Source organism: Sarcophilus harrisii, chromosome 2, assembly GCF_902635505.1.
Source record: "Sarcophilus harrisii chromosome 2, mSarHar1.11, whole genome shotgun sequence".
In the NCBI taxonomy this organism is placed as follows: Eukaryota; Metazoa; Chordata; class Mammalia; order Dasyuromorphia; family Dasyuridae; genus Sarcophilus; species Sarcophilus harrisii.
Genome location: NC_045427.1, coordinates 547,679,466 through 547,750,642, shown reverse-complemented (window position 1 = coordinate 547,750,642; position 71,177 = coordinate 547,679,466). Strand labels below are relative to the sequence as shown.

The window sequence follows — 71,177 nt, the reverse complement described above, 5'->3', positions numbered from 1 at the left end:
TCATACAGCTAGTAAGTGTCTGAGGTCATATTTGAACTCAGGTCCTCTTCTGGGGGCCAGTACTCTATCCATGGTTTTTTTTTGTATGTGCTTTTTAAATGTCTCCAATTCAGACTTAAAATAGCACTGGAACTTGGAATCAAGAAACCTAGATTTGTGATGAGTACATATAAATTCTTTATAACATTTGTCACATAAGTGAGTTTTATACTATAGATAAAAAAAAAAAAAATCATTGGAGTATGAGGCTCCATCTGTTCCTTTCTAGGAGCAGATTAATATACTAGTACCTAGAAAGGAACATGGGTGTAAGTTTATGATCCTGTTGACTTTAGATCCCAAGAAATTAGGTCCATAGACAATGGGAGTTATGGACCATGCCTTAGAGGAAGAACTGGGAAGAGTTCTTAGCTTTGATGAGCATCCTCAAAGCAACAGAAATGTCTGATTACTACTTGTGTCATAAATTGCTATTTCACAGGAGTAATAGGTACGCAGGTTTGGGAGTAGGGAGATGTGATTAATTCTCTTCTTCAAGCAAGGGGAATAAGGGCCATAGTGTTTGGCACTAGGACAAACTGAGGTGTTACAGAGTTGATAGAAGTGTTAGTTATGAAATAGTTAGCTGGAAGAAAAGACCTGATTGTGGTTAACTACATTTCAGGCTAACAGGGTCATAAGAGAAGAATGTCAAGAGTGGGAGGGAGATATCACTGCCAGGACCTGTGCAAGATGACATAGAGATATGAGTCACTGACTATAAAATTACCTAAATTTAGAGATAAACACAGCTGGCAACTTGGCGAGTCTGAAGCCACTAGGCTATTGAAGACACGGAGCTCGAACAGACCAAAGGGATAGCCTCTCCCAAGATGAGATTCCACATTGGATGAAATTGAGGAAGATTGGGCCCTAGGGCACTGGCACTCAGATTCCCTGTTGGGACATAAATAGGCACTTGAAAGTCACCAAAAGATTAACAAAAGGAGGTTTATTTAGCCCTAACATAGCAAGAATATACATCAACAGGTGAAATCTAAAATAATGAAGGAAACAAGTTCCAGCTTTTGAACATATTTATTTATTAACCAACGCCTGCCAATTACATAAGAAATTGGAATGAGGCATTCTCAGTTTGGCACTGGACCTCAAATACAGGGTGAGAAAGATTTTTATGCATTATGCATTAACGAAAAACAGTTTACAAGATATTTAGTAGTTTCTTTTTAGTTTTGATTTAATCCAATAAAGGTCTTACAAATAAATGATCATTAAGTACCCATCAAAAATGATGGGATGGAGTAGGAAAAAATATTGCTATGATACCAATAATGAAAATTTTAAAAATTAAATAAGAAATGAATTATTTACTTGAATGTTGATAGTTGAAGGAAAGCAGTATTAATTAGAGAAGGATGGGGCACAAGAAGACTTTTTTTAAAATAGCATTTTGTTTTTTCCATTCACATTTACTTTTCAATTACAAATACTTCTTTTTACATAAACTTTTTTTAGAAAATGGAGAGTTCCAAATTTTCTCCCTCCTTTGCCACTCCCTTTTCTAAGATGATAATTTGATAAAGGTTATGTATTTTGAGCAATCATGTAAAAACATATTTCTATATTAGTCATACTTTGAAAGAAGAACCATGCCAAAAGAAAAGTACCGCCAAAAAAGGAAAGTGAAAATAGTATGCTTTCAATTTACATTCAGATTTTATCAGTTCTTTCTAGGGATGTGGACAGCATCTTGCCTCCATTCTTATCTAGCCTTTAATTACTTTTGTTTTTTAATTTTAATTTTTATTTAATAGCCTTTTATTTACAGGATATATGCATGGGTAACTTTACAGCATTAACAATTGCCAAACCTCTTGCTCCAATTTTTCACCTCTTAACCACCCCCACCCCCTCCCCTAGATTAGCCTTTAATTACTAAAGGGGTGTTGTGTCAGACAAACTGAGACCTGGGCAAAATTTTACTAAAAAAGACCCTGATCCCCCAAAGCATACAGGGCCATTGTCAGTCAATCTGACTCATGTCTTGTCATTGGAGTCCAATGACTCTTGGAGGAAAGAATGGGGCTAACAACTTTGCACAGTTCTGCATCACTTAAATGCAGTTTACTTGTAAGTCAAGATATCACCCTCCTGACATCATCGGTCCTCTTTAAAAATAAGCTGAACAACAAAACAACAACAAATAAATAAACTTTTAGAGTTGTACAAGAAGACATCTGTGGAGAATGTGTCAAAGGGACTTGTAGTCCCTTTTAAGGTTGAGGGTATTAGTATTTTATTATATATAATTATACATCAGAACATAAAGTTTTCCTTTTTCCTTGGTTTAGGTAGATTATTAGTATTGTTCATATCCTGACTAGCATTGTTTTTGGATTAGCATTGTTTTCGATTACATAAAGAAGGGGGAAATATTTTCTTGAGTAAACTCCTAGGACAAGAGTCTGTACAGCAAAAGGAGAAAGATTTAGGAGGCTATGTTTATGTGTGAAAAAGTAATTGCCCAAAGTGAAGTTGACTGAGTTGTAAGTAGTTAAAAAGGGAGGACGGGGGAAATCCCACATATGAAATGAGAGGAATACCTCTAAACAATATGCTGGAAAAAGGAACGTTAAAGAGACAAAGAATAGAGAAACCTTAGGTATCAGGAAATCTTTTTGGAGGCAGTAGGTTTGAATCCAAATTTATAAAAAGTTAAAAAAGATTGAATGGTGGAGAGGAAATGGAATGAGCATCCTCAGGAGCAAAGGGTAAAAATTATCCAAAGATAATATGTATAAATAAATTTCCATAATAACTACAGTAAGGTAAAGGAAAACAACATTGAAAGATATCAGATACCTTATCAATGCAGTGCATTAGTAGTTCAGAGAATTGTTGATGAGACATACATCCTTTCTCTTGGCAGAGAAAAAATGACTTCAAGGTGTGGGTCATCAGACATGACTGGGTTATTGGTTTGTATTGTTTAACTATATTTTGTTATTATAGATGTTTCTAAAAGGTGAGAAGGGGAGGCAAAATGGAAAATGATTGGTGGTGTTTAAAAAACACACAAAAAATACATTAAAAATAATTTTATCCCTAGATTTAACCCAAGAAAACAGGAAGTATTGCTGAGACTTGGAGTAAAAGAGTAAGAACTTGTATATAGTAATCTCATGGTGTGCTGGTCACCTCCTCCCAAAGCCACTGTTCTCCTTTCAAAGCTCTGGATGACCTTGCAAGCACCTGACAGGGTTTAGTCTATAAACAGCTAACCACAATGTACTCTATGTACATTCCAGAGATATTCCAACCTAAAATTGGTAGAGACAGGAATGTTAAATAGCCAAGAGTTAAGGCATAGAGATCACCAGACCTGGCTCTAGATTCTGGACCCTCGCTAAAATTTGTCCTGGGGTGGACAACGAGTACGAGGGAAGGGGGAGGAGTAAGGAAGGGCACCAAGAAAGTAATCAAGGAGAAAGCTTTTCTTGCCCTTAGTAACAACAGGTGCTGGCAGCAGAATATGAAGTGGATGTTCATTTTAATTCCCATTAAATGCTAGAATGTTTTCTAGAGGGATCTTTAGAGATCTTCTGAACCAATTCTCCCCAGCCTCCCATCCCCAATCCCAGATGAGACAACTGAGACCCTGACAGGCAGATCTGCTTAAGGTCATTCACAGAAAAGACTTAATGGAAAGATTCAGTCTCTCCATTCTAAGACTCACCTCTCTCCTCCTCCCCCCTCCCTCCGGGGCAAAATTGTGAGTTTATTTTCCCTCTTTTTTACACTGAGTTTTCTTCCCTTTTAGTGTCCTTCAACCTCCCTATGGCCCCAGGCCCTTGAAATGTACCCAAGTTCTTCACGTTACCTTCCGTCACACCTGGGCAGCCAAAACATGTTCATAAGCTTCTCTTTTGTGTTCTTCCCTGTCAAAAGTTACTACTCCCAAGATACTCCATTTAGGTGATAAACCAATATGAACTAAGGTGTTTACCTATGATAGTTCATCTGTATTAACATGTTACCCCTCAGAGATAACATTTGCATTTTAACAGATGCCAGCAACGCTAAGTGACTAATGTTGGAAATTTCAAGCACTGAGGCAATCCTGAAGGGGAAATGTGTTTAATCCAAAGGACCTTTTATCACTTCTCAAATCACACAATCTGTATGCCAAAACATTCTGTCTGTATGTGGAACTCACAGAGCTTTCAGACAGTAGTTAAGAAGCTTAATAAATATTTATTATTGTCGTTATTAGTGTGAGTTTGTCAGATTCCTTCTTGAAAACGGCTCTTGAAGAGGAGGAAAAGCCTAAGAAAGCAAAAATGGAAGGAGGACCACAGAAGGTAAAATGTTTGTTGATCTGTCTCATGGTAGATGTATAATTAATCCTTTGCTTTTTACTACCACCCCTACTTGCCTTTTAGTCTCCTGATGTGGCAACAGATTTGCGAAAGTTAAACTTCTGCATGAAATTTTTGTAATATGTGTCAATATAATTTCTGTTGTTTGTCAAGATTGTTTCAATTGTGTGCCAAATCTTTTTTTGCCATTATATATTTGTAACATGTGGAGTGGTTTGATTAGCAGTGCTATTCAGTCACTCGTATTTGTCTCTTTTATCCTGCTATTAATGGATTTTTTCATTGCTATGGAAAGTTGTAACAAAAGGATCTATAATTCTTTTTATTTTTTTGTTCTCAGTCCCTGGTCAGAGAAAACCCTTTGGCAAAACCCAACGTAAATTTTATTGTCTAGAAATACCATCTTTTACAACCACATTCCCAGTAATTATACCCAGTCCAGCAAATGCCTGTAGTTAACACTATTTATAAAGGAAAAAAAATTAAAATTAAAAAGGTAAACAGTTTTTCCTCAGGCTCAGGGGAAAATGTTCCAGGCTTTGATGAGGAAAATCAAAAGAGATATAGAAGAATTACCAGAGAGAGGGATGTTCCTGCATCTGTCCCAACTCAACCTCAAATCCAATTGGCCCATATAGTCTCAGGGCTAAAGTCTAAATAAATCCTGCTCCCCTTAGCAGCTACCTCAGACTGTATTGTGCTCATTTAACCTTTCAACCTCAGTTTCTCAACTGGAACATAGATGTACCAATGATACGGCCTTTGTAGAGTTGTTGTGAAGGTCAAAAGAGATAAAGCATGTAAAAAGTGATTTGCAAACCTTAAGCACTATATAAATTCTAGTTATTATTAGTCACTGATCTTTGATCTATCTGCAAAATTGCCATATAAATTGGGATACTTTAGAGCTCTATAATACTAACCTGTAAAATAAAGGAAGGGTTGAACTGGATGATCTCTAAAGTATTTCCCAGTTCTAAATCTATGATTATAAGACCTCCAAGAGGAAAAAAGAAGATATTCAGAATTATTGCAGTTTGTGGGTGAGAGATTGAGGAGTTTGGTGGGAATAGGAGGTTCAGCAGCACTACCTTTGTTCTCAGTCCAAACTGATGCACACAGCAACACTTCTTATGGTGCTGACTCTGCTTGGGCTTTTGTGATTGTAGGATCATGCTTTTAGAGATGGAATGGACCACTGAGATCATCTAATCCAACCCTTTCAGCTTAAACTTTCAGAAAATTAAAGCCCAGAGAACTTTTTTCAAATCCTGTGCAAAGTCGCACAATTAGTAAAATTTCATCTTAGGTCTCTGACTTTCAAATCCAGTACTCTCTCCACTGTATGACACCCAATGATCTTATCTTTTTCTTCTCTTCCTGTTTTCCACTCATGTATTATTACCTTTTTACTCAAGGAATGTCCTGAAAAACAGCATGAAAGTCAGAAAAAAAAAATACTGGATTTGAATTTGGAGTTGGAGTTGATTTATATACCAAAACCATCACTTAATATGTGTATGACTGAGCAAATCATTTCCTCTTTGTCTGGACATCAATTTTGTCCTCTGTAAAATGGACTTGGTAGACTGGATGATCTCAGCTTCCTTCTAGCTCTCAATGTATGGTCCTTTGACTGAACCTTTTGTTCTTTCCAACTTTCTAAATTTACCAGGTTTGCTTTAAATTCTATTACAGACTCCTATATTCATGATCAATAAAGCTATTCCAATAGATAAGAGAGTCTCAGTAAAGTTTGTCTTGCTAAAAACCATTACATTGAATTCCCAATCCCTATATTTATGCCCACCTGCATTTTTGATTTCCTTCACAAGCTAATTGTACAATATTTCAGAGTCTGATTCTTTTTGTACAGCAAAATAACGTTTTGATCATGTATACTTATTGTGTATCTAATTTATATTTTAATGTATTTAACATCTACTGGTCATCCTGCCATCTGGGGGAGGGGGTGGGGGGGTAAGAGGTGAAAAATTGGAACAAGAGGTTTGGCAATTGTTAATGCTGTAAAGTTACCCATGCATATAACCTGTAAATAAAAGGCTATTAAATTTAAAAAAAAAAAAAAAAGTTTGTCTTGAAGAGAAACAACAACTCTATTCCTCTGGCAGTACACAGGAGCCTCTTGATCTCTTGGAGGCAAAGGTTAAGAATATTTAAAGATGGTGGTGAGGGAGGAGGGGTTCTGACAGCCTGGGGGTCTTTCATGGTACTGGATATATAGGTTTAAGAATAGGAAGCTAAAGTGTAATCCTGCAGGGCAAGGACTAGCCAGAGCAGAAATGTCCCATGTGACCATTGGCAGCTCTGTGAATCAGCCACTGATCACAGACTCCCATCCTCCTTTTCTATCTCAGTTCCTTTTTCTCATATATCTCGGATTCCTTAATCTTTTTCCTTCTTCCTTTTTCTCCTTCTTGTGTGTCTTTTAAGAAAAATGAAAAGTGGGGTAAGGGGAGGTGAAGATGAGGACTAGGGAGGGTGAAGAAGAGAGATCTCTAGCGGTACCTAAATGATCAATATAAAATATAGTAATAATAATAAAGTTTGTTATGAATAAAATAACATCCTTAGACTCTTGGGAATATGATGACTAGATTTATTACTGGTCTATCTCTGTTCTTTGCAGGCTGCAGTTTTAGGTAATAGGTATGTCTACTTTATAATATAGGAAAGAGACCATCAGCTTGAAAATACTTCATGTTCCTTCACAGGATCTAGAATAGTGAATATTCATAGGAAAGCCCATTAAATATCTGGTGAATAATTGAAAATATAAACTCCTAAGATTAACTTCCAGTTTCACGGTCCCAAAATTGGGTGATATAAAACAAAACATTCTCTCTTGTAACTTAATATCTGTCATTATTTAGAAGACATAATGAACATGTACACCATACACTAAAGGCAAAGAAGGACATTGCTTTCTCCTTTTTTTCCTTCCTGCCTGGGGAGAGTTTGTGTGGCAGCCAAAAAAACATGCTGCACTGGAGGGGTTGAGCTGTCAATATTCCATAGTCTGCAGGCATTTTGGAGGTGGAGCTCTGAGAACTGGCCAGCTGCAATCTTGCACCAGCTCTGCCTCTGGGAAAGGAAAAAAAAAAAAAAAAAAACCCAAACAAACAAGAAAACCAGGTCTAAAATATCCCATTTTGCTTGAAAATTATGTCCTTAGTGGCATATGACAGAGATGGTTATCCCACTTCCCTCCAGAAACAATCTTGAGGTGCACCAGATGGCAATTTCTTTGTTCCTGCTTCAATAGTGGAAACTTTCAAATAACTCCTTAATTATAGAATCTTAGCTCTGGAAGCGAGCTTTCAACTCAATAAGCATTTTTTGAGGATCTACCATATGCATGGCTCTACCATAAGCATTGAAAAGAATTACAAAGATAAGTAAGATTGTCTATACTTTCATGAAAGTACACTCACAAATAGCAAAGGTAAGACATAGATATAAATCGTTATCAACTAAGGCAGAAATAAGGATTTTAAAAGTGGTAGAAACAATACACCAGAGATGCTCAAGGGAGGAAGAGATCACAGACAGCCAGGGACAGTGGGGAGAGACTTCATGAAGTGGCTGACTTGTAAGATAGTCTTCGGAGGATTCATTCATTCAGTAAGCACTTAAATGAGGAGGAGGAGGAGGATACTGCGCCAAGTCCTGAGATTATGAAAACTTGAAATAAGACGAGGTCCCTCATGAAGCTTTCAGTCCAGGTGGAAACAACCTGGTAGAGTGAAAAGTTTATAAAATTTGGAACCAAGAGTTCAAATTCTACTTCCTAGTTTACTAGCTATGTGGTCCTACTGGAGTCATTCAGCCTGTCTGAGGTCAGTTTCCCTTTTTTTTTTTTTTTTTTTAATTTTTATTTTTATTTAATAGCCTTTTATTTACAGGATATATACATGGGTAACTTTACAGCATTAACAATTGCCAAACCTCTTGTTCCAATTTTTCACCTCTTACCCCCCCCTACCCCCTCCCCTAGATGGCAGGATGACCAGTAGATGTTAAATATATTAAAATATAACTTAGATACACAATAAGTATACATGACCAAAACATTATTTTGCTGTACAAAAAGAATCAGACTCTGAATTATTGTACAATTAGCTTGTGAAGGAAATCAAAAATGCATGTGTGCATAAATATAGGGATTGGGAATTTAATGTAATGGTTTTCAGTCATCTCCCAGAGTTATTTTTCTGGGCATAGCTAGTTCAGTTCATTACTGCTCCATTAGAAATGATTTGGTTGATCTCGTTGCTGAAGATGGCCAGGTCCATCAGAACTGGTCATCATATAGTATTGTTGTTGAAGTATATAATGATCTCCTGGTCCTGCTCATTTCACTCAGCATCAGTTCGTGTAAGTCTCTCCAGGCCTTTCTGAAATCATCCTGTTGGTCATTTCTTACAGCAGTTTCCCTTTCTGTGTTATTGCTGTTATTGTTCATCCTTCATTCTCAAAGAGGACCAGTCACATCAAGAGCCTGATGTCTTGCAAGTGAATTGGATTTGAATGAGGTAGGGTTATGCAAAAGTCTCCTCCAGCCTCACTGTCTCCTTGATTCACTGGAATCCAATGGCAAGACATTGTTCAAGACAACTGGCAATGGCTCCAGAGAGATCTTGGCTTGTCTAAGCGAAATTCTTTCCCAAGTTTTAGTTTGTCTGAGCCAACACTCATTCAATAATTAAACACTAGGTAAAAATGGAAGCAAAAGATAGCCTAGTTTTGCCTTCACCAAAGAATCAACCTGGAAGGGGAGGACCCTCAAAATTATCTGTACAATAGTAGTAATACCTAATTCACAAGGTTATTGTGAGGATCAAAATATATGTAAAGCATTTCATAAGATGTAAAATTCTATATTTATGTTGGCAATTGATAGGGAGCTAAGACACAAAAGTCTTACTCCTCCAACAAAGGGCATCCTTCTATATACTCTGTGAAGTTAGCAGGGATCAGTAGAACCTGATTGTTCTACTGGTTGTTGCTTTGTTATTGTGGTTCAATCATATCTCTTTGTAACCCCATTTGAGGTTATCAAATTGGAAAGGCTTTGAGTATGGCCTAGAACAAAATGTATATACATGTATGTAACATATATATATATTTCCATATGTGTGTATGTATGTATGTATATACTGTGAAAGCATATATTACCTTTATAGCCTCTGGAAAGAGTATTCAATGGAAGGGAATGGTTAGTTGCCAAATCTTATGGAGAGATAAAGGAAGATGGAAACTGGGGAAAAAAAAAACAAAAAAAACCAAACTAAAACAGAACGTTGCCCTTGGTCATTAGGAAGCTATTGGTGATTTTAGAGAGTGACTTCAATAGAATTGCGGGCTAGAAACCAAATTGCAAAGAATTAAAGAGAGACTAGTACTAATGAAATGAAGCCATTGAGGAGTTAATGTTTTAAAGAAATTTGGCCAAGAAAGGGATTAGATAAAATGATTGGAAGAGATAAGAAAAAACTTTGATTGAAGAGACTTTAGCATGTTTATAGTCAGATAAGAAAAAGACAGTGACTAGGGAAAGATTAAACATGGATAAGCTGTATTATAAAGCTGTTGACATTAAAACTATTTGGTACTGGTTAAAAAATAGAAAAGTTTGATCAGTGAACAATTAAAAACACAAAGCAAAGGAACTTATAGACCCAAGAACACAAGCTACTGGGACGCAGGAATTTTTATTTGACAAGAACTATTGAGAAAACTACAAATAAATTTAGGCCAACATTTTATAACATAAGACAATACATTTCAGATTAAATGATCTAAATATAAAAGGTCACATCATTAAAAAACAGTTATAATATAGAAAGAGGTTACTCTGGCTAGTTTTCATAATGAAACAAGATATAGAAGCAATCATAATGATAGAATATTATTGTGATATAAGAAATGATGAGCATGATGCTTTCAGAGAAACCTGGAAAGACTATGAGCTGACGCAAAGTGAAATACACTGTGTACAAAGTAACAGCAATATTTTAAGATGATCAGCTGTGAATGACTTAGTTATTCTCAATAATACACTGATCGAAAATAATTTTGAAGGACTTATGATGAAAAACACTATTCATCCCTAGAGAAAGAACTAATAGTGTTTGAATATAGATTGAAGCATATTTTTTTACTTCATTTTTTTCTTGGGTTTTTTTTCTATGTTTTCTTTTATAACATTATTATTATAGAACTATTTTACATGACTACACATGTATGAACTATATTGAATTATTTGCCTTTTCAATGGAGAGGAAGAGAGAGAATTTAGAATTCAAAGTTTAAAAAACAAATGTTAAAAATTATTTTTACATGTACTGGGGAAAAATAAAATACTAAACAAATATTTTTTAAAAGTTATCACAAAAGGTGAAATAGAGAATTGGGCTGACATATTAGCATAAGACTCCAAAAGAAAAAAAGTAGAAAATTTGAATGATACACATTATCCAGCAGATATGATGGTAAAAGATATAAACAAATGGTTTCCAAAAAAAAGTACAAAACATTAACGATCACACCAAAAAAAAAAAAAAACAACTCTAAATCATTAATAAGAGAAATGTAATTTAAAATAACATCTGAGTTTCCACTTCACACCTACCAAAGTTGCAAAGTTTTTTGTTTTTTTTTAATAGTAGCTGTGATTTCATTTGATATTTGGAAGTAAGGAATGTTTTCTATTAATATAGTTTAGAATTTCTTCTATTACTGTAATGCCGAAGAAACTGAGCAAGACAGAGATTAGAGACCAATTCAATAATTTATTAAATGGAGAGAAATACTGGGACCAATGCATCCATGTTGATCCCAGGGATAGATGAAAGCAGAATTACGAAATAGGACAATTGAAGGAACTGGTCACCCCATTAAAAGGGAACTTTGGCATAACATTACTTACAGCCTGAATGTATTTTCTGGGGCAATGAAATTTTAAGTGATTTGCCCAGAATTTTAGAAGTAGGATTTGAATTCAGGTCAACTCTGAAAATGATTTTTCATCCATTTCATCATACTTCCTTTTTCCAGATGACAAAAGATGAAAATAATCATTGTTGGAAAGGCTGTAGCAAAACACTGATAGGAGCTGGGAATTGGTTCAACCATTCTGGACAATAACTGGGGATTATTTTAGAATCCTTTGACCCTACAACTCCACTACTGAGCATATACCCCAAGAAGGTCAAAGATAAAAATAAAGGCTCCCATATGCCAAAATATTCACAAAAACACTTTTTGTGTTTTCAAAGCACAATCTTTTCTCTCAACCCCCCCCCCCCAAAAAAAAAAAATGGGAACCCCCCCAAAAAAAAAAAAAAAAAAAAAAAGAGAAACAATGAGGATGTCCATTGATTGGAGAACAGATTGTGGTGTATGAATATAATGGAATACTATTTACAACTAAAAAAATAATGAGTATAATGAATTTAGAAAAAAATGGGAATTGTTTTAAATCATATTAATTGATTCAAAGTGAACTAAATAAAGGCAGCTGGATGGTACTGAACGAGATGAGGTGAGATCTTTCAAGACAGTTGTGAAAATCGAGTAAGGCTTCATCTATTTCAAAGTTTGAGTAGGTCTGAAGGACTTTAAGCATTAAGTTAAGGGCATACTTAAGCCCCCTCCCTGCTATCCTCCTGAGGACATACTTAAGCCCCCTCCCTGCTATCCTCCCAAGGGCATACTTAAGTCCCCTTGTTATCCTCCCTATTTCAGTCAAATATGGGCAACTATGTACTTATTGGTCAAATTCAATTTCTTGGGTAGTTCCTGAGTTTAGAATGTAAGAGGCTCAGCCAATAAGGATGAAGGTCAGTGGTGGGTATTTGCGTTAGGGATAAAAAGTGTTGACCCTGCCCCTGATTTCGATTGTCTGCTCGATGGGTGGGACGCCTGAGAACTTTTCTTTGCTTCTAGATATCTCTCCAGCTTTTTTTTATTAAATGCTGTCTGAACCACACAGTACTGGGGATAGAGTACTAGCTCTGGAGTCGAGAGGATCAGAGTTCAAATTCGACCTCAGATACTTAACCACTTGCTAACTGTATAACCCTGGGAGAATCACTTAATCCCAAATGACTAGTCCAAAAAAAAAAAAAAAGAATTAATCCAAACCAAGAAGGAAAATGTAATACATCTCCTTCCTTATGGGTATAGATTGTTATAAATACCATCAGATACTTCCCAAAAACCTCAGTGGTTTTACTTAAATGATTTTAATGGAAATGTTCTATGGGTTAGCAGGTATATTATAAATGACTAAAGTATAAAGAATGAAATGCATCAATAAAATCCTTTTTATTTTTAGGCTGGATTGGTATAGGAAAGTATTTCCAGCAAGGTAGATAAGCACCTGCTCTGAAATTTATGGGCTTAAAGAGTTGCCTAGATATTCATTTCACAGATCAAGAAACTAAGGATCATGGGAATTAAAGTGACTTTATCTAGTACCTACCACGGGTATTAAGTCACAGGCAGGATTTGAACTCAGGTCTTTTTGACTGCCATTAATTTGACTATTAATAGAACTTAAAGAAAAGAAAATGTATAACTAAGTAGGGAAGACAGCTGAAGCAAGGTACTGGGGGAGGTAAGAGGGAAAGGAGACTTTGATTCCTTTTCTGTAACCAAAAGAACTATGATGAAAGAGGTAGGGAGAAGAGGGAGAAAAAGTAATACAAAAACTGAGCGGACTCACCTTAGAGTGAGTCCTACTAAAGTTAAAAAACTAAGTCAGATGTTGTAGGATAAGTAGAATTTTAATGAGCAGAGATGGGAAAGTACAGGTGGGGAGTATAGACATTCCAGGCAGAAGGAACAGCACGATCAAAGGTAGGGACATAGGAAAGTACAGATTGTACCCTAGGGATATCAAGTGAAGTCCAGTTTAGCTGCACAAAGAGTACATGTAAGGGACTATTGGGGAATCCAGCAACTCAATTTGACAAACACTTATTAAGATTTATAAATATTACAGGTTTAATCTATATTAAGACTGCTTGCTGTCTCGGGGAGGAAGGAGATAAGAGAGAGGCAAAAAAAAAAAAATTGAAAAATTTTGCATGTATTTGGGGAAATGAAATATAATTGAGAAAAAAGAGATTTATTAACATTTCTGAAGATAGAGTTGAAAAGGTAAGTCGGATCTATATTATGGAGGGCTATGAATACCACACTTCCTTTGAAATTATTCAACGGGCACAGGGAGTCCGTAATAGTAGGGATTAGTAAGCCATGGGCTATAATCAGAAATCAGAGATCATCCAGGCCGAGCACCTCCTTACAAAGATGAGAAAACTCAAGATCAGAGAAGCTAAACGCCTCCTCAAAGCAGCCAAGTCCACCGCTACAGCTGTCCCCCGTGGCCTTGGGCAGTTCCAATCGCCTTTGGCCCGTGGCACCAAGAATGCTGGAATATGAACCCTCGGTCTCAAGAAGCAGGACCCAGGAACCCCCCCCAAAAGATCAGAAAGTGTTTCTGGTGTTTCTCCTTCAGCTCAGGGTCTCGTGGTCCTTGACCCTCCTCTAGCGGATGGCGCCCGGGGCAGACGGCTCCGTAGTGGCCGGAGACCTGGCTGTTCCCTTTGGACCCCGCCAGAGCCAGCCCAGTAGCTCAGCTTGGGAGCTGTTCAGTTTGTTCCGCTCTGATGTTGCTTATCCAAGGTCAAACAGAGCAGCTCTATTTGGCAACGTCCATACATGGAGGGAGCAGTAAGGAAGGGGATAACGGCCAGAATCTGGGGGAGCGCGGCAAGGGCGCCCCTCCTCAGAGGCGAAGGCCGGTCGCTACATGCAACCCCACTCCCCCCCCCCTATTTCCAGAAACGACTGGAAGGGTCTGAGGTCTCCTCCGGACACGGATCCCGGGAGCCAGAGCCGTCTGGCGCACAAAGGGCCTCGGGACCGTGACTTCCGAGCCGCCCCCCCCCGCCTCCCGGCCCTTATAGGGGAGCCGCGCCTCGCGCCCCCGCAGCGCCCCCGCTCTGGCAGTGCCCGCGCCCCCGCAGCGCCCCCGCTCTGGCAGTGCCAGCGCCCCCGCTCTGGCAGTGCCCACGTCGCTTGCCGCGGTCGCGGAAGCGCGGGCTCCCGCGCGCCCCAGCCAGGCCCCGCCCCCGGCCCCGAGCCCGCTGCCCAATAGGTAGCGGCGGCCGCGTGCGTCCCTCCCCCCTCCCGCCCCTGCTCCCCGCCGGGGCGCCCCCAGCCCCGCCGCAGCCTGCGCCAGGCCCCCCAGCGCGGTGCTCGGCTCCTTGGGCGCGCGGCGGGATGGCGGGCTACCTGCGCGTCGCGCACCCCCCCAGCGCGGTGTTGGGCTCCTTGGGCGCGCGGCGGGATGGCGGGCTACCTGCGCGTCGCGCGCTCCCTCGGCAAGACCCGCGCCTCGGCGCCGGGCAGAAGCCCGGGGGCCCTGACCCCGGCGGCGCTGAGCCTGCAAGGAGGGCAGCCGCGCCGCGACTGTGAGTGGCGGGGCCGCCGCCGGGCTAGCCCAGCTCGGAGCGCGGCGGGTTCCGGGGGGAGGGCGGCCCGAGAACCCGCGGGCAGGGCGCTTGGCGTGCGGGCGGGCCGGGAGACCAGCCGGGGCGGGGGGGGGGCCCGGGCACAAAGGGATCACCGCGTCCTCGCCGCTCTTGTGCCTCCATTTCTCCTCTCTCTCTCCATAACCTTGCTTTAAAATGCAGGGGGCGGGAACTTGAAGGGCAGCAGCAACTGGTGGCCCCCGGTCTGGGCTCTTCGTGCCAGGGCCCCTCCGGCTTTCTCCTCCCCTCCCCCGCCCCCCCAAGTCTGCGTTTCAGGGCTTCCTGTAGCGAGGCCGTGGTCCCAAGGGTGAGAGACGCGGAGGCGGGGCGGTGCGGTGCGCTGCGCGGGCTCTGCAGCCCAGCTCCCACCTTTGTGGCCAGTTCCTTACCTGAGGCCGCAGACCTTTCTGGGGCGCTGGGCTCCACGGCCCCTAAGGCTAAAATTACGGTCCGGCGGCCTCCCGCCCGGGCACAGGGTCATGCTGACTGCGCTTCCCGGTGTAGACCGGGGGTCTGAGCTGCGCGAGGAGCGAGGCCCCTCGCCTACCCGGGCAGAGGGGAGCGGCTGCCGCCCGCTCTGAGACAGCCGTCGGCGGCGGGGGAGCGCGAAGCGGAGCGGCCCGCGGCGGTCTCCTCTGCCGCTCCCCCATCCGTTTTGCAGACTCCCCTCGGGGAGCGGATTTTAGGCCCACGTCAGCAGTTTCTGGCCCTTTTAGTAGTGGCGACAGGAAAGTGGGACTTTTTTCTTTTATTTTGTTTAAAACCGGTGTTTATTTAAGACTGACATAACCTTTCTGGCCTCAGCTCTCGTTTTCCCTTCTCCTGGCAGCTTACTTTGCCCTTTTCTTTCACTGACATTTTACTTTCGCTGCCTTGCCCGATCCTTTGCGCCTTCCCTCTGCTATTCCCCCTTCCCCCCCTTAGTACAAACACAGATCCCTCAAAGAATGTCAGCCTGCTATTAGAAATGTATTTGAATGTGTCATTGGAGACTGGCAGCCTGTCCCAAAGGCCGCTTTCTTGGAGGTCACCCCCAGAGTTCCAAGAGAATTTTTATCTAAGTAGCAAGGACAGGGAAGAGGGAAAGCAGACCCTTATTTTTTTAAACTAACCCCAGTCTCACTCTCTCCATCACCAGAAAAGGAAACTGGGAAAGTCATTGGAACCAAATCTAAATTTCTCTAGCATTTTTCTGGGTCCCAGTAGTGGAAATGGGAAAAGAAGCAGGTGGGGGTCCCTGTAACCTCCATGTTAAGGAAATTCACAAACCTGACCTTGCCATTGACCACTGGACTGTGAGCCAGAAGGGGTAAAGGAAATGAGTTGAGCTTCACTTGGAGAAAAGAGGTAATGTTTAACTGAGTAGCCCAGCAGCTGACCAGAACCCCTGGTGATAAGGGTGGGGTTCCACTCCCTAGAAAATAGAGGAGAAAAGGACATTCACACTTCAGGATTTTCTAATACAGTTTGCAAGTTCTAAGTGACCACTTCGCATGTCCTAAATTTTCCTCCTTTCTCAAAAAGTGTCCTATGGCACCATCCTGGATAAAGTTCAGTGAAAGTATTCCAATATTATGTTTTCTTAAAGTATGAAGAAAAAATTATGCCCCAAAGCTTCATGTTTTAAATCCCAACTATAAGCTGCCAAAGTATTAGCCAACTGAAGCACTCTTAATACTCATTAAACCCTAATACCTTTTTATTGGTTCTAGGGAAAAGGAGATAATTCTCTGGATTTTTAAGGACCTTCACAACCTGGCCTTTCACACCTTTCCATTCTTATACTTTTCTGCCTTCTCTCTTACTCTGTGATCTAGTGACACACAAGACACATCTCCCATGTTACTCAACTCTGCCTTCTGACTCTTAATTTTTCGTATATTATCATCCCTGTTAGAAAGTGCACTTCTTGAGAGAAGAAACTATTTTTGCCTCTTTTGTTTTTTTAAATAATCTTGAGTTTTTAGCACAGTGCTTAGCACATAGTAACCAATTAATAAATGCTTGTTCATGGATTGAAAGACTGAACAATTGAATAACCATCATCCGGATGGCCTCAGTCATTAAGATAAAATTAGGAACGTCCATTCAATTCATTAAGTATTTATTAAGTGCCTACTATGTATTAGGAACTGGGATTCCAAAGATGCAAATGACCGATCCCTGACCCCAAGTAGCTTATTGTGCTAGGGTATCTTGGAGGTTTGAGTTAGATGAAAAGATAACTGTGATCTATAAATATCTTTCTTATGTCATTATCAAGAGACACACAGGTGTTTACAAAAGAAGTTACATCAGATTTGGGATAAAGGTTGCCTGATAGCAGAATATCCTTTTCTGCAGGCATCTGTTTCATTTTGGTTAAAGGAGTTCTACATAATATCCAAGCATTCATCTTTCTTCTTGGGTTGATTATTATTTATTTGGTTTAAAACAGCCCCATCTCTTTGCTACTTTTCTTATAGTGTTCTTTCTAGTACAATAAAATAGATCTTGGGGGGTGTGTGTGTGTATCTCCCAGGATTGCTGCTTGAGGCTTTACTGCTAAATTCAGAAAATTCCCTCTGGAAGGGAGGGGAATAGTTCAGTTTAAACTTAGACACAGAATTGTTTCCAGCAGTTTTCTCTGAAACTCCTTATTTTCTCTTCCTCCCCTCATTCTTCCAAGTTTCTCTGGCTGCAATGGTATATGTGGCATAGAGAGTGGATCTGCTCTCTCTCATTTATGGCCCCCTCACCCCAGTTCTGAGCTGATTTCTCTTTTGGATTCTATCCAACAGATAAGGACAACAGTTGTTTCACCCATGTTGCTTAGCATGATCTCTCTGTGAACAGGAAATTTCAGGGAGACAAATGATCTCAGAGCAGGGATAGTTCATTTCTTCATCCAACATGTATTTTTCAAAGATACATTTTTATTCATATATTTTTGGTTTTTTTATAGCATCCAGATTTCCTTGTATCCCTGTTTCCTCCCAGAAAGCCACTCTGTTTAACAATTTTTTAAAGAAAAAAAAAAATGAGCAAAATCAATTAATACATTGAAATAAAATCTGAAAATATATACAGTGTTCCATACTTGTGGCTCTCCTGCCTTTGAAAAGGTCTGGGAAGAATATGTCTTCTTCTGTTTTTTCTTGGGACCATGCCACAAATCTGTACCAGGGCTATCGTACTAGGTTTTGGAGGTACAAAGACCACAAGCAAAATTGTCCCTGCTTTTGAGCCACTGACTACATTCTGTTGGGGGATAAAGCAGGGATATACATAGATATAGTTATAGCTATATAATGTATTTAATATATCTATATGTAACATAGCTGGTTTATTTTGTATCTGTTTTGTAGTATACCTATCAGGAGAATTTTTAAAAACCTCTTGTAGGAGGTGGTACTTGCTCTGAGGCTTGAAGGGAGCTAAAGATATTACATGTGTGAATGTAAGGAGGGAGCAAATTGCAAATACTGGGCACAACAGAGATGGGAGATGAAATTCCATATATAGAGAACAGCTGGGAGAACAATTTGGCTGAAGCCTAATAGGCTTGAGGGAAAATAATGTACAAAATTAAACTAAGCCAAAATTAGATTGGGGAGAGGTTAAGTGCCCCCAACAAGTTGCTAAGTGGCACAGTGGATAGAGTGCTAGACTCAAAGATAGGAAGTCCTCAGTTCCCATCTGGCTTCTGATCCTTCTAGTTGTGTGAGCTTGAGCAAATCTGTCTCCCTTAGTTTCCTTACCTCTTCTGATTTTATAATATCTATGTTTTTAAATATTTTCTTTCTTTTCCCCTGTGACACATATTCTACACATCAGAAAAAGCCTCAAATTATATACAGTGTGCCACATCCATGGTCCTCTACCTCTGTGAAGGAGAGGGGCAAAATGCCTTTTCGTGTAGCTTTTTTGGGGTCAACTTGGTCTTTATAATTTCGCTAAATTTAGTTTTTATTGTTTTGCTGTAGTTTACATTGTTATCGTAGCCTATGTAGTGCCTTTGGTTTTGCTTTTTTCATTTTGCATCAATTCAAGTATTTTTTTTTTTATTTACACAATATTTCATTACAGTGATTTGCACTTTGACTTTTAAAAGTAATTTATGAAGCACTTACTTACCTGAAAGTGTGTTCTTTCAGAAACTGATTACTCTCAGATTCCGTTTTTTCCTTCCTCAATGTTCCTAGACCCCAAAGTTCCTATGACTTTATCTCAATTCCTGACCCTTTATTTTAAATATGTGCATGTTGGAATGTTCATTCAGCACTAGTGTAGAGGCAGATGATTGCATTAATTCCTCCCTGTCTCCCAGTTTGACTGTCTTTTTCTCATGGTCCAGCTCTAGGGACTCTGTTCTTAACACCATCCCCCATTCATTTATAAATGATATGGTAGCGTCTTTTTGCCCAGATGAACAGAGGGAGTACCTACCTCCAATTCAACTTGCTTTTGACTCTAAATCTTTGGCTTAGGAATAAGAATGGATTTTGGAAACCTTAGGTTTCATTGAGTGATTAAAGCCATGGGCAGTAATTTTTTTTTTAAAGTCTTAGCTGGCTGGTTCCTGCGTTGGCTTTCTTCTTCCAAGTTCTTTCTCAATTATGTAATTTTATCCTAGACACTTTCCAAGAAGATGACAGGACTTATGCAATACTATGTCTAGAGATCATTATGCTTCAATCACCTTGTGTTTAGAATCTCCTAGGGAGCTTAAACTTCCTTTTTCATATCTTTAATTTCCTCTCATTTGTTTCTTTTTCTTTTCCTTCCCCCCCCCCCCCATTTTAAAATATTTTTATTTACAGTTTTGAGTTCAGATTCTATCCCTCTCTCCCTGTCTCCCTTCCTTCTCCCCTTCCCCCTCATCTTTGAGACAGTAATTAATTAGATATAGGTTGCATATGTGCTATTATGTAAAACATTTCCATTTTAGTCATTTTGTATAATAAGACTCAAAAGGAAAAAATGGAAGAAAGAAAGTGAACAATAGCCTGCTTTAGTCTGTATTCAATCAATATCAGTTTTCTTCTCTGGAGGCACATAGTATGCTTCCTCACTTGGGATTTTTTCTTAGGAGGGCAAATAGTTTTCTCATTTCACAAATTGGGTAACTAAAGCACAAAGATAAACTTTTTTGAGTCATCTGGATAACTTTTTTTGCTTTAGATCAGAACGGATGTCAAATTAAACTTGGGCTTAGTTGTGTGGGCTCTTATGGTCATGTGAACTCTGGCATACTAGGAAGGAAAGGTCATTATTCCATTATTGTGGGTGCCAATCCTGTGCATCCATCCCCTTCTTGTCTCACAAGACAAAGAACTCTGCAGGGCATTTAGCCATAACAATTATTATGACTAGCACCCACATTTGATGAATGACTGGAGAGTAGCCAGAATCTTAAAACCTCTATGTCGTGTCCTAGAGTGACCCTCAATACTAAGGAGTTTTTAAAATTGTAGATGATTCTGGTGTCAGAGGATTGTTTTTAATTGGCTGCTGTCAAATTAATTTGTAAGAGGACTCTCAAAAAAATGAACAAGCAACCAAGAGGCAGAAACCTAGATTCTGGTCTTAGCTGTGATACTAGCTGTGTGACTTTGGGCAAGCTGATATACCATTCTAGGCCTATCTTTTCTCATCTGTTAAAAAAAAAAGTTAAATTAGGTGCTCCTAATGATTTTTTCAGCTTTTGCATTTTATAATTATCAAAGAAAGAGGAAAAGGTTTTATTGTTATATTAAAAACTTTATAGCAGCTCTTTTTGAACTCACAAAGATCTAGATTCTAAGGGAATGTCCTTCAGTTGGGGAATAGCTGAATAAATAATGGCATATGAATGTAATAGAAAGCTATTACTGTGCCCTTAAAAGAAAAAGGAGACTGTGTCCAAAAAACCTGGGAAGATTGGTATGAACTGATGCAGAGTGAAGTGAGGAGAAACCCAGGAGAGCAGTTTGTACTATTTCAACACTGTAAAAAATACCTGACTTTGAAAGGATTAAGAATTCTAATCTGTGCAATGATTAACCATGATTCCAAAGGTCAGAGTGCTGTCTACCTCCTAGCAGAGACATGATAGCCTAATGTACAGAATGAGATAATACATTTTTGGATGTGGCCAGTATGGGGATATATTTTGCTTGACTATTTATTTCTTACAAGGAAAAAGAAACATTCTGTAATTACATGACCTTTAGTATCTTTAAAACTTTTCTGTAGTTATTGAGTTATATGCAAATAGATTTGACCTAAAGAAGGATTAGGGAAAATGATAGCTCTAATTTGGGTCTTGTGTCATGGGCCCCTTGTGTTGTCTGGAGAAGCCTGTGGACCTCTTCTCAGAATAGTGTTTTTAAAATGTATAAAGTACAGTACATAAAATTATAAAGGAAATAAATTATTTCATGTTTCCAATCATTTAATTGTATCTGACTCTTCATGACCCTGGAGCCTATAGCATGCTGATGCTGTGCATAAGGTTTTTTTGGGCAAAGATACTGGAATGATTTGCTATTTTCTTCTTCAGTGGATTAAGGCAAATAGAGTTTAAATATCTTGTCCAAGATCTCACAGCTAGTAAGTGTCTGAACTCAAGTCTTCCTGTCTCCAGGCACAGCACTCTAATCACTGAACCATCTAACTATTTACTTCAATAAATTATGTTTCACATATACTTTGACATATTTAACATGTATTGGAATACCTGCCATCTAGGGAGGGGGTAGGGGGGAAGGGATAAGTTGGAACAGAAGGTTTTGCAAGGGTCAATGTTGAAAAATTACCCATGGTTATGTTTTGTAAATAAAAAGCTATAATTAATTAATTAATTGTGTTTCAAATTATTTTGAAATGGTTATGAAAAAATTTTAAGTTCAAGGACCCCATTTCAGTTTCTTGTTCCTCTTAGAGAAATTTAAATATCGTTTTCACATGTTGGGTAGAACAGCTGAGCTGGTTAGTCTGAAGAAAGAGCCTCAAAGTCAGTCTTTTGTCTTTTAATTTTTAATAGCATAGTAAAATATCTATAGTGTGTTTTGCCTTTTGTTTGAAACAATAATGACTCACATTTATGTAGTGCTTTAAGGTTTACAAAGTTCTTTTCTCTTGGAAGCATTGAAAGGAGGATAATGTGAGGTGATTTTTAAATAGATAAGAAAACAGAGACCCAGAGACATTTGTCCAAAGTCACTCAGCCAATAACTGGCAGAAAGAGATCTGAGCTTCCTTGCTCTTTCCAGCACACTACACTGTCATATTCATTTCCTCCTCAGGCAGTTGCATTGTTGTCAGTAGGGATCTCATATTATTTCAGTTCATAGTAGTCATAATAACTGAAGCCAATCAATTTGGTTGGTCAAGCTTGTAACTTAATATAGCATAATCTTTCCCTAGAATAGCCTTCCTAAACTGTACACTTATTCCTCACTGTGACCTCTTGCTTTACCAAATTTCTCTTTAATGGACATTAATAATTTATATCTATTTTTCAATAAGTCATCTACTTTTTAAAAATGTTTTTATAAATATTCTTTTTTTTTTTTTTATCATGAACTTACTCCAAGGCAATCCCAATAGACTTTGGATAGAAAATGCCATCTGCATGCAGAAAAAGAACTATGGAGACTGAATGTAAATCAACACATGCTATGTTCACTTCTTTTTTCTGTTTTTTTTTTCTCTCCCTATAGTTTTTCCTTTTTGTTCTGATTTTTCTCTTCCAACATGATTCATAAAGCAATATGTATTAAAAATCACGAACTTAAACATCAACACATATAAACATTTCAATATTCAAAGAACTGAAAAAGATTGCATATGAAATAGTTGTTGTGCGTGTTTTTTTTTTTAAACGGTATATGATAATTTTTAAAGTGTGTATATGTATAAGTTTAAAGAAGAGTATGTTACTAAGTTTAACATAGTAGTAAGAAAACTGTTCTGCTTGTCCACATACCCTTCTGAACCATTTTCTGCTCTCTGTTGTATGTGAAGGCTTGGTAGATTTTTTTCTCCTCAGGGACTACTTCTAATAATCATAGACAGATGCTTCTATGTCACAGGCCTACTTCCCACTGTCTGCTTCTCTCCCAGGGCCTAGATTTCCCCAGTCTCTTCAGAATGCTGTCTAGATTCTCTGGGAACTTGCTTCGTTTCTGGTGTGATTGCATCTTTGGTCACACTGATCTCTGCATTACCCCAAACAGCCTTTGTGGAACAGATTTTGTTACTGGGTTGAGGGTTTGCATCTCCTCCATAGCAGGCCTGCCACCTGACAGGTTCTTTTGTACTGACTATCCTGCTGCTTTTTCTGTATAACTTCCTGCCTTGTTGATATGAGCCAGCCTGATCCTAATTAACAGAGGTTGAGCCGTGCCATAGCCCTACATGTTGTGACCCTCTTCATATAATCAATAATTCTCACTGAGCCCAGAGGTATTTATGACTTTATAAACTGCTTGGCAGAACATTGGGGGAAATGTCTCTAACCTTCAAGAAACTTCATTGTAAATCAAAAAGCCCCTATTCAAAGGGTTTCCTTTGTAAAGAGTTGGAATGAAACGTGTATATAAGAGACAGAGACCAACACAGACAGATTTGAAGGGAATAAGCATTTATATTGAGCCCACACTATGCCAGGCTTTTTATAATAGTTTTTATAGAAAATTTCCCATGTGATCCTCATAACAACCCTGCAAGTTAGATGCTGTCATTATCCCCATTTTATTAGTTGGAGAAACTTGAGTCAAACAGAGGTTCAATATCTTGCCCAGAGTCACACAGATAGTAGTTATCTGAGGTCACATTTGAACTTGAGTTTCCCTGAACACCCAGAATCTTATCTAATCCACCAGCTGCCTCTTGAGAAGGAATGTCTTTTGGAAGGAGTACAGGAAATATGGGGTGGACATTTAAGTTCTGAGACTTTGTAACCACAGACAGGTCATTCCCTTTGATCTTCAGTTTCCTCGAGGCAGGAACGTGGGATGATGATTAGAGAGCCAGTAGAAGTCTGGAAGGCTTGGGGCAGCTAGGTGGCAAGGTGAATAAAGTGTATTATTCCTGGAATCAAGAAGAGCTGAGAGTTCAAATTTGACCTCAGACATTTAACAAGCTGTGTGACCTTGAGCAAGTGATTTTAAACCCCAGTTGCCTTCAAAAAACATAACAAAACAAAAAAACCAGGAAAGCTTGTATTATGATTCTGCTCCTGACATGTTACCAAAATCACTTAATTTCCTTGCCCCTGCCTACTCTCTGAGACTAGAAATGCAGAGCATTTTCTGTTCTGCATTGGAAGAGTACGTTTCCTCCTCAGGAATTCCCTGTACAGATTATGAAAGGACCAAGAATAGATCACTTAGGTTTGTAGTGGCTTCCTTTCTGGGTGATTGCAAGAAAGGTGTTTTGTCCACTTTTGGGTATTCTGTCAGTATAAGCTGCTGTTACTCTCAGAAGCTCTTGCTTGAACAGGCTAAGAATTGTCTTCTGAAGCCAGACAGCAGTTGAGGGATTGGAGAATGAGAAGCAGGTCTCAGTTTGCTCCCCAATGCATTTGATTATGTGTGTATGTGATGGGATTCTAGATGCAGACAAACGAATCAAGGTGGACAAACCTGTGGTGGAGATGGATGGAGATGAGATGACTCGAATCATCTGGCAGTTCATCAAAGAAAAGGTAGCTCTTCTTTGCGTGGGTTTGCCTTCAGAAGGATTAGCTTCAGTGCTGTAGACCTTGATAAAGGCCTAGGTAACTTAGCTCAGCCCCAGTGCCTTCTCCATTTTCTTTTTTATGGAACTCACATCCATAGTCCTGGAGGACAGATTATCTAACTTTCCTGTCTCTAAACAGTAGTACTTTAGCACTGTATCTTAGACCTAGTCGGGATTAAAAACAAAAGTAATAATAACTATAATAGCTAACATTGATATGGCATTGACTGTGTGCTAGGCACTTTGCTAAATGCTTTACAAAAATTAAATTATTTTGTTTTGGTCATGTATACTTATTGTGTATCTAAGTTATATTTTAATATATTTAACATCTACTGGTCATCCTGCCATCTAGGGGAGGGGGTGGGGGGGGGTAAGAGGTGAAAAATTGGAACAAGAGGTTTGGCAATTGTTAATGCTGTAAAGTTACCCATGTATATATCCTGTAAATAAAAGGCTATTAAATAAAAAATAAAAATTAAAAAAAAAATTAAATTATTTGTTCATCAGAACAGCTTTGAGAGATAGATGCTATTATTATCCATCGTGGTTGCCCACATGCATAATGAAGCATTGAAGACTTTTTTGGAGTTTGTAGGAGCTGCAGTGTGTTGCTTGGGATACAAGAGTCAGCTGACCTCAGAAAACCTTTAATCTAACTCCCTTATTTTACAAAAGAAAGAAATTTAGATTATAGGAAGTTAAATGACTTGTCCAAGTAGTTAGCATTCAAGGTAGGCTTTGAACTGCAACCCTAGAGCCTGTTTCCTCTTTACCACACTGATGCCCAATTTGGTGAATGGACCATAAATGCAATGAGTTGAGAGGGTAACCATATGTAAAGTGAATAGCCACAGTGTTGACCATTCATCTAACCTCCTAACCCTCCTACACTCCTATCTGGCTTCCATAATGATGGTGTCATACTTCCTTTGAATGGATACTTCCTTCTTTTTGTTCTCTGCTCTAAATGCAGATGCTAACAAAAATAATTGTTAACATATTTTGGTTTAATTTCATTTTCTTCCCCTTTCTAAAAGTTTTATTTTAAAAAAGTTACACCAACCAAAAGAGAGGGACCTCTATTTGTTTAGTCATGAATTTGGTTTTGTTAGACCATGCTGAGATAGAATCTCTCATTTCCTAAGGCTTAAGGATCATTGTCAGATTATCAAACAATTATTTAGATTTATTTTTCTTTTTAAAATTTTTATTTATATATTTTGTCTTTATATCACTTTCGTTCATCATTCTCTATTCCTCCTTCCTCTCTCACTCAGAGAGCCATCTCTTATTTAAAAGAAAAATTTTTAAAAGGGAGGATTCAAAAGTGAATAACAAAAAAAATAATGAGCACATTACTGGAGCCTGACAGCATATGTGAGGGTTCTATATCCTGGGTGCTTACTTCTATGTGCCCATCCTGACTGCACTTTCTGTCTATCCCTTCTCCTGATCTTCCCTGATAATTAATGTTCCTTTAGGATAACTTCCTCTTCTACACTCTGTTCATTGAGCTCTTCTAATTTGATTGAAAGAATGACTTTGTCTCTTTCTTTCCTAGCTTATCCTACCCCATGTGGATGTACAGCTCAAATACTTTGACCTGGGGCTCCCACACCGTGACCAGACAAATGACCAGGTCACTATTGACTCAGCCCTAGCCACCCAGAAATATAGTGTGGCTGTCAAGTGTGCTACCATTACTCCAGATGAAGCCCGTGTGGAAGGTATGTAGATCTCATGTGCGTGCATGTGAATGGGGCCATTGGTTCCAACTGATCTGGATTTGTGGTTGAAGGAGCATCAGACCAAAGTTCTAATTCTGATTTTGTGACTTATTAGCTGTGTGATCTTAGATAAGATATTTCATTTCCCTTGCCCTCAATTTTGTCACATTTGAAATAGTAATAATACTATCTGCCAATAATGGCGAGTATAAATAAGAAATTTATTCATCTAATAAGCATTTTATTAAAAATTACTATAGTGTGCTTTCCATTGTCTTAGGTGCTAGATATGCAAAGACAAAAAATAAACAGTAAAGGGAATTAAATTCTCTTGAAGGGAACTCATTTTTACACAGAAAAATAAATAAATCTTGTACATACGATGGGAGAAGTGGCCTGTGATGTCTCAGTCTTTGGAGCATGTTCATATTTCAGATTTGTGTTTTAAAACTTGAGGCATCAATGGCTAATATATCCATTGCATATAAAGAATAAAAAACAGTGATTTCCAGAGAAGGGGGAGGAAACTAGCCACCAAGGGAATCAAAATGGGTGTCTTCTGAGAGTGGCACTTAAGCAGAGCTTTGAAAGTAGCTAAGATTTCTACTAGGAGAAGGGATAAATACCAAGCTTGGAAGATAGGTAAGGCAAAGGCATGGAGCTAGGAACAGCAAGTAGTTCAGTTTGGCTGAAAAGACACGGAAAGTCCAAAAGAGAATAGTGTACTGGGCTGGATTGTGAGAGGCTTTTAAAAGCCAAACAGTAGTCTTTTATCCTCAAAAGTTTAAGGAGCCCTGGAGCTTGGGCAAAGGAATAGTCTGGCCAGATCTGTACTTTAGAAAGATGGTAGATATCCAAGTGCTTTGAAAATAGTGAAGAGCTATGTGATGTGAGGCAACAGTGGCAATGTTTGGTGGTGGTGGATATGGATGGAGCAGCAGTATTTTACTAGACCAACCATCACATAAAAGCAAGAAGTCATTTCCTGTTTCTGGGAGTTCATTAAGAAAAATAAAATTTTGCTATCAACAAAGACCTTTGTAGAATATCAAATCCAATCCTTTCCTTTTACAGGTGAGGAAAATGTTACTCAGAAAGGGTAAGTGACTTTCTTACAGCAATTAGTTAATGGCAAAGCCAGTACTAGAAATGGCAAAGCTGACTTCCCATTCAGCATACATTCCATCATATCATGCTGTTTATAGTTAGAAATAATCATCATGATATGGTACAACCTCTTTTATCCAGCTACTTTCTCTGTTGCTGGTGTTTTGGGGTATTTATTCATAGTGAACTTGTATAGACCTCTCTCCCAGGGTATTGATCTTGTATGTATTCTGTAGGTGCTATTGTCTCTTCTATTAGAACAAAGCTTTTTAAACTGAGAGTTGAGATCCCATATGGGGTCATATAACTAAATATGGGAAGTCATGAAATTATGGATTATCAATAAATGTTTGATTTGTATCCCTATTTTATATATCTGTACCTGGAGTTGTATAAAAATTTCTGGATAAAAAGAAGTCACGAGTACAAAAAGTTTAAGATGCCCTGTGTTAGAAGATATATATTTTATTAGCTATATATAGAGAATGTATTATATTATGTCATATTATATTGAGGAATATAAATTCCTTGATAGTAGGTATTGTTTCATTTTTTTGTCTTTAAACCCCCTTGTTCATTTGTGACTAACTTTGTGATCCTATGGAACATTGGATTTCCTTGGTATAGATACTAGAATAGTTTGCCAATTCCTTCTCCAGTAGATTAAGACAAACAGAGGTTAAATGAATTATATAGCTAGTAAGTGTCTGAGTTTGGATTTGAATTGAGGTCTTCTTGATTCCAGGCCCAGTGATCTATCCGTTGAACTACTTAGTTGCATACTCTGTATCCCCTAGTGCCTAGTATAAAATAGCTGCTTAATATACTGGATTTAACATATATTTCTATCCTGTTTAACATATACTGGACTACTTGCTGTCTAAGAGAAGATGTGGGGGAAATGGGGGAAAATTGGAACACAGGGTTTTGCAAGGGCTAATGTTGAAGAATTGTCCATGCATATGTTTTTAAAAAAATAAGAAGCTTTAATTTTAAAAAATAGCAGCTGCTTAATAAATGTTGTTGATTGAATCTTTGTCCAGATTAATAGTATATGTGTAAAAGCTACATTTTAGTGTTCTTGGTAAATGTCTTATTCCTTGTTGAATTAAGAGAACAACATTTTTGTCTACTGTAACTTTCTTATTGAAGCCATGTTCCCATGACCATGTCCCTCGGGGCTTAAGGATTTTTTCCAGGCTCTATAACATGTTACACTCCTATAAATATAAGAATTTCAGAAACTTTGCAGCTTTCACCCCCTCAAAGTTGTTGTATGTACACCCTACCCTTGACATGGCTTCACTTGTTCCCCACCTACCTAAACCATTGGCTTAACATCTAGCCCCTATTTTCTCCAGACTCTTCTGCTTGAGAGAGGATTATTTCTTCCTTGCCTTGATTCTGGGAAGTTGCATCGTGCTTGGAACAACCCTTGATTTTAGGGTTAGCCTAAATATCAGCCCGATAACCTACTAGCGTGGCCACATCCCTTCCCTTTCTCGGACCTCTCAATTTCATCATATATAAAATGGAAGTATAGGGAGAGACTGGATCATATGATCCTTCAAATACTTTCCAGATCTAAATTTATAATCCCATCTTTGATTACACAAGGGCCCTTGGGCCCTTTCTGCTAGTTAGGTTTGGCCAAACTGGTAAAACGTTGAATGGGATGTGTTGGTCTATCATGGCTGCAATCTCTCAGCCGTTTATTTTGGCTTTTTCTACAGAATTCAAGCTAAAGAAGATGTGGAAAAGTCCCAATGGGACTATAAGAAACATTCTAGGAGGAACGGTATTCAGAGAACCCATAATCTGCAAGAACATCCCCCGTCTTGTCCCTGGTTGGACCAAGCCCATCACCATCGGCAGGCATGCCCATGGGGATCAGGTGAGTGCACAAGGGAGAGCGGAGAGGGCATCGCCCCAGTAAGAGGAGCTTTCTTCCTGGTGTCCAGGCAGCTCAGTGATGTTCTTCTTTTTCAGTACAAGGCCACTGACTTTGTAGTAGACAAGGCAGGTACTTTCAAGATGGTGTTCACTCCCAAAGACGGCAGTGGCGTAAAGGAGTGGGACGTGTACAACTTCCCTGCTGGAGGTGTGGGCATGGGCATGTACAACACTGATGAGGTGAGAGTCCCTTCTCAGGAGCACCGCTGCCTCCAGCTACTCTCTTCGCTCTCCTGTCCTCTGGTCCCTCCTTTCCATTTAACAGATGAGGAAATGGAGACCTGCTGAGCTGCTTGCTCAAGGGCATTCAGGTGCAGGATTTGAATGCAGGTTCTCTGACTCCAGAGCACATGTTTTTCCATGTAACCATTTTCCATGGGTAACCATGACCCATATTGCCTTCCTGGTGACCTTTCTTGACCACAGACAGAGACTCTGAGTATATGGAAGTGAGAATTTTCTTTTAGCCACAGTCTGCCTTTAGGGAGCTGGGGCAGGTGGGGTGTGAAGGAGACCTCCTGTTGGTTGTCCCCTGGAAACCTAAGATAAGTCTGGGTCTCAGGTATCTCAGAGTCAGCCGTGCACACATGATCGCTTTGATGCCGCAGGGGAGTTCTGACCGGCGCCCGCCGAGACGCGCGAGCTGAAGGAGTGATTTTTGTTCTTGCAGTCTATCTCAGGTTTTGCACACAGCTGCTTCCAGTACGCCATCCAGAAGAAGTGGCCCCTCTACATGAGCACCAAGAATACCATTCTGAAGGCCTATGACGGTCGCTTCAAAGACATCTTCCAGGAAATCTTTGACAAGTAATGTGTCTCTCTGAGAACATCTTCAGGGTTCTCGTTTACCCATCACTGCTGTTAGCTCCTCTGTAAATGAGAGCCAGAGCTCTCTTCTTGCTCTTCCCTGGCTCAGTGGCTATTGGATGGCCACAGCACCCAGCCATAACTCTCCCCTTCCTCTTCCCTGGCTCAGCACCCAGCCAGAGCGTTCCCCTCTTAGGACTCAGCCCCGGGCACACCGGCTTCGGCTTCATCTCCCCTGACCCACGTTCTGCCTCCACAGGCACTACAAGACAGATTTTGACAAGAACAAGATTTGGTATGAGCACCGACTCATTGATGACATGGTCGCTCAGGTACTCAAGTCTTCAGGTGGATTTGTCTGGGCCTGCAAGAATTATGATGGCGACGTGCAGTCTGATATACTAGCCCAGGGTATGTTGAAGATGATATAAAATAGAGTTTCTCCTAGGGCTCTGTGGCTGTGACTGGAGGGCTGGATTGGTGGGACTTTAAGCATAATTGGCATTTAACCTGGCATTTAAATCTCTCTCCAAGCTTGCTCCCACTTAACCTGTCTGTGATGACTTCATCCTACTCTCCCCTTCATCCCTTTAACAGGGATAGAGCTGTTGCCTTAACTCAGGAGTTCCATCTGCCATGTCCATGTCTTCCTATAGATTGTTCTTCCCTCACCTTTCTACCCTGATCCTCCCCATTCCTGAATTGTAGTCTTACTTCCTTACTACTTACAAAGTAGTACTTTACTTTGCCTCTTAAAATCCTCAGCTTCCCTCTAGATTTAGCTCAGCTATCATTTTCTAAGGTAAGGGCTTACTCTAAATGATGTTTTCAAATGCATAAGAATAAATAAAATGACAAAGGAAACCAATTATATGAAAATGCATTATCAAAAAAAAATACATGGGATGACAGTTTAAGAACCTCTATCTTTCCTGATCTGTTGTTTCCCAGTCATTAGTATTTTCTTCTCTATTCAAATATATTTTATTTACTTTTCTGTATTCCCGAAGAATGTAAACTCTTTAAGGGCAGATGTTTTATTTTTCTTACTATCTCTAGGCTAGAGCACAGGCCTAGTTGCTAAATATTTGTTCCTTAAATAGTTGTTGCTTAAATAGTTGCTTATTATTTATTCAGTTGGATTGAATGTATAGGAAGGAGAAGAATCCCAGATTGGTCAAACTTAGCACTGTATTGTATCCTAAAAGGCAAACTGGAGGAAGTAATTTTCTAACTATTTGTGATAGTGTTCAGCCTCAGCTATATTTTTTCCTCTTATTCTTGATGTTGTTTCATGCCTCTGGTGATTGATGAACGACTTGGACAAGCTAAAATATTAATTGGGGACTGCTGATCAGGATTGATGGAGTCATTGTGGGTAGGAAGAAAGAAGGGAGTGTGGGTGTGAGTCTCCATCTCACATACTGAATGAAGGTGGTACCTTTTCATCCTATTGTAAAACATGGAGAGAAAATGGAAGGGTAAGCATGCTGAGTGGGGTTATTTTCAGACACTGTAATACTGGATACTGAAAGCCCAAGCAGTGTCATGTGGTCAGGCTGAGGGGACCCTAAAGAGATACTCCTTGATAGCGTAATTCAGCCAACATGGATTAGGCACCGAGTCTGTGCAAAGGACTGTAATGGGAGGTGGTTCTGAGAGAAGGCTGTCCACTGTTCTGTGCAGGCTTTGGTTCCCTTGGTCTGATGACTTCGGTTCTGGTCTGCCCCGATGGGAAGACCATTGAGGCAGAAGCTGCCCACGGAACTGTCACCCGCCATTACCGGGAGCACCAGAAGGTGAGTGGGTTTTTAGATGGATAAGCTGGCCCCTCAGGGAATTATGTTGGAATGCCCTCTTCTCACAAAGAATCCTGAGCAACGACAGATACTACCAGAGACCCAGAGCCAGATGGGCTGTATCCTTGTGATTCTGCACACAGCAGTGTTTAGCCATGACCTATGCCTGTGTGGAATGAATGGGTGCTAGGACCTTTTAGCCAGAGCTATTTATGCAATCCTTTACCAAGGGACTTTGTTTTGGAAGAGAGGGTTCCCTCATCCTTAATTCTCACATCTCCCTTCTTTCCAGGGCCGACCCACTAGTACCAATCCCATTGCTAGCATCTTTGCCTGGACAAGAGGCTTAGAGCACCGAGGAAAGCTGGACGGCAACCAGGACTTAATTAGGTGAGCATGGAGCACTGAGAGCAAAGGCAGAGGGAGGGATTGCACATGAGCCCAGCTCCTACTTTGCCTTCTATTCTCTCTGGCTGGAGCCCTGCATTTGGCCCCATTTATCAAATACCATTTTAAAATACTGATTTACTGGCAGTTTTTGGAGCCTCTCTCTCAAGGACTAGATCTTCTTGGTGGAAAAGTTCTTTATCTGTTTGAGTAGCTTTCAAGGACCCATGGATGTGGGATAGGGTCTCCTGGATAAGGAGCCCATAGGGCTCTGTTATGATGTTCCTGGACTGGAGATCCACTTAAATTCTGAGAAACAGCCCATGTAGTATGCGAGAGGCAAGGATCGACTCTGTAAACAAAATACTCTTTTGTATTTGTCACAGTTAGGGTCAGGTAACTTGGGCTAAGAACTGCTTCTACCAAAGGAAGGCTGTCTGTTCCAGACCCCTGACTTCAGGGATTCTCACCAGAGCTAGCTGGGGATATAGAGGCTTGTCTTTGGCTCCAGATCAGTAGGGGAATCTAACCCAAAATGACCTTTCCCAGATTTGCTCAGACTCTGGAGAAGGTATGTGTTGAGACAGTGGAGAGCGGAGCTATGACCAAGGATCTCGCCGGCTGTATCCATGGGCTAAGCAAGTGAGTGGCCTCTGTTGGTAGGCATTTTGGGCATTCCTTCAGGAAAGGAGAGAATGAAGGTAGGAGAGGGAGACAGCAGAGACAGAGGGAAAAGGAGAGCGAGAAACAGAGATACAAGCTTCTTATTGCCAGAGAGGGGGTATATGGCTTGAGGGTATTGCTTCTTACTTTGTATTGCCAAGATGCCTGTGAGGATTGGTGATGGGAGACCTTTCTAGTTGGGCTTTTTTTATTTTTTAAATCCCAAAGTCCTTGCTACAACTAAATCCTTTAAATGACTGCCCAGTGCCTCATATTGAAAAATTACGGTGGCAGCCAGAAGCTGTCACTGTTTGAATCTGGGTGGTCAAATTCTTGCCAGCCTCTTCCTCTAAGCCTGGGCAAGCCTGTCTTGGGAACAAGAAGGCTGCTCTCTCCAGGATCCAAAAAAATTGACTGCCATCCAAACAGTGAGGGGTTAGGGGAAGGGGATTAGGAAAATGTGGGGCTCATCTGACTCCCTAGATCCCTGAGAAAGGAGGCAGCCAGCTTGGACACAAAACACAGGGAGGTGCCCTGAAGGTCATGCTTCGAATACTACTTATTTTACAAATGAATGTGGCGAATGCCAGAAAACTGTTCTCCATCACCTTCAGTATAGTCAGTGAAAAAGCACAGGTGTCGTAGCAAAGGATCAGTGTCTGGAGGAGGGAGGACAACGCATGCAGCTTTTGATATCACTCTTAAGCATCCTGGCTGTTTCCCCCACCAGTAGCTGGTCCTCCTTTTTAGTGGCTGTCCCATTTCCGAATACTGTGCTTTCAGGGGTCTGGGTGAGACAAGTGCTTCTCCCAGGGGCTCACCATCTCTGTTCTGCTTGCAGCGTGAAGCTGAACGAGCACTATCTGAATACTGAGGATTTCCTGGACACTATCAAGAAGAATTTGGACAAAGCTCTGGGCCAGAAATAGGTGCTGGTGGGGAGCAGCACTGGCTGCAGGTTAGGAGGCAAGGGGGAGAGTAAGGGGGCAGGTCAAATGCCTTTCCTGTTCTCCTCTTCTCTAACCTCCCTCCTCCTCCCCCCACTTCTCCCATCCCTCCAGCATGGAAGGATCCATAACCCTTTCATTTGGAAACTTGGAACAGGAAATATGTGCTGGGGATACTTTTTATAAGCTGGTAGGGTGGGGGTTTTTAAAAGATATTTTTTTCCTAAAGGGTATATGAGGTATGTGTTTCGAGGTATGTTTTGCCTCAGCCAAAGTTGATGTTCCACATACTGTAATTTATATACCGTCCTCTGAACACACTGTGCCATATTTAGCTACTAAACTCTCTTTACAAAGCTGCCTGTCTGCTGTGTTTATATTTTAGGGGGGTAGGGCATATGAGCAAGCATTGGTCCTTTCAAGGGGTTCGTTTCTCATCAGCCTCTTGGAATAAGCTTTGGAGTGGAAGGGGCCAGATGGACGAACAACACTAAGCAGGCCAGTTCAGCTTCCTAGAATTGTAGTCAGTTAGGAGCAAACTGGGAGCCCCCCAGGACTGAGTGGCTTGAAAGCTGCTCTATTTACATATCTCCCATCAGTGGGTGGTATTTAAATGAGAAGTCTCAGATACTGCAGTTGTTTTCCTTTTCCCTGTTCCAAGGCAAGCTGATACAGGTCAGCCACCCAACAAAGATGAAGAAGAATAAAAGAACAGCAGCCTTCCCCATTCTTTTTGATGACCTTATTTTTGTAATCTACATTCCTCCTATTCCCTTGTTAAGTCTCCTTCCTCTCTTATGCTGTGTGAACTTGATCTTGTCTCTAGCTCAGGGCTTGTATGGGGGGTGTTCAGGAAGGACCAGCAGCACGGATTGGAGGGCTTGCCAGACTGCTCATGGCGGCCACCTGTCGCCCAGTGAGTTAGAGAGGTGTGTATGAATGGGCAGATGAGAGCAATCTGTTCCAGTGACGTGCCGGCAGGTGCCATGGAGTGCTTAGAATTTGGTCAAGCATTGGAGACACCGGGTCGTCCCCTGCATCTGGGGACATTGCGTCCAGCATCCTGCCCCTGGACTTTAGTGACTCAGGAAGAGAGGCTGATGACTGCCCAGCTCTTTCTCACAAATCTAATTCACAAAAAAGTTAAGACATCATATGTGCTGCCATTGGTTCTCTTTGGACATGAAGGATGGAATAATACTCCTTTGGCAATCTATGGACTGGACTCCATTTCAAAATAATGATTTAAAAAAAAAAATTAACTGGGAAAAAGCTAAATTTTAGGTAGCAGTTAAGGAGGAAAAAATATTTTTTTACTACCTCAGGTTCATAGAATTTATCCACAGAACCTTTAAGGACTATGGACCCAAGGTTAAGAATCCCTACTCATGATCATTCCCATCCCCATACAATCATCCCCCCCCAAAAAAAAAAATTCCTAGATCTATAGAAATCTTGAGGTTAGAATGGAAGCAGGTAGATGGAGCAGTGGAGTGCCAGGCCTGGAATCAGGAAAACTTGCGTTCGAATCTGGCCTCAGATACTGTGTGACCCTGGACAAATCACTTTACCCTATTTGCCTCAGTTTCCTCATCTGTAAAATGAACTGGAGGAAATGGTGAACCATTCCAGCATCTTTGCCAAGAAAGCTCCAAGTAGCTGTAGCAGAAATCACTGAAAAGGCATCAAAAACTAGACCACAGCCAGCAACTGCAAGCTTGGGACTTGAGGACCAACTTCAGATTCTGAGCAATGAATGGAGAAAGACAAATTCATCCTGTTAGTGGGGAGAATAAAAAAAAATGACTGAATAACAACAAATGTCGGAAAAGATCCTGTCTTTAAGAGTTAGAATGGACCTTAGAGACCATACAGTTCTAGTATGGGAATTTATACTGAATGTGTGTGATCTGAACAGTCTAGAATACAGTTGGATTGCTTCCCCCCTTTTTGGGGGGAGTGGGGTGGGGTACTTCTATTAATGCAGTCTAAGATGAGCCATGTCCTGCTTCTCTCTCCCTCTTCTCACACTTCCTGCCTCACCAAGCATCTCTTCCAGATGTTTCTCTTTAGGTCTATAGCCTCCATTTTAAATTTATGTACTCTGCTTCTGTAATCATGGAACTCAGGTGGAGGCGAAAACTTGGGACAGAAAAAACCATCTTAGGTCCATTGCATTTCCTCCCCTAGGACATTCTAAGACAGGGATTCTTAACCATCTTTGTATCATGGAACCCTTCTTGAAGTGTTTTTAAAGGCACAAAATACAAAGGTAGCCAATTATACTGAAAGTTCCCCAAAAAAGTTTTGTTGATGAAATCTCCCAGTAATTCTATAAAATCTAAATACCCTATATATGTTAGTTGTATTAATGACTCTTAAAATTTGGTCTAGTTTATTTATTTTAGGTACATCTGCATCTAACCCGTCCACATTGGTGATACTGCTTCGTATTTTGTTGTTCAGTCATTTTTCAGTCATGTCTAACTCTGTGAGCCCATTTAGGGTTTTCTTAAAGTTAGTGCAGTGGTTTGCCATTTTCTTCTCCAGTTCATTTTAAAGATGGGGAAACTGAGGCAAACAGCTAAGTGACTTGCCCTGGGTGATAGCTGTAGGCTGTGATTTGAGGTCATATTTGAACCCAGGAAGATAAGTCTTACTGATACTCCATCCACTCTGCCACCTGCTTACTTCATGTTTAAGGAACTCTATGGAAAAGTCTTCCACCTTTCAGTAACCTATTTTAGACTACAAAAATGCTCACATATTTTACCAGAAACAAACAAACAAACAAAAAAATTCCCAGGGAACTCAAAATTTCCCTTAGGAAAGAAACTCGGTGATCTGGTTTCAATCATCATTGAAAGAAGAGGGGAAGAGAAGGGAACAAACTTTTATGAAGTCTAGCTATATAAAGCCAGGCCTGTGCTATGCAATTTACAGGCATTATGTCGTTTGAGCCTAATAGCAGTAGCGCTGTTATCCCCATTTTACAATTGAGAAAACCAAGGCAGAGGTTAAGTGGCTTGCCCAAGTGTCTAAGGCTGTATTTGAGCTCAGGTCTTCCTGAGCACCCAACATTCTCCACTGGCACCTTCTAGCTTTGTAGGAAGTCTGATGCTATGTACACTTGTTTTGTGACTTTGGGAAAACAAAGCAATATCCTTAGGCCTCACCTATTTCACTTCTAAGGGGAACTTAAGGTTCTGAGTGAAGGATGGAGAGACAAACTCAAAAGGTTTTGAGAATTAGTGGGGAGGATTGTGTTTCTGTGCGCCTGAGCCTGTAGTATCATAGAATGGAAAGGGATCTGAGGCCTTCTAGTCTAACAAACACTTTCTTACAGTAAGAGGCCCAAAGTTCACACAGACTTCTGTGTGAAGCGGATTTAAGTGTGGCAGAGTTGTAGTCACGGAAGTGCAATGGCAGACATAAGGAGGTGGGGTGATGGTCCAAGATGCAGTGGACTCCACACGCTGCCCAGCACCTGCTTCAGCTGCCTCTGGCCACTGGAACAGACTGTTCTCCTCCACCCGTTCCACCAGGGAAAGTCTTCCCATGCTTGCGGTAGACATCCCTCTGATTTACTCACGGGTTTGAAGCTTGCCAGTTACCTCCACCTGCTGAGATAGTCTCACTGGGCTCTAGCTGCTGGAGCCACAGGTGAGAGAGCTCGGTGACAGGTGGAGCCCACAGATGGATGAGCAGGCCTGCCCTCACCCCAGAGCTGCTAGTCCTCCCTGAACACCCCACACATAGAAGTCAAGCTCTTAAAAAGTTGAAATAGCACTTGAGCTTTCAGAAGATCAAGCTTCCCTTTGACCTTGTGTTTTAATTTTTTTTTTCTCTTCTCAGGCAATTGGGGGTGAGTGACTTGCCCAGGGTCACACAGCCAGGAAGTGTTAAGTGTCTGAGGCCAGATTTGAACTCAGGTCCTCCTGACTTAAGGGCTGGTGCTCTATCCACTGCACCACCGAGCTGCCCCAACCTTGTTGTTCTTGAGGGAAGTCAGATAACTTGGCCATCACTGAATTTGGCATGCCCTGGGAGAACAAGCACACGAGTCACCTTTTCTAAAGAATATTCATTTATTTATAATTATTGCTAAGTAAACAACTCTTTAAAACAGAAAACATAAAAAACACAGTAGGGCTTTGCACAAGTGGAATTACTAAACTGTTGTTTTGTGTACACATCAAAATAAGTTAAAATGCGATTCATACAGAAGTTTTCCAAAGTCACTGAGAGGCTGCATGCCTTTTTTCCTTGTGTGTGTGTGTGTGTGTGTGTGTGTGTGTGTGTGTGTATTTTTGAAAAAGGGATGGGGAAAGGGGTAATTTTCCAAGACTGGACCCCAAATTGTGAATTGTGCTGTGGCCTTTCTCAGTCTCATTGGCAGGAAAGAAAGGCACTAGCACTGTGGCTTTCAAGTACAATGAAGAGGGGGCCAGTGCTGGTTGGAAGGAGCGGAGAGGGAATGGGAGAAGAACCAAGGGGGCCAGGAAGGGGAGGATGAGGAAAGGAGTAGCATTGGTGGTGGAGGGTTTTGTGAGGGTCGGGGCAGATTCTGCCTTTCTCCACCCTGTCCCCTTTGGAGAACAGTCTTCCCGCTGAGGGAAGGGGACTCCAGCCTTTTCTCTCAGCAGTTTCCCAGTTCTAAAGCCAAGGCCACTGAATTTGTGAGAAGAGGGAGGAGATAGGATTCTTTTTTTGGTACCAGGGGATAAAGACAAAATGGGAAGAGGTAGTTTGTGGGGAAGGATACCATTCTGCTTAGCAGAATAAAGTCTTCCATAGGGACTGGCATCTACCACCTGAAAGTGAGAGTGGACACTGGAGGCTGGGGTCCGAGGGTCTTCCTCCCCCTCAGAGTGTAGCTAGAAACTGGACGAGGGAGCCTGGTGAACTGGAGCTGAAAACGACGCCAGGCTTAGGAACCGATGAGACTTAGTTCACCACGCGAAGAGCGTGTGCAAGGGGGAGGAGGCAGCTCTGATCCAGGCAGAGTATAACAGTGCCCCATGATCATGGCAGAAAACTAGCTGGGAAAGAAGAGCTAATGGTCTGCACAAGGATAGGAATGGGACCAAAGTTGTGAATGGCTGACCGTCTCCTTGCAGAGCGCATAATGCCCGTTAGTGGTTATTCCCATTGCTACCCGTGTAAGCCTAGGTAAGCCTTATGTAACTGTCTAGCGCCATCTATTCTGTGTCTTAAGAACAGAGATTCATATTCAGGGGGGAGGGCAGGGTCTGGGTTTCTATTTCACTTTGGTTAGCTCTTGTCCCCAAATGCTATTTTCTTTTTTGTGCTACAATGAGGTTTTTTGTTTTTTTGCTATTTTGCAAGGCTGCCTGTGAACTTCTGTGTTGTTTTTGCCTTCTGACAGGCTGTCCTGTCAAAACATCTCACCAGCCCTTTCCCCAGATCATGTCCCTACCCTTTGTAGGTTTGGGTTCTCCACCATATAGGAAGATCTCAAGACCTCAGAGGCTCAGCAGGGAAGGCTAAGAGCATTTGCACTCCTACAGACATGGCTTCACTACCTCAGGCTCCATTGCATGGGTGAGGTTGAAGGTCTTCTTTCCAGGTGGAAAAAACCAGTGCTAGGACAGTGAGAATAAGTAGGGGGTGCTCAAAGTGTTCAGGAGGTGTTAAATGAATGACTATTGCAGCTAGGTAGGGCCGGGACTGCCACCTGCTTGTTCATCAGGGAGGGAGGCCTGCGAAAGCCAGCGCAGTGAGCGATGAACCTCGGATCCTTCCCAAAAAGGCCCAGGAGTGTTGCCCGGCATGGGCAGAAGAAGCCGTGGGTCTCTTTATTTTCCCCCAATGTTGTGTTTCCTCCCCGTTTTCTCTTCTACCCATCTTCTGAACCCCCTCCCCTGGCTGCTTGTTTTTGTTTTTTAGGTAGCGATAGCAAATCTCGGTCTTTGGTCCACCACACTCCAACAGTCACTGTTGGAGCCCTGAGATCCAGTACAGCCTGCTTCTAGTTTGGGCATCACAAGTCACACACATGTAATGTGAGAACGATTAAGTTTGTGAGGGGAAAAGAATCTCCATCGGGATGGGGGGGGGGGGGGGAGGAGTGGAATAAAATGCAACAGATCAGCACATAGAGGGGAAAAAAATAAATTACTTTCAAAATACCCACATTTGCTCAAATATTTTGTACAGGCTTCATTTTCCTTTTTAAATATGTTGCTCTCCCTTGGCAGCCCTGCAACTTCGGCCTGCCCCTATCCTTAAAACTAGGACATGTGAATAAGAAAATACTTTAAAATTTCCCACCCTGCCCCCTCAAAAACAAACAAACAAAAAAAAAACAAAAAACAAAAACAAGTCTTCCTTGGCCTCCCCCCCTGAGGACACCCATTCCCATGTCAACCCAGGAGCTTCCCCAAGCATGGCCCCTGCTCCCTCATCCCTCAGGATTCCCACTTCTCTTCCTCCAGGTCAGTGATTTTTAAACTTGACAAGGCAAATCTGCTTTGTGCGAGTTACCAGGAGCCTTTGGGGGCCTCGAGATGGTGGGGCACATGTCCGCCGTGAGCCACTTTTCTCTCTTACTTTTTCTTTCACACAAACAAGAACCACAACCCCTTATGGGCACCAGTATGAAAACCCCTTCTCCTGGCGGTGTTCCAAGCAGTGCCGCGGAGTACAGGGACCTGACAAGAGGCATGCCGGCTAGGAGAGGCTGATGCATCCCACGGGAGAGGGAGTTACTTCGGAAGGCCAGGAATACATTCCGCTTTCCTGCAGTCTGATTTTCCTGCAGGTAGAAATCTACATGTTGAATGTGCCTGGATGGGCTGTGCTCCCCAGGACCAGGCCCGGGGAGGAGCCAGGAGGTAGAATACAAGGAATGTCGTGGTGCTCTGAGGCTGCCGCCACCTCGCCCCCTGGGCCAGGGAGGAGAGTCTGTTGTCCAGAGAGGCTGGGTCAACTCCTTAGTCATGTAGTGCACTTGGGGAAATGAGAATAGGCCCCCGGGCCCAAAGGGTGAGGGACTGGGCTCCCCTCACCAGGCCCTCCTCCAGAGCAGCCACTGGCACCGAAGCTGGGGTGGCGCTGTACTGCCCAGGCCCCGGGGCCCCGGGGGGAGGCCGAGAAGAGAGACAGCGTGTGGCTCAGAGGACCTCCTCCTCCAGTGTGTGGGGATTAAGATAGCCTGAGCGGAGAGCGCGGGGCACAGACCTTCCCGGAACAGCCCCTGCCCTGAGCGGCCCCGGCTTTTTAGCTGCCTCGGCCTCACTCGGCCGGAGATGCAGGTCATGGGGGAGAGGCTCCGGATGCCAGGGAAGCAGTCCTCCCTGCTCTTCTTGGGGGACCCAGTCCCGTCTCCCCCCTCCCCCCACTGTCTCTGATCTGAAGGTGTTCCTCCTGTCTCTTCCCTTCATCCAGGGGAAAGGGGCCAGAGCCAGGGAAACCCCACCTTTGCCCCCCTTCCAATCCCACTTTTCATCCTTCATTGAGATAGACTGGGAATCAAAGTCACGGTCACAGCTGGGGCCCACAGGCGAGATCTTCTTTTGGTCTACATTAATTTTTCCTAATGGTTCAATGAGCTACAGGGGAGTGGGAGGGGCTCAGAGCAGTGGGACAGTAGCTTGTTTTCTTGAACAGCATCAGTTCAGACTCTCTCCCTCCCCCCTTCCCCCCATGTGCCTCCCCCTTCTCGGGGGAGCATGCCTCGGGGAGCCGGCACCTCACTCACAGCTATAATACATTGTAGTAGGCCATTTCCTTCATGGCCTGCTCAGTCAGTGCATTATCATCAGTGCCGTTCTCCACCCCAGTATAGTCATAAGAATTCTCTTCGTAGTCTTCCATCTCCTGTGGACCATCTAGTTCCGCATGCTCTGCCCCTGTCAGCTCCATCATGGGATCTAGAAAAGATTGGTCAAATGCAGTCACCCTGGCAAGCCTAGACAGTGGACTAGCTGCAGGGGGCAGGAACCAGGTCTAGACACGTTTATTTTAAAGTTCTGACAGATTACTCTGGGAACTCTATTTGCGGAGAAGACAGAACAGACAACTTCGTTAGCTCTCTGTGGCCCGCCAACAGCGACCACCGATCCAGGAAGAGTCCACCTCCCTTCTGGTCGGCCAGGATCCCTCAGGCGGCCAGGAGGAGGCCCTCCTCCCAGGCACTCGGCGGTTCTGAGTCTCCGTTTCTTCTCATGCGCTACTCTAGCCACTAGGTGTCTCCGGCAGGAGCTCACAAAGCCGGCCGCACCTCCGTGGTGGATGGGACACCTCCCACCCTACTGCCGACATCACATACCGAAGGGCCTCGGCTGCCTGAGCCTGGGTCTGCAGGGAGGGCATCCTCCACCCAGCCTTCCTTCCAGTCCTGAGCCGGCTACCTTCACCTGTCCCTTCTCCATCTCCACGACCACCACAGTGGAATCCAGGTGCTTAGTATTTCATACGAGGGCTGTGGCAACACCCCCCCCCCCCCTCCCTCCCTCCCTTCTCTGATCCCGCCCCAGCTCCTGTCGGACAAATCATCTGAAAACCTTTTGGTGTCATTGCCAGTCAGATGCTCCAAAGGCTTCAGCCGCCGTCCCCATGGGGCAAACCTGACCTCCTCTGCTGGACTTTCAGGCTCCAATCTGGCTCCACCTCGAGATCCAGCCTCACAGATGGGCTGATTCCATCTGGGAAATGTCCCAGCCCTTGCCACAATTTCATGTTCTCCGCAGATGTAACAATCCATCATTTGTAACACCATTATTCTTCTGGGAAACATTATAGCAGGGACCTTAGAGATCCTCTAAGGAAGCTAGATGGCCCAGTGAATAGAGCCCTGGGCCTGTGGTCAAGAAGACCCCATCTGGCCTTGGATCTTTACTAAGATGGTGACCCAAGGCATGGCACCTAACTGATTTTGCCTCAGGTTCCTCAACTATAAAATCGAAGGGTTGTTGTGAGGATCAAATGAAATAATATATGTAAAGTACTTAGCAGGTGCTAAAGCAAGTGTTTTCCCCTCCCCACCTTCATCTAGTCCAACCTTTTACTTTGCAAAAGCCCAAGGAGCTTGCCTGAGGTAACATACATAGTGAGTTGGGATTTGAACCCAGGTCCTATAACTTAAAATCCAGGGGACTCAAAGAATGATGGAGAAGAATATGGCAGGTTTGTCTCACCCTTTCCCGCTCCAGGCAGATCACTCTTTCTACAAGGATGTCATTTTCATTCCTACCACTGCTGGTAGGAATGCCCTCCCCTTATCTACATTGCACTGGTCTTTCAAGGCCCACTAAATAGCATCTCTTTCAGGAAGCCTTCCCTAATTACTTCAACTCTCAGTGATCTCCCCATTTTCTGAACCCCTATGAAAATCAGAGGCTCTTCCAAAATGATTTTGCATCAAAGTACATGCTGTCTTGGACGATTTGCCAGTGTCTGTAGTCTTTCAATCTTGTGACTGTAACTAAATTTAAAAGCAACTTGGGGGCATTTCTTTCATACTCACTATGGGCCCAGAAGAGTTCTAAGCATATAGCAAACCCATAATGAGTACCTGTAGGTTTGCAGACAGGCATTAGTATTGAGGGCACAAGGATACAAATAATGCCTTCTTCTCCATCCCAGCTTGCCTAGCTGGTTAGGAATTTCTGCTCAGCACCTCTCTTTAGAACACTGGAACCCAAAGCTTAATTAAAGATCTGGATTTCACTCCCCTGGATCACCTATACTTGGTGTGTCTCTCCAGCATGGTCCCTTTTGTTTCTCTACAAAGGGATGTGGTCTTGTTGCTAAGCCCGAAATAATAACTGCCAACATTTATATAGTGTTTTATACACGTATTGTCTCAGATGATCCTTTTTATCTCCATTTTTTTTAGATGAAGAAATAAACTTGGAGACTTACCCATGGTCACGTAGCTAGTCTAAGGTCTAGCTTAGGTTTGCACCATCCAATGCCCTTTCCATCGTCCCAGAGTTGCTCATTTCCATGGGACCACTCTTCCCCACCATCACCAATACAGGGTACCTACTACCTAAATCTAAACTACCATTGTCTCAGATTAAGGCCGCCAATAGCAGCATCCTAGGGGTCCCCTACAAGAGGCAGCTACCAGTCTCCCCACTGTCTTTTCCTTGCCCTCACCAGGATGAGAGTCAGAAAAGTGTCAACCTTGGCTCTGTTCTCTTGCCCCAGTCTTCCCCCAGAATGGAGCCCAGTCTTCTCCACGTACCTTGGCTATCCAGGCCAATGTCCATGACTCCATGTTTGACCTTCATGTGCCTACTGAGGTTACCCTTCAAGTTGAACTTGCTGGAGCAGTAGGGACACTTGAAGGGCTTGCTGCCGGCGTGTAGGTGCATGTGGCCCAGCAGGTTATACATACGGTTGAAGGATTTCCCACAGACCTGTGAGGAAATGACACTCTCAAACTCTGGGAGTAGCCTAGTCCTCGCTTCTTCCCCAAGCAAGATCTAATGTGGAACTCCCTGCCAAGGGTCCCGTGGCCAGAAACAGAATCAGACTATCTTGTCAGGTTTATCTTCACTTTTTTGCTTTTCCTTTCCTTCATGGCAGCGCAGAGCACTGCACTCTCATCCTCCCATGGCTGCTGCCAGAGAAAGGAACTGAGAAGCAAGGGAATGATCCAACTTGCTGACACCTCTCCAACATCTCGCCACTTCTCCCGCCACTGCCTCTTCACCTAGCCCAAGCTAAGGGTGGTCTTTCACTTAACGTGTGTGTGACCTGGACTCCTCTGGCAGTTAGTGAAACCTGGAGCCTTTTGCAGAAAAGTGGTTGAAAATGCTCAAAGTAAAACAAACAAGAATACAATGGAAACCACTTACATTACAATGAAAATGTAATATTTTTTCCCACACAAGATCACTGAATTCCATCTCTCCATCCCCAATCAATTCTTCCATGGGCTCTGCCAAGGGGTCCCTAATCCACCAATGAAGAGCCCCTGATCTAAGGTCATATACTGTCCATTCTTTTCCATTTACCACAGTGATCCCGCTACTACAGAGGTGGAAGTTCCCTCCTGCCACTTCTGGCTGACCAAGGGCTCTTGCACCTACCCTACCCCACCAGCCAGAGCTACAGGGAGGCCCACTGGGCCTTTTGCCAGTCCCACCCTTCTGGCAGGTCTTACCCTGCAGGAGGCTGCTCAGGGGGATGCTCATCATACCTTGCACTTGAAGGGCTTCACAGGGGAATGCACAATCATGTGGGTCTTGAGAGTCTGCTTCTGAACAAAGGTCTTAAAGCAGATGTGGCACTGGTAGGGCCGGACGCTGGTGTGGATGAGCATGTGCCGCTTCATGTTGGCCTGAAGGGTGAATTCTCGGCCACACACCTCACACTTGAATTCTTTTACTCCCTAAAAGGATCAAAGTCACAGCATGGGCATGAGAAGCACAAATGAACACAGCATCAGCCAGGGGGCAAGCACCTTTTCTGGAGTAAAATATACCTCCTTCAACATAGGATCACAGGTCCATACAAGGTGGATGAGTATTTAAAGGTCACCTTATAAACAGGCTGGTTTCAGAAAAGCCTGCAGAGACTATGAATTGAGGCTAAGTGAAGTGAGCAAAACCCAGAGAACATTGTTTACCACAACAAGAAGATTATGTGATGATCAACTCTGATAGACTTGGCTCTTTTCAAAAACGAGGTGATTCAAGCCAATTCCAATGGAAAGATCCATCTACATCAGAGAGAAAACTATGTGGAGACTGAATGTGGATCAAAGCATAATATTTTCATCTTTTTTGTTGTTTGTTTGTTTGCTTTTTTCTCATGTTTCTCCCCACTTTTGATTTCATTTTCTTGCACAACATGACAAATGTGGAAAAATATATTTAGAAGAATTGCTCATTTAACCTATACTGGGTTACTTGCTGTCTGGGGAAAGGGGGAGGAGGTAAGGGAGAAAGAAAAATGTGGAACTCAGGGTTTTGTAAGGGTGAATGTTGAAAACCATCTTTGCATGTATTTTGAAAAATAAAGCTTTTATAAAAAAAATAAAAATAAAATCTCTGAAACCTTATCTAGCCCTCTTATCTTTTTTTAAAATAACCTTTTATATCTGTATATCATTTTCTATTTTCAAAACATATGCAAAGTTTTCAACATTCACTCTTGCAAAACCTTGTGTTCCGAATTTTCTCTCTCCTTCCCCTAGATAGCAAGTAATCCAATATGTTAAGCATGTGCAATTCTTCTATACATATATCCATGCTGCACAAGAAAAATCAGATCAAAAGGGGGGGGGGGGGGGGGGATTAGAAAACAAAAAACAAACAATTTAAATAATTAGAAAACAACAATTGAAAAAAAACCTATGTTGTGACCAACCCTCAGTCCCCACAGTCCTTTCTTTGGGTGCAGATAGCTCTCTCCATCACAAGACCATTGGAACTAGCCTGAGTCATATTGCTGTTAAAAAGAGCTGCATCCATCAGAATTGATCATTGTATAATCTTACGATTGCCATGTGCAATGATCTCCTGGTTCTGTTCATTTCACTCAGCATCAGTTCGTGTAAGTCTCTCCAGGCCTTTCTGAAATCATCCTGTTGGTCGTTTCTTACAGAACAATAATATTCCATAATATTCATATACCACAATTTATTCAGCCATTCTCCAACTGATAGGTATCTCTATTCAGTTTCCAGGTCCTTGCCACTACCTCTTCTAGCCCTCTTATCTTATAGAGGAGGAACTTGAGAACCTGCTGGGGTGAAGTCAAAGGGATTTGAAGCTGAATCTTCTACAGCGACCACAAGAAGTCAAGGCCTAGCTGTGAGACTTCTTGCCTGTTGGGACATGGCTTAGCCGTGAAGGCTCCTGGGAAAATGCTACCCTAAAAGTTATGGTGACTTCTCAGAACCACCAGCTCCTAAAGCCCTCCTCTGGGTCCCTTTCAACATGACCCAAACCAGCTTGTGCTCCTCTGCCTGCATGTACGGATGCCTTCAGATTTTGGGGATAGAGGAATGGATCCCAGTTATGAGGTGCCTACAGTGTGTCTGGGTCTCTCCCGTTCTTCTTCTTAGTCATATGTCTATTTATCCATCCCGTCTTTCCAGATTTAAAATGGAATCTTCCCAAGGGCACAGATCATGTCTTTGCCATCTGCAAATCACCCACAGGACTTAATGCCATTCACCAGAGCGAGTACACTCGGAATAAATGTTCGTGGATGATTATCCCAGTAAACAGTCCTACTGTTTAGGACTAAGCAGCAGAATATACTGGATCCCGGAGGGAACACACAAGATTGGTGAAGACAGAGATCACATACTTCACTCAAATACTGGTTGTGTGAAAACTGAGGAGATAACAATTGATGTTTTTTCTATCACTATCTGCATATTCTTTCCAGGAAATCTCATTTTAGGGGTGCAGCCTATATTTAGACCAAAAGGGCAGAGAATTCTTGCCCTAGGGACATTTTGGTACTCCCATCCCTCCCCTCAAAATTACTGGACATTGACTTTATTTAGACTTGGTATTGTTTGATCTGTGTATGTACTGTCTCCTCCTGAGAGAACGTGATCTGTGACAGCAGGACCAACTTTGTTTTTGTCTCTGAATCCTGGTACATACTTGGTGCCTAATAAAGGCATGTTGAATTGAATTACAGTCCTTGTTTAGCACTTTATCAGTTTCCCACTGTGTGCTCCATGCATTTATGGCTTCTTTTGTGGCTATGCTGGAAGCTCTTCTAAGGAGACCAAGGCACCTCAGCACCACAAGACTCCATAGATCTCTGTCAAATCAATGTTGAAAAGGCACCCTACGGTCCGTGCTTCCAGGAGTTTATGATTTTATGTGTACAGATGTGCATATGTTTCTATATACACACAGAATGTGAACACGGTATTACTACATAAATATGCAATTGTTGCTTTTTAAGGGAAATGTGCAACTGTAGCGTTGCTTATCATTATTTTGAGTTTATTCAGTTTGGGGTTGTGACTGTGGGACAAAGCCCTTGCTCTGATCACAACTCTGCACCCCACCTGGGAGGAGAATCCCAGCAGATGCCCTGGGCCTCCCCGGGAAGCAGGGCGGGCCCACGGTCACCGGCTCCCACATCTCTATGAGCGGGACCCAGAGCCGCTCTCTCCCGACCCGCCTTTCCGCCAAGGCTGCCCCCGGTGGCGACCCCGAGGCCGCGGACACCCGGACCGAGCCCGTTACCTTGTGAGTGAGCGAGTGCTGCTTGAGGTGGTGGATCTGGCTGAACTCCATGCCGCACTCGGTGCAGACGAAGGGCCTCACGTTCTGGTGCTTGAGCATGTGGTTCTGTAGCTGGCTGCGGTAGTGGAAGGACTTGTTGCACTCGAGGCACTGGTACAGGGTGGGGCCCTGGTGGGTGGAGAGGTGCCGCTTGAGCTGGGTCAGGGTGGAGAAGTCCAGGCCGCACTCGACGCAGACGTGGCAGCGCCCGTTCTCGTGCTTGACCTCGTGGGCCTTGAGCTCGCTGGGGTAGGCGAAGCCCCGGCCGCAGAAGTGGCAGCTGTAGGGCTTGATGTCGGTGTGCAGCAGCATGTGCCGCTTGAGGTGGCTGGTCTGCGTGAAGGCCTTGTGGCAGACCTCGCACTTGTGGGGCCGTGTGCCCTGGTGGGTCAGCAGGTGGGTCTGCAGGTGGCTCGGCTGCTTGAAGAGCTTGCTGCAGTGCGGGCAGGAGTGCGGCTTGATGCCGTTGTGGCCCAGGATGTGGGTCACCAGGTTGTACTTGGAGGTGTAGGACTTCTCACACATGCGGCACTGCCAGCGCTTCTGCCGGTCGCCGGCCTCCACCAGGTAGGAGTCGTCGATCTGCACGTTGATGTCCAGCCGGTCCAGCTGGGCCTTCTTGTGGTGGTCCGTGGTCGAGCCGGCCGGGTCGGCCTCAAACTCCCCGGGGTCCTGCCACACGAAGCCCTGGTCGTTCTTCACGGGCTCCGGTGACTCGGGGGCGGGCGCCTCGGCATCGCTCAGGGAGGTCATGTGGGGCTCAAAGCCGCACTCCTGGCGCATGGCTTCGGACCCGGCCCGGGTCAGCACCATGTTAGGCTCAGGGTAGCCTTCTGGAGTGGGGTCTGGAAAGTGAGGGGTGTACGCCGCCCCGTCCAGCTCCTGCCGGGAAGCCCGCTGCAGGTGCCGGGAGTGCCGGGACTTGCGGCCGAAGGTGCTGAGGTCGATCATCTTGACCGAGCTGCTCTGTACCATGCCCTCACAGGTGGTCTCCTCAGGGGGCTCTCCCGGAGCCTCGGGCCGGCCGTCAGCTGGCACGGACACCTCATACACGTCTTCCTCCTCGTCCTCCTCGTCTGCCTTCTCAAACTTCACCTTGGGCACCAACCTAACCGGGGGGCGCTTCTTCCTGCGTGGGTGCTTCTCGAAAGCCGCCTCAACTTCCAGCACCTCCTCCTCCGGTGGCTCCCCCGGCGCCGCCCCAGCACACTCCAGCTGATAGTCGTTGTCGGGGGGCTCCGGTTCCACCGCAGCCGTGTCGGAGAGCTCATGTCCCAGCATCGGGTAGAAGGCCTCGGGGCTTATGGTAGCACCAAAGAGCTCATTCTCCGAGACCAGGCCCAACACCGCCGCCTGCGCCAAGGAGAGCACCACCACCGCTTCTGTCTGGGTCCCTGAGTCAATGAAGCGCTCCATCCCTCAGCGGCCAGCTAGGTGTTCATCGCTGTGGGGAAGAGAGAGAGGCCCATTAGCCCACGCCAGGTGTACATCTGACTGGTCCATACATCCCCCCGCACAAGAGCATTGCCACTGTAGCTGGGGCCTGCAATCAAGATCAGAGCCGGGCAGGTTAGCGAGCAGAGCAGCTGGCGGAGGCTGCCCTCTCGGTGGCTATCCCCAGGAAAGACCGCCCCCATCTATTAGTGAAGGACGCACACGCCAAACCCTCTTTCTGCCTAATTATCTTATTCCTCGGTGTGACCATGGACCCTCCGTTACAGCCGCAATTTCCACATCTCTAAAGCAAGATGCAATAGTCTTAGTCTTAAAACACTGGGAGGCTATGATTTCTCAGGCTCTTTGGGGCTCTCGACCCTGAGATTTTACCTGTGCCCCTAGGGAAGAAACTCCCTGTACCCCTAGGGAGATTGGCTGCGCAGCTTGAGAGTTGCGGCATCCTGCGAAGTTAAGGGACGTGCCCACACAGGGTTATATAGCAAATATGTCAAAAGTAGGGATGGAACCCTGTCTCCAAAGTCAGCTCTTTATCCCACTTTCAGCAAGATATATGATCTATGGAAAAAGCCTAATCAACTCATACCTGCCCCGGCACCCTGCTCCACCTGCCTTAGAGGGATGGGGTGGTGAGTGACGGAGGGAGTGGAGTTGTCCCGCTTATGCTGTTGTTCATTTAATAAAAGAAAAGACGCACATTTAAATGACACTCTTTAAGGATAATGGCCCTTTCCTCCCCTTTAATCCCATGTACAGAAATACTGTTGTATGTATACTCTTGATTATCTTTTTTTAAAACAATTTTATAGTCTGAGTATTTCTAAATATGACAATAACGTAAAAACAAAACAATATTGCTTGCTTTTTGTTTCTCTCAGTTTTTTTTTCCTTCTTGATCCAATTTTTCTTGTGCAGCAAGATAATTGTATAAATATGTATACATGGATTGGATTTAACATATATTTTAATATATTTAACATGTATTGGATTACCTGCCATCTAGGGGAAGGGATGGGAGGAAGGAGAGGAAAATTTTGAACACAACGAGAGTCATTGTTGACAAATTTCTCACAGGTTTTGTAAATAAAGAGGAAAATTTACATATATATAACAAAACAAAACAATAAAACTTAAAGTGGGGGAAAAGTAACAATAGGAGCCTAAATTTATATGGCATTTGATGTGGAAGAAAGGAAATATGCACTCGTTAAGCTTTTAGTGTATATGGAGCACTGCACTATGAACTTTTAACAAATACTGTCTTATTGAATTCCCACACCACTCTGGGAAAAGGTATTATTATCCATTTTATAGTTAAAGAAATTAATGGTTAGTAACTTGCCCAGTGATCAGAAAGCTAGAAAGAGTCTGAGATTAGATGTGACCCCCAGTTTTCCTGCCATCAGCTCGGCCCATCTCTGGGCCCACCCCAGTGCCTCTGAGCCAGTATAAATAGGACCATTCCTACCTGACAGCTGAGGAACCATGGGGTGTAGAGGGGTGACCACAGGTCACCCGGCTCGTTAGTGATCCAGCCTCCTGATTCACTGGTGTTTCCACTTAGCACAACTACTTACAGCAGTTCTGCAGGAAGGGCCGACTGCCCCGAGCCCTGAACCAATAAACAGAAGAGATGCACTGGGGACTCAAGGGAGCCCAGGACAAAGGGACGGTGAGGGCAGAAGCAGGAAAGAGGGAGGGCGCCCAGAGACGGCTGTCGCTTAAATCCAGGAGCCCAGGCTCCCTGGGGCTGGACGATCCTGAGCCAGCCCAAGCTCCAACCCCACGTAGGGAGAGTAGACCAGGGGTCTGTCTGCGTAGAGAATAAGGCCCAGGAAGTGAGGAGACCGACCTGTTTTGTCGGAAGGCCAATAAGAGCTTGTGGGAAGCACTGCATGGGCAGGTGGTAGAAATGCGATAGAATTAATTAGGAAAATGAGAGGCTGATTAGTGCAGTGGAAAAGGTGTGAATTTTCGGAATCCAAGGCCGCTAGTTCAAAATCCCGCCTTCAGGACCTATGTGATACTTGGAAGGTTCTGGTCTCTCTGGATTACAGTTTTTTCATTTGTAAAATGCAAGGGTTGGACCAGAGAATGCTAAGGCCCTTCCTAGAATTCTCAGCCAGCAGGCCAGGACTCTCGTGGCGACAATAAACATGGCAGCAAGGATAGGAAGCCTGGGGTCAGGAATGGAGTTTTAAAAAAAAGTTAACCATTCTGGAGGCAGCAGATAGAGCAAACCTGAAGTCAGGGGAACCTGAGTTCAAATTTGGCTGCAGACACTTAGTAGCTATGCGACCCCAATCGCCCTACGGCCCTCATGAATATTCCTGTTGTCTTGGGGTCCCTTGAGTCCACATTGTAAGTTACATGCTGAATCCCAGACTGAAAAAGGGCCTTAAAGAATAAGTCATGATCATGCCAGTCTCATTTCACAATTCAGTTCCAGAGAGAGGTCCAAAAAGCTTATTAGCAGTCCTAGAACCTAGAGCTTCTAGTTAAATGCATGCTTTGGGTTCTCCCCACCACAGCCCTTCCAATCCTGTAGCCTTTTCTAGAAAGTTCTCTTCTCCCAGAAGCCTCAGATACCCATGTCATGGAGAGGGACAGGCCGGCCGCCGGCCCCTTGCTGGCTATGTCCCAGGGAGGCTTCTCGTTCACTTACGGGGGAGCCTGGATGGCCTCTGAGCTCCCTCCCAACTGGCAGATTTGTTGATTCTGACAACCAGGAACTACCAATGTGTCCCTTTCTGCCACTGAGTCTGGGAACTTGGGAGTCTTAGCTCTGGGTCAGTGCCATGCTGGCATGGGGAACAGCTGATTTCTTAACAAGAGTGGCGCTTATTTAGAAAACACACACAGATTCCATGACTTCCCTCCCCCCCTCCAACACTGCACAGCTTCCACTTCCTGCATTTTAGCTAAAAATAAGCAAGAAAGAAATTTAGCTTCCTTGAAACCAATGCTGAAGATTAAACAATAGAGTCTGAAATGGGTCCTCTACAAGAGACAGGCCCAGATGGACCTAAATCTGTAATACTCCAAGATTCAGGGTTCATCCAGGGAAGAGTCGGATCTAAATCTGATTAGGAATCAACAAGAGAGCGAAGAGAACAGGCAAGAGTCTTCGCTCATCCCTGTGCCGTCCTTGCTGTTATAGGCAGGTGGCAGAGAAGATAGAGCCCTGGACTCGGAACAGCAAACACCCGAGACCAAATCCCAACTCAAAGCATTCCCAGTTACAACCCCCGGCCTCAGTTTCCTCCTGTGTTAGATGAGGTGATTGTAAGCAGCCACCTCTCCGGTTTGTTATATGGACCAAATGAGATGGTTCGCATGACTTTAAAGCAGCTATTCAAGTGTGTGTGGATGAGGATGAAATGAGGAAATGTCAATGAAGCATTCTTCCAACCTTAAAACAACCTAACAGCCATGCTACTATCATTATCATTCCACTACTTTCCTCTCTCACATAATTGTTCTTTCAGCTCAGTCTGAAGCTTTCTCTGAGTGTAATCCACATCTCTTCTGGGGGCCAAGAAGCACCAGAAATCAAGGGCAAGGATTCAGAGAGAACTCGGCAGTGTTTTTGTTGTTGTTCAGTTGCTTTTCAGTCCTGTCCGACTCTGTCCCATTTGGGATTTTCTTGGCAAAGACACTGGAATGGTTTGTCATTGGCTTCTCCAGTTCATTTTACAGATGGGGAAAACCGAGGCAAACAGGACAGCTAGTAAGTGTCTGAAGCCAGATTTGAACCCAGGCCCAGGGCTATCTGCTGCACTACCCGTTACTGTTCTTACAAAGTAAATAACCAACTAAGAAGTTAGTAGGGAATTCTTAGAGACTCACTGTTCTTATAGAGTGAACTAAGAACTCTTACCAACTAAAAGGTTGAGCAACATATAGAACCAGAGAAAGTGAGAGATGAATCTTTATTTATTTAGATGCTAACCAGAGGCAAAGCAGTGTACCGAGTGCTATGGAGGGATCCAAAGATGTGTCAGCCACAACCCCGAGACTACAATCTACAAGTTGGGGAGCACTTGTACATTCGTGTGTATGAAAAAAAGGACAATGCGAGAGAGGATTCCAAATCACTTACTCGCTCATTCAGTTTTTCAGGCAGCCTCTGAGACTGGATGCAGCAGAGCAGGTACTGATCAGCATTGGTAAAGAGCATTTCCCAGTGGGAATTTCCTACATGAATGAAATCCCAAACCTGGTCGAGGGGGATGGGGGAAAAAAGAAAGCCCACCTTTTTATGGTGGTACAACAACTACTTCACCAGGGGATAAGGCTGTTTCCTATGCAGAAAGGCCCGTTGTACCTTTGAGCAAATACCACATGGAATTTTTTAGACTTCCTCAGACAAAGTCAGGGTCAGCTAAATGCAAGGGTTGGACAACTACTGCAGCTTCCTCCCCTTCTCTCAGCACCTTCCTGAAGCATTTCCTGCCATAGGGACCTTGGAGGAGTAGACGCTTAGAAGGGAAAAGCCAGAAAGTCAGAGAGAGGATGTGATGGGACTGAGGAGACAAGTATGTTTTCAAAACCAAAGTAAGCAAGTGAAGTCTGGGGCGCGTGTGTTGGGGGAGAAGGGCACTCACCACAATGGTCTCTACAGAAAGACAAATCATTTTTGTGTTGGGACTAAGAACTAGAAAGCATATCAGGAGTTACAAAGTTCTTCCGCTTGGGAATAGCAATCCCTCCTTCTACCTAACTCAGTTGTAATCCTTTTGAGGAGAATCAGTCTGTCCATCAGTCATAGAGGGAGGGATGGAGAGAAAATGAAAAAAGGCCATAAACAGATCAGGGCACACTTTTGCATGACTCGAAGGATGCATAACCCTAGTGCTAAAGCACTAGGAAAGGAGGAAGGAGTAATTTCCATCTCTCTGGGCAAGCAAAATAACAACACACCAGAAGCCGCTCCAAAAGCTTGGTTTGGGGAGCCTGGGACATGAGTCTATCTGTTTGTTTTTCCAAAATTCTACAAGAGAAACAAGCTTCTCTGTTCCATGACACAGTAGAGAATTAGGGGGCACAAATGTAAGGAGCTACAGGGTCAGCTGAAAGACAGACATCGCCAGCACACTCAGCTCCTCAGAGAATCCGAGCCCTCATAGGAGCTGGCAGGCAGGGGTGGAAACATCCAGCACATCACCTTGACACAGTAGGCACTCCAATGATTGTTGAATGAATGAACAGGAGACAATAAAAATGGGAACTGTTCATTTACCTTTGTCTAGGCTCCAGCAGTGATGCTGTGACCCTGCCTGGCACATATAAGGCCCCTAGATGCCAAAGGGAACAGGACCCAGTGAAGAGCAAGGAGAAAAAGTGAATTAGGCTAGCTGGAACTTGGTGGGCTAAGTCTCTTCCTCTCCCTGTCTCCTGATCAAGTTATGATTTTCTCTCTCTTTTTCTATCTTCTCTCCATCCCTCCATGTTGATGTCCAACCACCTGTATCCTCAAGCTTTAAGTCTCCTTCTTCCCCCACCCAAAGCATCATTCTGAGCAACTTTGGCTTTTTCTGGTCTGGGGATTTATTTCCTCTGCCCAACCAATCTATAGCTTTTTCCAGAATGAAACAGCTTAAATCCAACCACTTCTGCTTAATGCTCCAAATACAACACCAAGAGGATCAGAAATCTCCTTTTACTTTATTATGTTGAAGAGAAAATGGAATTCAGAATGCTAGTGACCTAGGGAATCTCAAACCAAGACTAGAGCAATAGTTAAATTGGAGGCATGAATCAACCGTGATAATTCAGCTAGTGCTCTTACCCAAAATGAACCTCCGAATGGAGCCGTTTTTCTACATCCTCATTTCTCCATTTTTGATAGAAAGTAATTCTTAAGACAGTGAAATGCAGGAGCTGCTTGATTACAGTTTAGAGACTTAAGGTTGGGGGGGGGGGGGGGGACAGAACAGTTCGGGGAGGAGAAAGGCTTACAAAAACTGAGAAGGAATGAAGAGAGAGGAGGGGGAGAGGGGGAACCAGAAAGGGAGGGAGGGAGAGAGAGGGAGAGAGAGACTGTGGAGGCAGAGAAACAAAGGAAGAGGAGAGGGGGAGGGGAAGCAGAAAAGAATAAAATGGAGAGGGGGGATGGGGAGAGAAATGGGAGAGGTGGTAGAAGGGACAGGGAGGCACAGTGGAGTGGGAGCTTCGAAAGAAATTGTTCCCTGATTAGTGCTCATTCTCTGCAATGCTGCCACTTTTTTATTTTAAGGTTTGGGGTTTTGCAGCATAAAAGCCTGGGCGACAAAGCAAGGTTCACCCCCTCTTCACACATACTGCTAAGTTTCTGGTGCAGGTTCAATGGCCCTCTGAGAACTGTCCCTCTGAAGGGGTAACTCACCCAGTCCCCAAATCCTAAAGATGGGGGCAGGCAACTCCCCATTAAACTAAGGTTTCTACTTGGCTCCAGAAATGGGCCATCAGAGAAATGACAAACGTCAGGAGGGTCAGCCGGACTTTACAACAGAACTTGTCTGGGGAAAGACGAGGGAGCTAGGGCACAGGAAACAGGATTGGGGCAGGGCCACAAAGCCAAGGGCCGAGACCACAGGGAAGGTGCGCTCATTTCTCCCAACTACTTTGCTTGGTACTTTCCCCAGGTCCTTCCTGATGCCTTCGAGACCATCCCTGTTTTATACCAATTATCCGATTCCTTATCTGCCTTACTCTAGGCCCACCGGCTCTGGTTCCCATCAGCTCTGACCCGTCAGGGCCATCTCCTAGCACAGGCCTCCTGAGCTGCATTGTGAGAAAGCCTCTATTACCTTAACAAAAATCATCAGGTTAGGAGGCAGCTGGGAGGTTTCCTGCGAACTCGCCACACAAGAGTGTGTACATGGCAGCCCCTTTTTGTCTCCCTAGCATTTAGCAGGGGGCTTGGTGGGTGCCTAATAAATGCTTACGGAATGACTCTCCATACTAGCTCTTCCTTCCTGATCTCTGTCCTACTTCCATTTTATTCACTTCTCCCCCTAAGGAGGGCTAATTGTAATCTAGAGCAGTTTAGGGTCTTGGAAGCCCTTTCTTACCCAAGGCTCAGAGGCTCTCCAGCAGGAGGTGCCATTGGGGACAGACCTAAAGCCTTATTCTGGAGGGTGGGGAGGGAGGCGGCACTTAGGGAACATTTACTACCCTAGAACAACATCCCACCCACTGTTGTACTAGGAAGTTTTGTGGATCATCATTCAGGCTGTTGAATAAACATAGAGTCTGTGTCACCTCCCTGGTACAGGGGCTGGGAGAGCAAGCAGCTGCCTGGATCTGGGGTTACCGACAGTTCCTAGGCAAGCACCCACTGACAAGTTAGACTAGGAATCGAATCAGGAGAGCTGGCTTTGAACACCTCAGAGACTTTCACCTCTCTGGGCCTCAGATACTTCCATCTAGAAAATGAGGAGGTTGGAATGAATCAATCACCTCTAAATCAATCATCAGCCTTGTAACAATCCAAAGGATCTCTAAGGTCCTTTTCTAATTCTGACTTTCTGTAATTTCATATGTTAAGAGGGAAAGAAAAATGCATTCTTCTCCTCCTCGACCTCTGACATGTTTAGCTTTTATTATCTTTATTCTACCAAAACTCTCCTCCTAATGAGCTCATCTCCAATCCAATGGTCTCCCAGTTCCCAACCTCCTTTGCCTCTTGACTACTCCTTCCTCCAGGATCATCTCTCCCCCTCTGGTTTCTAGGACCCCATTAAGATGGAGTGAATAGTGGTGCTTCAGTTTGGGGCATTTTGAGTTTGGAGTGCTCATGTGACATCCAAGCAGAGGTAACCCTATGGCTATTTCAAGACACAGAATTTGGGATTTAAAAGAAAAGATGAGGGCTACAAGTTCTTAGGAGCAACTCTTCTGTATACAAGTGATAAAGGAAAGTACTTAAATGTGAGCTGCCATTATTATCTTATTTTTCTTGTCTAGGATATCACTGTTTTCACTATTATTACTCTTGATATAAGAAGGCAGAGGGGAGAAAAATCAAGGCCTGAATAGATCAAATCTAATCAGATGGCATGTAAAAAGAATAAATGTAAGGTCCTATGCTGGGGGTTTAAAACATTAGCTTTCAGCAGCAGCGGATGGCATAGAGCAGTTAGAGAGCTGAGGCTAGGAAAATAGAGCCAGCAGAGTGGAGTGAACCGAACATCATCTCTGGGGTCAGGAAGAGCTGGACTCAAATCTTGCGTGAGACCATAGTTGTATAGCCCATCACTCAAACACTCTGTGCCTCCGTTTCCATATACCTATAAAATGAAAGGGTCGGTCTCAAAGACTTCCGAAGGTTTCATTCAGTCCTCAACTTGTGACTCTATGAAATATGACTTTCAGAATCTTCTGGGGCATGGGAATAAAAGAGCTTATGCTCCTCCCCCCAGCTCCTTTCATAAATACGTTCCCCTGAAAAGGGAGAGGCTGAGGAGCAGCTGTGTGGGGCCTTCTCTAGAAGCTTGACCGGAAGTTGTTTGAGGAAAGAGAATGTGTCTTATTTATGTTTGTATCTGCCTGGGCCTTGCCTGTAAGTAAGGAAAAATAAAGACCCAGGTAGATGTAAAATTCATGGACTTCAGAAAACATAACCCAGAATATAAATTCTTCCAGTGTTCCTATATTTGATTAGAAGGGAAACCGTTTCTTATCCCCAGCCAGAAAAAGGAAGTGAAACCCCAGGCTGTTGTGAAAAACTCATGGCTCTCTGCCACATTTTCACTTCTGCCTTCTCGCTGGGGAGGGCGGTTTCTTTACAAAGGAGACATGCAAGAGAGCCCCAGGAACCCCACCATGTCGCTTTCCAGGGTGAGAAGGGGAAGTATGCATTTCTCTTCCTTTCAGGATTCTCTCTTTGTTTTAACTTCTCCTTTTTCCCAGCAGATACACAAAGAACATTCTGTTTCTGGAGACTAACAACAACAGCCCTGTCTCCTTGGGGGAGTACTTCAGTCCTAGGTGGATGGCTCAGTTAGTTTTAGTCAAACTGTAGAAAATTTAGAACTAGGAGGACCTTAAAAATCACTAAATCACAGGATTCTAGATAGAGTGATAGGGATGTTGGAGGTCAACTGCAATCATCTCATTTAACAGGCAGGGAGACCAGGCAAAACCACTTCATCCAAGTCCCGGGGGCAGTAAGGGGCAGAGTTGGGACCACCGCTCCCCTCACTTGAGTGGTAAAGGGAAGCCCCAGCTGGGTTGTGTGTGGTCACACAGCTAGCTGGTGACAAGAATCAAACCTTAAACTGTACTAAGACAAACCGAATTATAAAGTTCTGTTGAAGCCTTTTGCTTTTAAATCACATTAGTTTCGGAATCCCTCCCCTTCCTCTCCACTCCCCTTTCCCCACCTAGTAGCTTCCCTTATAATGGAAATTTCAAACAAACAAAGGAACGAGCAAAAACAGTTCAGCAAAACCAACCAATTCATCTACCATGTCTGAGGACACACAGACCATTCCATACCCAGGTCCCTCAATGAGAGGAGAAAGGTGCGATTTCTCATCGCTTCTTCCAGGCCCCGCCTCGGCCATTAGTGTCCAAGGTTCTTTCCAAAACACCTTGCTGGTGGCCAAAGGACAACTACCTGGCTACTCCAACCTCTCATGGCAGTGGCAGGACGCCCAGGATTTTCTCCTGTGCCGGAGGAGGGCAAGCTGGGAGCAGGTAGGGATTCCCCAGAGCTCCTCCCCCAGCTCCTTCAGACCCATCAGGCCGCTGGCAGTCTGACTGCCAGGCTCCACTCTCCCCTCCCACCAAGAAAATATAAAGATGGCGTGCTTTTTGGACCTTCAGTCACCTTTTCCTTGTGCCATTTCTGCCTCCTGACTCCCAGCTTTCCCACCCCTTTTTATCTGGCCCCCGTGATGAGAGAACAGAGAAACCGTAGACCCGCTCCACACTACAAATCCTATTCCTGGGTGAAAAACCTAACTGACTCAAGTCCATGCAGAGTCCGGACAATTGTGGGACTGGGGGTGGCTGTGGCCTAAGAGCCCGTGGTTCAGATCCACATCCTGAACCTGCAAATAATCCGGCCTGCAGAGAGGGGCTGAGACTCTCCAATCCACTTTACCTTCACCCAGGAACATCTGTTGCCATCTCACATAGCCAACTGATTAGCAGTCCTGGGGAGTTAATGTAGCACCTGTATGCAAATGATTGGTTCTAGTCTAATCTGATCAGAAGGCAATTTAAAAAGGAGGCTCCTTCCCCTCTCTTTCCTACCTGAAATAAAAGGGCTGTGCTTCACTAGGAATCCTGCTCCCCAGCAAGGCTCTCCACTCTGCTTTAATACTATACCTTACAATCCCAGAATGTTAACGGTGGAAGGGGCCTTGGCAATAGGGCACAGCCCCATCTTTTACAGGTAGAGAAACTGAGATCTCCCCCCCCCAACGCCCCACCCCATCCCACCCCCACCCCGGGTCTACGGTTTCTCCCCCCACCCAAAAAAAAAAAAACAAAAACCCAAAAACGTGAATTCTACAGGCCTCATGGCTAGGACTCCAAACCAGATTTTCTAACTCACATCCACCATTCACACCCTCCTCCTTACATAAAAAGAAATGGAATCACTGAAAAGGGAAGTGAGGTTCACAGGGTTTTCAGTGAGGTGGGAGGGACTGGGGCTCCTCAATCTCCTGGTCTCCTGCTGAACACCCCCGGCTTAAACCCCCGCAGCCGCTGTCCTGGGTGGCCCTGCTCCTGGGACTTCCCCCGGCCCGTATTTTCTCAGTCTCCGTAATGTGGGTGCCACTTCTTCGCTGACTCAAGATAACTTTGATTCGGCACTTCCTTCACAGATGAGTCTCAAGTTTAGTGCTATGGCATAAATCACTCCCTCTTCAGGAAGCTCTCTCCCCTACTTCCTCTTTAGCAACAATAAGATAATTGTCACCGTTTCCTGATTCTCTCCCTGATGGGCCTTTCCTGATCCCCTCCCCCTCCCCCCAGGCTGGATGGCCTCCCACCAGGCCTAGAATCCTAGGCCAGTTAAGCTCATACCGTTTCCTCGGGGCCCCTAAAGCCTCTGCAGCTATCCAAGAGGCCATCAAATCTTTTTCCTCTGGTCTCCTTACAGTGACGCCTGAGCCGCCGGGCCGCCTTTGGTGCTGGGATCCGGCGGGCAGCGGTCCTTGGTTTCCTGCTCCCCTATTCTCCCGGGAGTGTTTCTCCAGCATTGTTCCTTCCTCTCCTGGGGAACTTGGGTCTGGCTTTCATTTCCTCTTCCTTGTTCCCTTCTGGTACAAAGTGTTTCCGAGAAGGATCCTTTCCTGCTCTTAATGCAATGGGGCTGCTTCAGTAGTCAAGGCTCCTCTACACTCTCGCCCATTCACTAGCACCCAGTGCTTCAAACAACAGGAACAACTAGGACTTCAGCTGATGGTTTCCCTCAGTTCCCTCTCAGGAGTCACAAAATACACCGGGAAAGGGTGGGGATGGAGGGGGGGGGTGTTGAGAGGCTCTGGGCTACCCCCAAAATGTCACATCCAATCCACTCTAGAGAAAAACTTTAACTTCTCCAAGCATTTCTAAGCCTCCACGAGTTCTTGGACCAGAAAGGTCAGAGGTGCTCTCAAAAGATAAAAGATAACTTTGCTCATATGAAATCAAAAAGCTTTTGCTCTAATAAAAATCAGTATGAATAGGAAAAGAAGAGCAGTTGTCAATGGAGGGGTGTGGGGAAGGAATCTTTCCAACAACATTTCTGATAATCTGATGTCTAAGATATATAAGCAACAAACAAATGTATAAGATGGAGAGCCATTCCCCCAATGGATTAGGGGTCAGAAGATAAGAATAAACAGTTCTTGAAAGAACTGCAAACAGTTAACAACCATAGGAATCATTAATAAGATAATTTCATACCAAAACAACTTGGAGATTTCATCTTCCTCCCAAGCAAATTGAATGGATTGAGGCAAAAAATGAATTATAATGGACAACATCTGCATTGTAAGAAATAAAGAATATGAAGAATACAAAGACACACAGGACAATTTAGAGGATTTGATCCAAAGAGAAATTAAGCATAATTAGGAAAAGAGAATATACAATGATACTGAACTCTCTAATTTGATAATGATCAGGTTTGGCCTTAAAGAAGAGATGGCAAAATATATTCATTTCAGAGGTGGAAGGACAGTCAGTAGCTGTGGAATATTATCAGGCAGTTGATGAATTGGTTAGTTTTGTTGAACTGCTTTTTTCTCCCCTTTTTTCTTTTATTCTTTTACAGTGGATGGCTCTCTGGGTAGAGGAATGAAGAAGGGTATATTCAGGAATGAAAGTAACAAAAACGAAAGATATCGATAAAAATATTTAAAAGAAAAAAATGCCTAAATAACAATCTTATCTTGATATCTTTGAAATTACCCTTTAGTCCAAAGAAACAAGAGGTAGAATTTAGGCGACTCCAACAAAGCAGGAATAAATACATGAGAAAATTCAAAGGATCCTCTATTTTGGCTGCTTTGACTTCTTTTAGAATAAAACCTCTCAGAAGGGAGGCACCTTGTGTTTTCTGTGGTGCTTCACTCAATGTCACGCTATACAAACTGACTAATCACACATCAGCTCCTAATAGACAGTACTAGCTTTTACAGAAGCTTACAGAAAGGTAAAGGAAACTGAAGTTTAGGGAATCCAATTTACAGTGTGGAAAGTCCAAGTTAATCAGATTTAACATTCAAGAATGCCAGATTCTTAGGCTCATGGATTTTGGCTGGAAGGAACCTTAGAAATGGACTAGTTCACCCTTTTAGAGATGAACCTGCAGCTCAAAGAGGTTAAATGATTTGACCATGATCACACACATAGATCAGAGTTAGGATCTGAAAAAAGTCTCCACACCCAGCATTCTTTCTACCTTATCCCATACAACCTACCTCTCAGGTCCTCTTGTAAAAAACCAGTGTAGGTAATTTGGTTTGAGTCACAACACCCACTATAATTGTGTTGACATATTACCTTTTATCTGAGAACCTCAAAGCTACTGGTTTGTGAGTACTTTTACATCCTATACTCATGTACCCAAACACATACAAACACATACACACACATTAGTCTAATTTATTTTTTTGACTAAAGGAGGAGAAAATTTATGGCAAGCTAATTTAATAAGCTAGCGAAATGCCCATGCTGACTTCATGCACTGCCCAGAGCATTTTCTGGTTTAACCTTTGCCAGAAACACCGTCTTAAATTCAAAATATGAGAGAGAGAAGGTATCTCAAAGATCCTTCTTGTCCATCTTCCTTCTCTTCCATGAGTTAACTGAGACACAGAGATTAAATGTCTTTGTTCACAATGACATCTAGTTAAAAGCAGAGTTGGGATTAGAACTCAAATCTCCAGCATATAGAACTATTTTTCCCACTGCTTTCATCACCTTCAAGTCGTTTTAAAATATTAAACAAAGATCACAAAATGGTCAGCATCACGAAATAATAACAAATACTATCTGGACAAGATCTGAACCCATAAAGATGAGTGTTCCTGATTCCCCACCCAGAACCATATCCACTGCACCACCTAGTTCCCACTGGAACTGCCTTATTCCCTCCTTCCCCCAATTCTGTAATAGTGACAATGGCTAACCACCCGAAAACGAGTTAGAGAAGGGGGTAGTGAAAAGAGCCTGAGTCTGGAAGTCCAGAAGCCTATGTTCTAGCTCTGACTTTGCCACCAACCAACTGCATGATATTGGACAAATAACTATCCCTTCTGTTAAGCAAAGGAAATGAGAAGATACATTCCCTAGCTGTGTAACTGTAAGTAAATCACTTTTCTGAGCCTTGATTTCTTCATGGGAAAAAATGCCTCTAATAACACTTAAATAAAGGAGAAAACACTTTGGTCTGGACTGTTGCAATCCCATCTCTCCAATCTCTCCCTATTCCAAAACATCTTTCTGAAGTGTCGATCCTAAAGCAAAGGATCTAGTTTCTCCTCTGCCCCCAAATGCCTTCAGAATGAAATATTAACTCCCTTATTTGGTATTAAATCCGTCATAAGCTCAATCCAACCCTCCTTTTGGGGTTTAAAATGTCTTTCTGCACTGCCTGGTTGGGCCGAACTGCCGGGTTTGCTCGTTCTCACACACTTTACTCCATGGCTCATCTCCGGGCTTTTTATACAGGATGCCTCACTCGTGGAACACTCCCCTCCAACCTTCCTTAGGATCCTCCTGACCTGCAGAGCTCAGTGGAAGCAGCACCTTCTTAAGGGGCCCGACCCTGAAATCACATGTTTGATTATATGTACATGTTTGTAGACCGCAGGCTCCCTGAGAGAACTAATGGTCCCACATTTACATCTTCTTCATCTAGGACAAAGCGGGCACCCACTAGGTGCCCAATAAACCTGCTTACTGATGGACTATCTCACGGGGCAGACGCAAAGGAGCTAATGTATGCTAAGTGCTTTACACTCTTTAAAATACTACTGACGTGAGTTATTCACTCACAGATGTTTAGGTAAAACTCACCTAGACTTCTCAAATTGCTAAACTGAAGACCCCGAGTTAGTGTTCCCCAAGCTGGGGGGAGGGGCTTCCTGGGGGAGGGGTAGCATCCCATGCTTGTAAATTGATCTTTGTTCCCTGATCCTACAAGTTAAGAATCCCAAAGGTATCAGTTTTTTTCTGTTTGGTTTGGGGGAGGGGGGAAGAGAAGGAAAGGAATGGGAGGATCGTATTCCTGGATGGTTGCTATGAGTTTTACTCACCTTCTACCTTTTCCTCTTTTCCTAGCTTCTAATTTAGAATTCATAGTTTTTCTCCTCATTTTTTTCCTGGAGCACCCAGTCCTCAAAATCGGATCCCACTCTCCTAGACGCCTCCTCCCTCTCCTCCCTACCCCCAGCCTTCAGCAGTTTCCATTTTTTTCCCCACTCTCTCTATTTCTCCTCTCTCTCATTCTTTGTTTCCCTGGCAACACCTCTCTCTGCTCTGTGGATCTGTCCTGTGTTTCTCTCTCTTTTCTCTCTTATCTTTCTCTTTTCTCTTTCATCTATCTCCTCATCTCTATGTATATTCCAAACCTCTCTTTCTCCCTTTGCTTTTAGGCTCTCACTCCCTTTTTTTTCCCCTTTCATCTCCTTCAATGTTCTCTTGCCATCTTGGAGTTACATTTATTTGTCTTTTGCTTTAAAAAAAAAAATCTATTTCATTAGCCACAGCTCCTCCAGTTCAATGCCAGTCCTTTCTGCAGGTCACCTCTAAGGTTCAGGCTCCCTACTGATATTACAAGGAAGGGGATGAATCTACTGTTTCCATTTTCCAGTCTGGACCTCCTGCCTGTCAGAATAAAAGTTTCTTTACTCCCCACCTAAAAAAAAAAAAAAAAAAAAAAGAAACTGAAAAGGGACTGGTGCAAAATTTCTAGGAGGAAAGGACTTAATGGTTCGAGTCCTCCTTTGGAGATAGTCCCAGGGGGTATTATCTCATTCAGTGACCCGGGAGTGAAGGCTTCTCTGAAAACCTTAGGCCACCCATATCACAAGGGAGTCAAAATCCTGTATAAAAGCTTGATGGCTCATTCTGGGAACTTAGGAACCAATATTTCACTTGGTAGGAATTCTCTGGTTTGTCCAGGAAAGCCCGAAATCTTATGCTGTATATAAGAGTTCTTTTGGTTGTGCTCAATATTCCCATTTTGCCTTAGATGAAGGGTACTTAACCTTTTTATGTGTCATGGGCCCCAATGGCAATGTGGAAAAGATTATGAATTCCTTCTTAGGATAATATATTTAAACACCCAGAATGAAATACACTGATTTAAACCAATTGTATTGAAATAGCTATCAAAATATTTTTAAAAACAAGTCCACAGATCCCAGATTATGACCATGAAACAAACAAACAAAACTATCCAATAATCACAACACTATAAAAGAGGAAGCCGGGGAGACTCCAATCTTTAAAAACTGTTGTTTTTTCTCATTACCCCAAACTTCCTTTGGAAAAAGGAAACAAACCCAGACCTTTCTGTTTCCCTAACTTTGGGAGGTAAAGGGATTACGCCAAGATTTCAGAGTTCCCAGCAATTTTCTCTCTCTCTCTGTCTCTCTGTCTCTGTCTCTCTCTCTCTCTCTCTCTCTCTCTCTCCCCCCCCCAGTAACTCTCACCCCAAACGTGCCAGTTAGGGCTCTACCTCTTCACTGTTTTCCAGATTTCTGTCTTTAACTTAGTGTGATCAGAAATTGCAGGACAAACAAAGCTCCTTAAACACAATGAATTGCAATTGAAAATAAACAAAGATTATGTTGAAGACACCAAAGTGACAAAGAAAAGAGCTGCAGATGGACAATGTTATCAAAGTCCTCAGAAAAAAAAATTCCAAAAAAAAGGAGACCATTTGATCTGATTTAACCCTAGGTCCTAGCTCTAGATAACAAGGGGACTGTTACCAAAACACATTCATTACCACTGAAGGCATCAGCCAGAACAGGTTACTGGCCACACAGATGATGCTGGGACATAGACCTACAGGATTTTGTTCTGAACAATACTTGTCTAAAGAGTTCAACCCCTCTTTTGACCACACCCTATAGAGCGCAGGGGGCAAGAGACATCTTAGTTTTTGTATGGATGCAAGGAATCGACAACTGGCAAACATAAGCAGTCAACAAGAGAGAATAAGCTAGGAAAGTTTCTCCTTTACACCCAACACCACACTTCAGCTCTCTCCTTTTGCTCATAAACACAGGAGGACCTGTCCCTTAACTAGGTGATATAACCACATAGTGGAAATCTGTAGATGGTCTCAAGGTGGCTGTTGCTGTATTCTGCCATGGAAGGGAGAGGTTAAAGAATATCTGAATTTATAAATACCTTCAAGGGTAGGATGAAAATTTAAAAAAAAATTTTCAATGGAAATTCTATCTGCTTGTAATTATCAGTATTTAAAAAGCATTTGTACAAATAGGAGATAATATACTAAATTATGGTAAAAAATAAAAATAAAATAAAAATTATTTTTAAACTCTTACAACAATTGATGTGCTTGATCCTTCTAGTGTTAAAACTTCTCATATCCCTTTGCTGACATTCTTCATGCTCCGTTGGAGCTAGGCTCATTAGTCTGTGACTGATTGTATGGCTTGTGTTTGCTTGGAATCTATTTCATACAGAAAACCCATTTCTCCATAATCCAAATAGTGAAACATCCAGTTGGCAAATTCCCTGCCATCCCCTGTCTTCCTCCTTCCCAATCTCTCTCTTTAGTTGCAATCAAAGGGTAATGCAACATGACATCTGTAATGTCTATTCAAAGCATGGGGTGATGGCCCACTGGAGACAACAGTTCTATGAGAGCCCACTTGAGTTTGAGGGGCTCCAAGAGTTGGTTTGTGTTGTTAGGACTTCCATTTTATATGCAGTTAGCAAAACCAAACTTCCTGAGCTCAGCAAGTTCTAACATGAGGGACTGCTGAGCCAACAAAGAGAGGACTTCTCCCTTACAGGATATGAATCCCACACAAAGTGCTTGCTAAGCAGTTCTGAGACACTTTGGGGAAGGAAGAGATGAAAAACAGAAGGAGGTGATGAAGAAGGATTTGAAGTACAGGTGGAAATACACCGATAAGGCAGATGTCCATAAGTACCTTTCCATCAATCAAGAAATATTTATTGCGTGATTACTATGCACCCAGCAAGCACTTGTCCCAAGGTACAATGCCAGGTGCTGCTAAGGACAAAAAGACAAAAATGAATCAGGCCCTGTCCTCAAGTAGTTGATACTCTATCAAGGGGAAAATGCAAAAGAAATCTTATATATGATACCTGCCCTCAAGGAACTTATCATTTAACTTGGAAAATAAAAATAAATAAATCAAATAATCATATAAAGCTATGTCTAATTTGTGACCAACTTATATGGTAAAAGCTATGAATTCAGAATAGGGATAAATTAATGAGGGGTAGAGCCATAGGGAAGGATTTAAAGGATGAGGATATGACATGGATAAGCTGAAGGAATCTCAGGTTGGGGAAAGAACACAAGACCTTTGTGAAGGAGCAAATGGTTAGGAATAGCCAAAAATTCTTCACTACTCTGCCATATGCAACCTTTTGAGTCAGGAGAAGCTTTTGGATCCCTTCTCCAAATCATAGGTTCTTTTTAAATGCATAAAGTAAAAACATAGAATTACAAAGGAAACCACTGAAATACAGTTATCAAAATACTTTAGAAACAAGTTCACATGCCCCAGATTAAGAATCCCTGACAGAGAGCTTTAAAAGCCAGGCAGAAGAATTCAGTCTTGATGCAGTAGGGAATGAGGGAAGGTTTGTGAGTAGTGGAATGACATGATAAAAGCCAGACTTTAGAAGCATTAGTTGGGCAGAATTATATAAGGGAGATGAAAAAAGGAAAATGGAATCTGGGAGAATGGTTAAGGAGGTAGTCCAGGTATGAGGTGAAAATAGTTTAGAAGATAGTTGTGGGCATAAAAATGGAGAAGCACTATTAAGCAGTCCTAAATTTTGTGAAAGGAAAAGATCAAAAACAGAAGGAGGTGATGAGAAGGGATTTGCCAGACTAGTGGAAATATGCAAATAGAGTGGATATTCAGGGGTTTTAGGAGCATTAGACAGGTAGCATATGCAGGAAGGATAAAGAAAGGAGCCTGGAGTCAGGGAGTGTGATTTAAGTAGTATGAGGTGGTAAAAGCATTATGAGAATTGAAAAGCATTTCAAAAGAAAGACTACAGAATTTGGGGAGCTGGTTCTATATGGAGGATGAAGGAGAATGACCTATTAAAGATGGTGCCAATATTTTGAGCCTGAGAGCATAAGTTCTCAGAGTTAGAAAATAAAATTCTATATAAATACTGGACATTACTCACACTTTAGCCCACCTGTCCTTACTCATATTGCGAGATAGGATCTTAATAAAATAAAGAATATTTCTTTTTAAATCACTCACTCAAAGTAATGATTTTTCCAGGAGAGTAGTAAGGAAGGGCTTTAAAAACAATTTAGCTCCTAATGGAGTGGGTTAGGAAAGGAAGCAAGGGTATGAAAGTTGGTGTTCAGTATTGGCTCTGTTTCTTTCTAACATATACACAAACATTAAAAACATCTATTTATGGCTATAGAGTAACTATATCTGCTCCTTCCTCCCCACATTCCATTGCATCAGGGCTCATTAGAATACAAAGCCACTTAAGACATCATTCTCTGCCCTTGAAGAGCTTGTAATCTATCTGGAGAGACATTATGCCCAGGTGAAAAGTTTGCAATGCAAAACATGATGAAATGCTATTAAGACAAATGAGCATTAGAGTGAGCAGGTCCACAGTGCTAACTGTTCTCTCTCAAGGGTGCAATCTATACTTGCATCCCCTAGAACATCCTGACCTCTCAATTCAACTTCCTCAATTCCCATGAACTTTTTATAACCCATACTGAGAGTAGCACTTTAGATCGCAGCATCATTCATAACTGCTATTTCTATGGTCCCTAATTCTGAAATTTCTCTCCCTGATCACAACTTTCCAGTCTTCCATCTTTCCCCTTTTTATATTCCTTGTCTTTATCCTCATGACCTTTAGATTGACCCCTGACCCTTCACTTCTCTATCATTAACATCCTTCCTTATAACCTAGGCTTCACCAAGGTCGCTATGTGCTCTCTGTGGCCTTGAATCTCTTGTCTACTTGTCCTGTTGCGGCTTATTTTTTGCCAAGTCACAGCTATGGACTCCCCCTATTATCCATCATCTCTGCTCCTATTTATATATTACTGGAGGAAATTATATAACTGTGTCAAGTGGGTCCACTACAAATTTATGTTGTTTAAAATCAAAGGCTCACAGATTTAGAGCTAGAAAGGCCTTTAGAAGCCAGAGTCCAACCCCGTAATTTTACAGATGAGGAAAGAATGGCTGAGAGATTGTGTGATTGCCCACCATAAAAGAGCTACAGTAAGAATGTAAGGCAGTGTTTAATCTCAAGGCTTCCAAGCCCAGAGTTCTTTGCACCAGGACACCTGGGCTGTCACTGCTGCACAGAAACAGCCTTTTCTCCTTCCTGGTCGTCTCCACACAGCAGCAGTTCCAAAACTTCCTTTTACCCCCAAATCCCCTTCTTTTCCATCCTTTTGTCTGCACAGAAGACCTTACCTTTACTAAGAAAACAGAGATCACTCTCTAGGAGCTCTCTCTCTTTCTCCATACTAAAGATCCCTCTGGATAATTTCCCCATTCTTCCCTTCTTTGTTCCAGTCTCTAGGACAGGGTGGCCCTTCTGCTTGCCAAGGCCAGCCTCTCTGTGTGTCCTTGGTCCTATCCTATCTCCTCCAAGCACTTGTACCCCACCCTCCTCCTCCACCCCTACCCCATCACTCCCTCTTTCACATTCACTCTCTTCTTACTCAATGGCTCCTTCCAGGCTGCCCAGAAACATGTTCGGTTCTTCTCCATCCTTTAAAAACAAAACAAAACAAAAAAAAACCCTTCATCTGATTCCTGTCCTCAAGGGATATGAGCCATTCCACCGGGGGAAAACAGCACCATTTCCAAATATTTATATAAAGACTTTTATAAAATGAACATAAAGGATCTGGAGAGGGAAGATGACTTGGGACTAGTGACTAATAGGCCTTCCACAATGAGGAGAGACTCCCAGGAGGGAACCAAACCATGTATCCTGAGCAGCAGCCATTGCAAGATGAGCACTCCCCACCTGGGTGTGGGGGTAAGAAGCAGCCATCACAAAGGCCTGGAGAGATGATGTAAGGTGATGAACTGGGAAAATGAAATATGCCAGATCAGATTATAGAATGGGATAAAGTAATGTGCAGTCTGCCTGGGCCCAAAGGGCAGAATTAGGAGCAACCTGTGGCAAAGGCAGCAAGGCAGATGTAGGGTCAAGGTCAAGCAGAAACTTCCCCACTAACGAAAGCTATCCCACCATAGCGCGTCTCTGCTAGAAGTGGATTCCCTCTCCGTGGACACCTTGGAGCAGAGAAGGGCTTCTCAGTCAGGGAGTCTGGCCCTTTTGTGGCTTCGGCGGTCCCTTCTGATTCTTGGAATCCGAGTAACATTACAGGAGGTCTAAGAACGAGTCCTGTGTGCAGGAATGCCATGACAAGTCTCTGTAGAGAAGGCAGGATTTTCAGGGCGCTTAGACTGAAAGTAGGCAAGAAGCATTCTTTGTATGAGGAAAGTGTGGATACAGAGTTCTGTCGGTCACAGAATAGATTAAGGAGAGAGAGGTTCCTTGTATGAGGGATGAACATCAGGCTGACAGGTAGACTTGGGTAGAGAAATCTCAAGGTCAAGTTTAAGAGCCTGAACTTTGTCCCATAGACATTAAGCAACCATCTATTTTTGTTTCTGTTTTTTTAGTTTTGTTTTTACTAGTGACACCATCAGTGAGTTTTTAGGCGGGTCAATGTGATAGCAATGTAC

General features: G+C 43.1%; 2 protein-coding genes across 5 annotated transcripts; one reads left to right on the top strand and one right to left on the bottom strand.

Annotated features, from left to right (window-relative positions):
• Positions 1 to 14,725: 14,725 nt before the first annotated feature.
• IDH2 (isocitrate dehydrogenase (NADP(+)) 2) lies at positions 14,726 to 34,407 on the top strand. The gene is made up of 11 exons (XM_031955603.1): positions 14,726 to 14,887; positions 24,529 to 24,620; positions 26,220 to 26,385; positions 29,226 to 29,386; positions 29,482 to 29,625; positions 30,116 to 30,252; positions 30,512 to 30,663; positions 31,939 to 32,051; positions 32,344 to 32,441; positions 32,988 to 33,080; positions 33,943 to 34,407. Exons 1-11 carry the CDS (start codon positions 14,764 to 14,766, stop codon positions 34,028 to 34,030), a joined length of 1,368 nt encoding a protein of 455 aa, XP_031811463.1. The 5' UTR covers positions 14,726 to 14,763; the 3' UTR covers positions 34,031 to 34,407.
• A 4,363-nt stretch (positions 34,408 to 38,770) lies between these two features.
• ZNF710 (zinc finger protein 710) lies at positions 38,771 to 61,540 on the bottom strand. 4 transcript variants are annotated; one of them, XM_023496930.2, is made up of 6 exons: positions 60,766 to 61,540; positions 48,247 to 49,729; positions 45,225 to 45,416; positions 44,265 to 44,439; positions 41,772 to 41,943; positions 38,771 to 40,826 (listed from the first exon to the last, which is right to left on the bottom strand). In XM_023496930.2, the coding sequence occupies exons 2-5, from the start codon at positions 49,699 to 49,701 to the stop codon at positions 41,774 to 41,776; spliced, it is 1,992 nt and encodes a 663-aa protein (XP_023352698.2). In that variant the 5' UTR covers positions 49,702 to 49,729; positions 60,766 to 61,540; the 3' UTR covers positions 38,771 to 40,826; positions 41,772 to 41,773. The 4 variants fall into 4 exon arrangements, with proteins under 4 accessions (XP_023352698.2, XP_031811460.1, XP_031811461.1 ...); XM_031955600.1 differs by having other exon boundaries at positions 38,771 to 41,943; XM_031955601.1 differs by lacking the exon at positions 60,766 to 61,540 and adding an exon at positions 60,317 to 60,709 and having other exon boundaries at positions 38,771 to 41,943.
• Between the last annotated feature and the right edge of the window lie 9,637 nt (positions 61,541 to 71,177).

Excerpts from the sequence above, each read along its gene's own strand:
- ZNF710 (XM_031955600.1), bottom strand. The coding sequence starts at position 49,701 with ATGGAGCGCTTCATTGACTCAGGGACCCAGACAGAAGCGGTGGTGGTG. Across the intron at positions 44,440-45,224 it reads TGAAGCCCTTCAAGTGCAAG|GTCTGTGGGAAATCCTTCAA; the intron begins GTATGATGAGCA and ends ATTTCCTCACAG. Across the intron at positions 41,944-44,264 it reads CATTGGCCTGGATAGCCAAG|ATCCCATGATGGAGCTGACA; the intron begins GTACGTGGAGAA and ends AATCTTTTCTAG.
- IDH2 (XM_031955603.1), top strand. The coding sequence starts at position 14,764 with ATGGCGGGCTACCTGCGCGTCGCGCGCTCCCTCGGCAAGACCCGCGCC. Across the intron at positions 32,052-32,343 it reads ATTACCGGGAGCACCAGAAG|GGCCGACCCACTAGTACCAA; the intron begins GTGAGTGGGTTT and ends CCTTCTTTCCAG. Across the intron at positions 33,081-33,942 it reads TGTATCCATGGGCTAAGCAA|CGTGAAGCTGAACGAGCACT; the intron begins GTGAGTGGCCTC and ends TTCTGCTTGCAG.